This window comes from Pezoporus wallicus, unplaced genomic scaffold, assembly GCF_028554395.1.
Source record: "Pezoporus wallicus isolate ANWC-B61680 ecotype Strahan unplaced genomic scaffold, APGP_CSIRO_Pwel_v1 contig_7545, whole genome shotgun sequence".
Taxonomy (NCBI): domain Eukaryota; kingdom Metazoa; phylum Chordata; class Aves; order Psittaciformes; family Psittacidae; genus Pezoporus; species Pezoporus wallicus.
This window is the reverse complement of record NW_026642398.1, coordinates 3,632,790-3,704,878: the sequence shown is the minus strand read 5'-3', so window position 1 is coordinate 3,704,878 and position 72,089 is coordinate 3,632,790.

Sequence of the window (72,089 nt, the reverse complement as noted above, 5' to 3'; positions counted from 1 at the left end):
TTATCATTTCTTTTAGGAGGGCAATGAAGACCTGGTAGGAGAATTCATTTGATACCATATTGGCCTCAGTTGATTATGATTTAGGCTCCAAACTACGATTCAAGATGATTGTATTGTATCCTCTCAGTTCCAGACTTGTGAATAATCTGAAAATGCAAATAAAGCAAGCAAGGAATTGAGCAATTCTCTTGTTGTCTTCCTAAATAAATGTATAGCCTACATAGACCTTTAACTAGTTTAACAATAGTGAATACCACAAACTTGCATGAGTATTTCCAGTATAGTTGCTTTAGTCAAGCTCTAAGAACTCTTCAAACTGACTCTTTACCCAAGCCTCTCATCAGTAATAACCTGCTATAGTCTTACTACCATTCCCAGGCACATTAAGGACAAGAAAATCATTGAGAGTCATCAGCATGGCATTGCCAAGGGGAAGTCATGCTTGGCCAACTGACAAACTTCTTTGATGAAGTGACTGACATGGCAGATGGGAGGAGAGCAGTGGATATTATCTACCTGGACTTCAGGAGTGCCTTTGACACTGTTTCCCATAGGATTCCCATAAAGAAGCTGCTGATGTATGGGCTGGATGAGCAGACAGGGAAGTTGATTTAAAACTGACTGAATGGATGGGCCCAGAGGATGGTAAGCAGTGGTGCAAAGTCTAGTTGGAGGCCAGTGACTATCAGTGTATGCCAGGGATCAATACTGGGTCCAGTCCTGCTCAACATCTTCATTACCGATATATATGATGGAGCAGGGACTACTTTCAGCAAGTTTTCATGTAACACCAAACTGGGAGGAGCGGCTGATATGCCAGAGGGATCTGTTGACATCCAGAGAGACCTCAACCAGCTGCAGAAATGATTCAACAGGAATAATGTTCACATGTTAAAATTTGCTTGCTGAATTAATACCAGCTTTTTTTTTTTTTCCTGTGAAAACATTTACATTTTTGCTACCAGCTGTAGGACAAGAATCCAACATGTCCCACCACAACTGCCAGAGCAAAGTCTGGAAATTGATGAAGTTTGTGAGACACAGCATATTCATTCTTTTTTTTTCACTTGGTAGGTAGAAATGTGTGTGACTTTTGAAGTGATCAGATCTGGCAGCTCCTGGAAGTAAGTAACTATAAAGTAAGTAACCATAAAGTAAGTAACCACCTCACAAAGGTTTTTTTTTTCATAATCTCATAAATTCCATTTTAAAACTACATTAGCTTGTGGTCCCTATACACCTTGAGAAAGCTATTTAAGATATCACTTAGATTACTAGAACCTTTCTTCTATTTTCTAGCTTAAATGTGCACCATTTCTTCTCATGTCAACATTGACAGTTAACTTACGTAGTTCTTTCCCTCCTTAATGCTTAGCCCTCTTGAGTATGATCCAAACCCTACCTAATCTTCATTTAGCTAAACTAAAAGATTTTTCCAAGGCTCTCTTTCTGTAACAGCTTTGAGTATCCCTAGTAGACTTTCTCTGAACTTGTTCCTGTTGGAACATATCACTCTTGAATGCAGCTGACAGAACATTAGACATAATTCCTCCGGGCTGGTGGTTCCTACAATTTCTTAATAATCTGAACCTGGAGTACCCAACCTGACTCTTTAAAAGGCTGCATTTACAATTTTCTTGGCAAGTAATATCCATTTCCCAAGGACATTTTGCAATTCACAGATAAGAGAGTAGTGAGAAGTCTGCCTGCTTTGTAGCAGCCTACGTCTGTGCATGTTGCCTTGGGGAGTGAGTGTGCTCCTGACAGCAGTCTTCCTTCTGCTCTTCTTCCAAGGCGGTCCACACCACGTGTGCAGTCTGGGTCACTTGAGTGAAAGCACCAGTTCTTCATTGCTGGACCTCAGGGAAAGTAGGAGACCTGAGCCCACATCACTGTGAAGACAAAGTTACACAGTGCTACCACTGAGTTGGCTAGGGCAGGTCTCTGAAACAGTACAAGTTTGACCTTCCTCTTGCAAGGCAGCTTCTGAATGGGACTTGCATGCATAGTGACCTCCCTATATTTTTTTTTTTTCTCTTACAGACAGAAAGGGAGTTTGTTTAATTTTAGTTTGCTTGTTTGTCAAATCACCTGGTGATATCTAGGAGGAAAATCATGCTGGAGAAGAAAACCTCACATGTCATATTAATGATATATTTGAAATAGACATTGCTGAGACTGATCTAGCACATAATGATTTGGTTCAGGATGATAGTACTGATACTCAAAACATGTTTCTCAGTTGCTCAGTGCTGAAGACTTGATTCTTTTCTTTGTATGTTCAGTTATGGGCAAGAAAGGACAGAAGTTGTGTGGGCAGTTAAGGTATCCAGCACAGAGACTGATGAGGTAGCTAGGCAGCACAGTGTAATACTGACAGCTAGAGACATAAAGCACAAACATGGTACTTTCACGTTTCTCCTTCCCACTGTATTCTCTGATGTTTTGATATTATTGAAGTACAAAGGAAGTGTTGCTAAAAGGTATCAATGGTGTACTGAGAAAAAAGACAATAGAAAACAGCAGTAGTGGGCAGTTGTGCAAAGTCGCTAATCATGTTGAACCACCTTAAGATAAAATCTGCAGAACAAAGCTGCACAGATTCCAGCAATGAAACTAGCCTCCTACGAGTATTTTTTCTTTGGTGATGGTAGTAAGGTAGAGAAAGAGGCTCTTCTGCATATCCACCTGATGAAACTTGTCCTCTGTTGAACAGTGCAGTGCTTCCTCTCCCAAGTCCTAGCCATCAAATTTGAATGCCTAAGGTATTGAATTAAAGTCTTCCTTTTGGAGCCAGAAGAAAATAACTGAATTTTCCATGTTCCCTTAATTTGGCTCAGTGTCACTGTTTCAAAATAATAACATCTCCTAGTAAAGATTTAATTCTGTTAATCAGCCTTTGTAATTATTTCTTGTTCTGTGCTTCAGTTCCCAAGATGTACAATGAAAGGCTTATATTTACCACTGTTGGTTGGTTATTCATTTTTACCATAATTTTTTCTCTCATGGAGAGTATCGATTTATCAGGACCTACACTTCTGAAGGCAAAAACATGCTTTGACTGATACCTTCAGTCAGCTTGTGAAAAATGAATGATGGAAACTGCAATATGTTTTGGGGGCTTTCCCACCCCCCCATTTTTGAAACCTTTTCATTTTGAGTCTCTGATTAATTCATATTGTCATGCAAACCAGATTGATAGTAAATCCTTTCTGATTTTCAAACTGAAATGTTTTGGCTCACACATTCATATTTCTTCCTTCCCAGGGTTTCAATTTTTTAAACATTTTGTACATACCGAACATTTTGACTTTTTTGTCAAGTCGTGATTAAAGGAACGTTGCACTTCTTACATCCAAAAGTTTTTGGTGTGCTAAGAAAACTTGTTCTTAAAAATGCAGCTCCAACAGTTACCTTGTCTTTAAAGCTGCTGTGGTGGGTTGACCTTAGCAGGCACCAGGTGCCCACCAAGCTTCTCTATCACTCCCCCTCCATCAATAGGACTGGAGGAGAAACACGATGGGTCAAGGTAAGGGAGGCAAAATCACTTACTGATTACCATCATGGGCAAAACAGACTTAACTTAGGGAATTTAATTTAATTTATTGCCAATTAAACACAGTAGGATAGAGAGAAATAAAAATTAAACTAAACCCACCTTCCTCCACCCCTCCCTTCTTCACAGGCTTAACTTCACTCCCAACTCTTCTACCTTCTTCCCCCAAGTTGTACAAGGGGATGGGGAAAGGGGGTTGCAGTCAGTTCCTAGTGCTTTGTCTCTGCTGCTCCTTTTTCCTCTCATTGTTCCCCTGCTATAGTGTGGGGTCCCTGAAAGATATAGTCCTTCACAAACTGCTCCAATGCGGGTCCTTCCCACGAGCTATAGTTCTTCAAGAATTGTTCCACTATGGGTCTTTTCCATGGGGTGCTGGAATGGACTGCTCTGGGCTCCTCAGATGTTCAAAAATTCTCTTTCCCACTTTTATCAAACAAACAATAATCACTTCAAGCATCATATGGTGGCCTTTCTAGAAAAGTAATTTTTCTAGTCACTTAACTCCCCCTTTTCAGGGGTTAGGTTAGGTTAGGTTAAATGGGAGCTGTTTGGAGAGGAGCTTCATCCAGCTTCCCTATTATGCACATTCAGCTGCTATCTTGACATTACCTCCCTGCCACCATTTCTCACCTGCCTCACAGAGGTGTTATGTGATGTAATTACTTTTATTATTACTATAATTACAATGAAACCAAGTTGACAAAATGAGACTGCTTCCCCAGGCTTTTCCCATTGTTTTTTTGATGAGCTTTAAGGTTATTTTAGCAGTTAGAACTTTCTCCTGTGTTAGTTACCCATTCTCACTAACTTCTTTTTTTTTTTTTTCTTTTGTAACATTTGGTTGGGGTGATGATAAAGCACACTGACATATTCTGCTGTATCATTTTCTGCAGCTGATTTAACAAAGTGCTGTTACTAGTAGTACCCTTCTACTATTTTAGTTAGAGAATGAACAAATAAACATTTTCTGTATAATTTTCCCACCCACCTTACCCCTAGGGAAGTTGAGCACAATGTCCACACATACTTTACACACTCACAAAGCCTGGTGAATGCAAGTGAGTGATTTAGGTAACACTTTGATTCAAGTTCCCTGGTTGTGTCCCAGATTAACAGAGCATTTAGATGTTGCCACACTGAGCATTTTAGTGCTTAAAAATGGCATGTTTTCCTCCAGGAGACAGATTCAGTCCCAGTTGCACTGGTTCACTGTGCTGGAAATGAATATGAGTAGGTGTTTCACACAGGAGTGGCAAAAGGCAGTGTGCTGACCCAGTCTGTGCCTGTCAGAAGGGGCGTGTTTGAACTGCGTCTCTCACAAATACACCGAGGAAACAAACAGAAGTTTACTAAATTTCCCTTTGCACCTCTGAGAGTGCATGTGTAGTAGTGTAGAGATTGGTACACTCACTTAGAAAACAGTAGTGTTGGCTAAACCCTACCCTCAAGCACTGCAAGGGCTTGAATCCACCTTTCTCACATCCCAAAAGGCTCCCTAAATCGATCTGTACTTTTATTGGGAGCTAGCCCTCAGTTTATTTAATTTATCAAAGCGAAAGAGAAGAAAGAAGGGGATTTTGGAGTAATCCTGTTTACAACCGCAGTCAGGTAGTTGCTAGCAATATCCTGGTAGAAAACACAAAGCAAAATCAAATGCTTTAAGGAGGATGCTGGAAATGGACAGTTTGAAAATGCCAATAATTGAAACATCTTACATATCTGTAGAAAAATCTCACTTGAGCCCGGAGTATGTTTTCTGTTCATTCAATCTTTCAAGTAATTTTGTATGCATTCCTAATAAATAAGCATTCATTTATTCCATCCATTTAAAATATTTTTGAAATATTATCAAGTACAATATCGACAGTACTTTGTTAGTTATTTTTAATTTTAAAAGACATTTTGAATACACTATTTCCATTCATCAAAAATTAAAGTGTACTGTAAAATAAACATTTACTTGCCATTACAGATGATCCTGAATGTTTTGCGTGCAGCAAATTATTGCACTATCAGCTAAATGCTTCTTTTCTTCTAATAATCTGCATTCTGTTCTGATACATTAGTTTTGAGGCCAGAATTTAATGATCTTGCTGCTTTTTTTTTTTGTTTGGGTTTGTTTTTTTTTGTTTTGTTTTTCTGAGGGGTTTTTTAGTTATTCCAAAATCCAGCATTCTTTAATATATAATTTATTTCTTTATATCCGTGCTAGTGCCTTCAGGGTACCTAGGTGATAAATGCATAACTCAGCTTTCTTGTTTGGAACAAGAGTAACCTTACCCTAATTTGCTCTGAAGCAGCTAAGAAGTTTTGCGACTTCCCTAACACAATATTTCACATTCTATATAATGCAATATTTCATTTTCCAGTGAACTTATTCATATTTAATTGCATTATGGTCTGTGTGAATGTGTGACACTGTGAAACAATTCTAGAAAATTCTGGTCTGATTCTTCAAGAACTGAAAATCAAAACAAAAGGAAAAACCCCCATGTAGATATAGAAAATGTAACTTGGTGTTCAAGCCTAAGCTGGAGTGACTAGGAGACCCTGATATAAGAAAATCCTCTTATAAAGGGGATCTGAAACCCTTGGAAAAGGTGTTTTTATCATTACAACGGAAAGTCTGTCTTAGGAAGTTGAGTGGGGTGATTTCCTCTTTTATTTCTTTAAACCATATTTTCAGGAAATGTGTGTGTAAGGGAGACACAGGAGGTTTTTTTATTTCCTCTTTTATATGGAAGTCCTGATTAATGTCTGCATTACTTGTCCTATCTCTTATCCTGCTGGAAAACAAAAGGTTAAAACATCAGTGTCTTTATTGCATATTTTGAAAGATGCAATTCAAAAGGAGAAATGGGAGCGTGGTGTAATACCATATGCAGCTGGCATGTTAGCCTGTGCTGGAATGGAATATGGATAGACCAGATTGTGTGCAGGATTTGAAAGGCAGGCCAATGCTATTCTCTTGTTCCCATTCTGATTTGTCCTCTTTTGCCTCATTTGCTGATAATTCTACTTACAAAAATGTACATAGATTAATTCCATTTATTGTATTATGTGATCTGCAGTGTGCAAATCTAAGAATTGTTGCAAGTCTAGATATTGGCACACATAAATAATAATTTGAATGAAAAATGAAATTTTATGCAGTAAGCCTAATTAGTTATTTTCATCTGTGGCCTTCATCAGACCTGCACAGGTCTGGTTCTGCAAATGTTCCAGGTAAGTAGTGAAAATAATGTGAATGTGGCCTGGATTAAAATCAGTACAGAATCACACCCCATGTTTCAGGATGTATTTCTGAATGGTCTGTCCTTAGTAGTTATGCTAATGTTGTCCTCGCCTTCTTTGCAATAGAGTTATAGCATAGTGCTATTATGAACCAAAAGAGAAACTAGGGATCAAATTGTCTGTATTTATCATGACTGCATATCTACTTGAAAATTAAGAAAGGCTAGGGAATTGCCTCAAGTGCTGAGGCATGGTCATCCACACCCTTTAATACTGAGAACTTCCTTGGCATAGTTTTGGTCTGTGCCACCAGGCACTTTCCCAGCCAGTGCTCACCCAGGTTTGAAGGACACCATGGACCAAGGAAAGTTCCCAATAGGCAGCGTGGATGGAGTCAATCTGTTTTGGTAAGGCAGTTCACCATATGGCCATATTCCATATTTTCCCTATTTTCAAAACCATTTGAGACACAAACTCCTTTTTTGTTTACTAATATAGACATAAATGCTTAAAGTTTCAGCCTCTTTCAAACTGTCTTGATATGTATAGTAGTGGCAATGCAAAATACACGCAATATAAAATACTGCTGTGATCCAGAAAGGGTAAAGTACAGGTTAATTTTCTGGGATCAAAACAACAGATAACATGTTCATTTTCAATGTTAACTGGGAGAAAGGAACAGAGAGTAGTAAAGGGCTCTTGTGCATCCAGTTGGTCATGGTGACTTGAGGCATATCTAATGAGAAAACAGCTTTAGGAATTGAAGGATATCACAAATAACAAAGCCTGTACTAATGTAGTTCCTAGATGGCAAAACAAGAATCTACTGTACTAGATTTAAACTATTAGTTTAAAATAGAGAACTACTAAGTTTACAGCACTAATGATGACGTAGGAGAACAAAACTAGTGTCAATTGACAAATATGTGTGGCATGCTTATTTTGGAGGGGATGGAGATGATAAGGTGAAAGAGCTTTGGAGGGGAAAAAAGAGTGAAAAGGTAAGCCAAGTCATATGAACGGAGCTACTTGGGGGTATCTGTCAAGCATGAGATTAAAACAGCTAGGAGTAGGACAATAACCCTTTCAGTGCTCCAACAACACCTGCATCTGCTGAGAAAGGAGCATCTAGAGAGAAAGGATGTCTTCTTACCAGCACAAAGTTCACTTATTTCACTGCTGTTTATTCTTTGTGTGACCTGTGTCAGCCAGCTCAGTCTGTCTTCCACTCATACAAAATGACAGAACAGAACAGAATACTCAGATATTTCAGTTGGAAGGGACCTACAATGAACATCTAGTCCAAGTGCCTCTAAAACACTGACGGGGCATTGACCACCTCTCTAGGAAGCTTGTTCCAGTGTTTGACCACTCTCTCAGTAAAGAAATGCTTCTGAAATTTGAGAGTAAATGATGCAGGGCTTCTCAAAAACCATGGAAGAGGCAAACACCTTCCGAGGCAGAGATCTTTCGTGGCCTGAACTCACTGATGCTACAGACCTAGGAAAGCTTTCCCAGTGCTAGTGCTTCAGCTCAGATACTATAAATTAAGGACACCTGTCACCATCTCTGTAGTGTTTTTTCCATGGGAAAGTAAAAAAAGCTTCATTAAAGATTGCGTGGAATTTAAAAACTACATTGAGGAAAACCAAATAAATCTCATTATTCCTACTTATTTATTTACATTTTACTAAGAGGTGAGAACACTGTGCTAACTACTGAGCTGCTATTCTAACTATTGAGAGACTTATCTTCATAGGTGCAGCTGTGTCAGTGAAGAGCCTTTCACCTATTAGAGCTTCCTGTCATGGCCTCCCTGCCAATGTGTCCCTTTGATTTTTGTTTCATGTACTTGAAATGTAGCTACCAAAATTACTTCAGTCTCCACGACCCAACTTAACAAAGATACACTATTTTTAAACTCACCTGCCCCACTTTTATTGAACTGGGTTAAATCAGGATCAAGGAACAGCTCAGCCAGCAGGTCAGAAGGGCTGGTAACCTTTCTGAGAGGAGCAGGGATGATGTGGATGGTGGTCTCTGAAAATGGAATAATATGAGTAGATCAGGAGAGTAGAAAAGAGCCTGATATACTCTGTGAATGTATCATGAGCAAGGTAAGTCCTGACCTTTGCATAGATGCATATATGTGACATTTTCGCATGCAGGACTCTTCCTGTCCCTTTACATGCCTTTCAACTAAGATAAGAGGTATTGTGCTAACAGGGATCACAAGGACCTCACTCTCTGAGAGTCTTTAGAAATGCAAATCATCACTGAGATCCTGCAGCTTAATTGCTTCTGGGGCCTTGGGAAACCCGGTATATTACAGATTCACAGAATTACAGAATGATTACAGAATGAAAGTTGGAAGGGACTCTGGAGGTCATCTTGCTATCCTCCTGCTCAAGCAGGGCCACCTACAACCTGTGGCTCAGGCTTTGTTAATATCTCCAAGGAGGGAAACTCCACAACCTCTCTGAGCAAACTGTGCCATTGTTCAATCACCCTCACAGTAAAGGAGTGTTCCCTGATATTCAGGAGGAACCTCCTGTTTCAGTTTATATCTCTTGCCTCTGGTCCTGTCACAGGGTACCACTGAAAAGAGCCTGGTTCTGTCCTCTTTGCACCCTCCCTTCAAGTATTTATGTACATCCATGAAGTCCTTCTTAGCCTTCTTTTCTCCAGGCTGGACAGTCCCAACTGTCTCAACTTTTCCTCATACACCAGGTGCTCCAGACCCTTACTCATCTTTGTGACCCTTCACTGGACTTCCTCCTGCATGTCTATGTATCTCTTGCACGGGGAGCTCAGCACTGGACCCAGTACTCCAGCTGTGGCCTCACCAGTGCTGAGCAGAGGGGAAGGATCACCTTCCTCAACCAGCCATCAAATATTCTCATGTAAGCCAAACTAGCTAGATTCCTAGATGAAGAAACTATTTCTTACGTGTTGACATGCAAGTTGTATGTTTTCAGGTGTTTGTTAGACATGAGACAACACTATTCTGCAGTAGACCGAATTTCTATGTCACTGCAAGAATGTTAAGTAAATGCTTCTGTTCCTCAGCAACATCATTTAGGAAAAAAAAAAAAAAAATCTTACTATAATTTGGTTTGAACCTGGTCAGTAAAAAAATACTTTTCAAGCGCAGGCTTTCAGACACAATCATGTATGTCTATACATAGACTATTCAAACAAAGATACTGTATTTTCCACTTACTAGGACTGGAAATAACTCCCCTGTTCTTGGTTGGAAGGCTCTAATTAATTGAAAAAACTATAATTTACATAATGGCTTTGAATTCATCCTGCCTCAAGAAAAAGTCATGAACTTAATTATTCTCATCAGCAGTTGACCTGAGCAAGAAGAAAGGATACACAAAAGCAAAGAGCTTTCAGTAGTTGATAGACCAACTTGGTTCAGTCTCAATCATATATTTTCTCTTCAGCTGAAGTTTTGGCATGCCAGCAGGTAAGGTTTATCTACACCCATAATCAGTTTGGACTAAGCATTCTAGACAGTATCTTATGTGGATGCTGCTATTCTGAAATAAATTCATTATTCCAAAATAGATTTAAACAGACTAGTAAGAAATTATCTTCTAAATAAGAATATATATTTATATTCTAATATAGAATGATCATTCACCTTTAAATGTATATCTTTTTATTCAGCTTATATTTCATGGGTAAATTAATGCAACTTTTTTCACACTGAAAAGTCAAAACAAACTTGTCTTTATACCAGATGAACTTTTAAAGAAATTCTAAGCAATATAGTAGAACAAAAAAAAATACTAAAGATCCAAAGTTTTAGATTCAAAGATCCAAAGATCATTAGGTGAGAGCATTTGCTTAATCCAACTTCAAACCCAGCTACAGGAACTGACAACTGGGTAAGTTGTAAGAATGCTGATTTTGTATGAGGGGAGGGAAAGGAAAATGTAACCCCTTCAAGCCTTAAGACCAATAACAAACTTTACTTTAGGGACTGAAAAAATGAGTAGCAGAGGGAGAATTAAGCACATGCATGATACCCTCCAGTGCTTCTCCTTCAAGGCTGCTCTCCCTGGGTACTGGGTCGACCATACCACCTGTGTTTTATGAGATCTGAAAAGACCATAGACTTGGATGGTAACCACGTTATGCTGGCTGCTTCGTTACTTCTGGCTCACTATGTGCAAACTGTTCCTTAAATTGAGTATGTGCTGCTTGCCTTTGAATTCAGTAATGAGTAAAAAGTTTATATCAGAGTATAAGACAGGCTCAAGGTCTTAATGTTTAGCTTGTCATATTGCAGCACTCTCACAGTTCCATATAGTCACAGAGCATACTGCATGCATTCTCTAACAGTGATTTATAAAGGCATACAGTTTCCACAGAGGTACTAATGCTTTTATATTGATGGAATTAGATCATTTAAAGCAAAGGACCCCCAAAGGAATGGGTTGCAGGAGAGGGCAAATTATTCATGCAGAAGGTAATGAATGATGTTTTTTCCTAAATGAAAACCCAGATTTCTGTAATGTAACTAAAATAATCAAATTGCTTTTAATGAACATTGAGATTCTGAGTGATTGGAGGAGACTATAATAGGTTTTCTTTTTCACCCAAGCCTCCTGAAGGAACTTCAGTCTAGGTATTCTTCTTTATAGGAAACAGAAATCTTTATAGACCAAAACAAAGAGTAAATTATGTTACCAATGATATAAGGCAAGAAATGCCTAATGTGGGTCAAAACCACAGCACTGAACCATGTACTAAGATGGAGAAAAATAACTGTTACAGTGGAACCCAGGACATTAGCAATAAAGGATACACTGCAATTATAATCCGATTTCTTTCTGACATTGTGATAGAGAAAACATACACTGCAAAACTTCCCCTAAGGTCATGGGTATTTTGCTGTGCCTGGCAAATGCTCTGTGTAAGCATTAGGTGTGAGAAATTTAATCCCAGCACTCCATGCTAACATGCTAACTTACTGAAGATCAGTGTCCTAAAGAGCACCTCAGAAGAGAAATCTCAGACAAGAGGATTTCCCATACTGATCTGCACCACAGATGGTGGTATTCCAGCATCTTGTCATTGTATGGAGACTCATTCCATAACATTGTGGGTTGGCAAGGGATTGGTAGAAGAACATGTAGCGAATCAAGGGTGCAGTTCTGTCACCTGGGTGAACTGCTCCAAGTATTTTCCGCTACCACTAATTCTTTTGTGGTCTTAATTCATAAAGGGAAATAATGCAGTGGTCAAAACTTTAGACTTGAACACTAGCAATTAGCTCCTTGCTCGTGGTGATAAGGCATTTGCAGTTTGGCTGTAGATCTTGGCTCTTCTGTCAGAAATGAGTAGTAGTTTATTATAGCAGTGCTATAATAGCAAAGAGTTCATTAACCTACAGTGAGAACTAGCGTGACGTTGCCTTGGTGTTGGAATGCTCTGGGTAGAAACATCCATAGAGTACAAATGTTACTTTGGGAAGATTGCTCACTCTGTTAGGTTAGGGCACATCACACCTTCACTGTGCAGACATTTGTGTCTGAGCTCTCTTTTATGGTCACTGGCATTTCTAGTGTAGAAGTCCTTTCATTTTACAGGAGACAGAATAAAGAAGATTAATTATACCCTTTTCTCTCCATTTGCTATACAGAGAGGTCTCAAACCTACTCAGATGGAGAGAGCTTCATTACAGGGATCTAAATTGAGATAAATCCCAGTTAGTGTGTTCTTTTCCTGTCTGCAAAATAGGAATAACACTTTCCTGACAGATATTGAGGTGATAGATATATAATAATTTATTTTTTTTTAACACTCATGTATCACCAGTATAGGTAACTGTATCCTGCATGTGCAAGGAAGAGAGAGAAAGGTGGGATGAGCCAGCTGCTGATCAGTTAATGATGCAAAATCAAGGTAAGGTACGTAATAAAACTGGACCTCTAGTACAGCATTGGAGGTCAGAGTCTAAACAACTGCTTTCACGTCAAACCTGGTTTTTAAACCATCTGATGTACGTAGTGAGGATGGCAGCATAGATTTGTTCTGCAAGCAGCACAATGGCATTTCTGTCCTGAGGGTCTTTTCACTCACCTTTGTAATGTTACACTGAGCCTTTTAGTTATAACATCTGATCATTATTACTTCAATTTTAAAGACATATCTGTAAACACCATTGTTCCCTTTTCAAACAGAAGTGGAGATGATAGAAAATTTGACTTAGGTGTAAGTTAGATGCTTCATATTTGGAAAGTTGAAAACCACCACTACCACCACCCTTCCCCAAAGCCTGAGATGTAATAAAACAGAATGAGGTTTGGGGGATTTTCTGTTTTCTTTGGATACATGATTTTAGCAATACTGCACACAAAATCTTATGATGCCACTGAAGTGTAAATAAGAACGGCTGTAAGATCAGTCAGAGAGCTCTAAAATACTATGAACTACCAGTCTTACATGATCACTGATTTAAAAACTAAAAAAACAAACAAACCAATTACAACCAGGAGTTGCAGTCCTTACTCAACTAACCTTCACTTTCTTTTCCTACAGGTAAAATGTACTGCTCTTCGCTGTAATCCATGGGAATTCACAGAAGACTCTACTGAACTGGGTATCCTCTTTCAAATTAAGTGGATGCTGAGTATGAGGCTGTAAAATTGGCAGAAGAATAAAGTCGCTTGTCTAACAGCAACATTTGGGAAGAGACCTTTTTTATGGTACATCTTGGGCTCTGAACTCATTAGCATGATCCTTGGTAAACTTCTCTGACCCATTTTTTGCTTTGTGCAGGACTGGCACAACTGCATCTCTCATATTACATCAAATGAGTCCCACTGACATGAACTAGGTGCCAGCTTGTTAAAGAAACAACAACAAAGGCAAAAATCTCCCAGAAGATCTGTATAACAGGTCCTGATTACCAGTACCCCACTGTCTAAAAATGTGTAGTCATGTCTTCGACATGCAGTCAAAGCCACACAGTATCAGAAGCAAAAGATTTTCCATGACAAAAAAGTTTGCCAAATTGCATAAATAAACCTGGTTTTAAGAGTACTTTAGATATTTTATTAGTACTGTTCATAAAAAAACACTCTAATAACAAAATTAATCACTGTTTAATTACAAGGAACAACAAATCACATTTTCTTTCCCCTCCATGCAGTACACAGGACAGGGAGAATATCAATATTTGGACAAATAATGCAAAGTCAGCTGGGTGCTTGGAGACCAAGAAGGATCCTACAGGTTATGTGGACTGTGGGTTAACCCTGATCTCACCACAGGACAGCACATAGAAAAAATACGATTGCTCTGATGAAACATATCCATGTGAAGGATCAAAATCTTCAACTTAAGAAGTAAACTAAATTAATCTAAATTAAACTAAACTAAAATCTTGTAACTGTCTGAGGGAGCAGATCCAGAAATGCTCTGAAATCAGGTGTTGCCCCTTGTTTCCTGTTATAGTTTCAACCCAGCCAGCATCTCAGTGCCATGCAGCTGCACGGTCCCTGTGGAAGGGACCATTTCATGAAGAACTGCAGCCATGGGAAGGAGTCATTTTGCAGCAGCTCATGGAAGACTGTCTCCTGTGGAAGGGACCCACTCTGGAGCAGGGAAGAGTGTGAGGAGTCTTGTTCCGAGGAGGAAGGAACAGCAGAGACAGTGCGTGATGAACTGACTACAGCCACCATTCCCTGCCCCTTGCACAACTTCTGGGGAGGAGGAATAGAAATCAGGAGTGAAGTTGAGCCTGGGAAGAAGGGAGGTGTGGGGAGAAGGTGTTTTAAGATTTAGTTTTTATTTCTTATTATTACCCTGCTCTGATTTGTTTGATAATAAATTAAAGTGATTTCCCCAAATCAAATCTGTTTTTGCTGTCATGGTAACTGATGACTGATCTCTCCCTGTCCTTATCCCCACCCATGAGCCTTTGGTTACATTTTCTCTCCCCTGTTCAGCTGAGGAGGGGAGTGATAGAGTTTCTTTGGCAGGCACCTGCATACAGCCAGGGTCAACACATCACACAGCTTGATAATCGGTATTTGAACAATAATTCCCTACATATATTTCATGTCTAGAAGTTTCCTAAACATATATTTCTTCCTATTTCATTCTATTGAAGGTATAGGACAGATAAATATATAATGAACCATCCAACAAACCAAAGAAAGTAAAACCTCACAAGTGTAAAATGAAATCCTGACATGTAAAACAGGAAAGCAGAACATGCTTCATGAAGGAAAAATAGTTTTCTCAACAAATACATTAACTGAACGGAGTATTCACTTGTTGAATACACTGAATGTTATTTAGTGAAAAATGAAGCTTAATGGGCTTAAAATTCAACATTTGTCTCCTTATTTGTCTGTGGTATTGAAGAGTTTAAGAGAGATTTTTAATCATCCTATTATGTATGAATGTTTTGCAGGTTATTTATTTAGCCACTTTGACTAACATCTATAATTAATATTATATATTAAGGGGCATTTTCAACTTCAGTTTGGCTTGTCTTTTCAAAAGAAATTATAGAATCATAGAAAGATTTGAGTTGGAAAGGACCTTAAGATCATCCAGTCCTAACCTCCTGCCATGGGCAGGGATGCCTCGCACTAGACCATGTTGCCCAAGGCTCTGTCCAACCTGGCCTTGAGCACTGCCGGAAGCATCTAAGCTTTTATAACCCTCAGTCCAATGAGATTTTTTCTTGAAATAAGAATATCACCTGAAAGCTATGGAATTCCTTACAATTTTCACGTAGCTGTCCACATTCTAACTTTGGGTATTGCAAGCTAAAAACGGAATTATTTTGAAAGAAATGCAGGTAGAAAACAAAAGTGAATGAAAAATAAAGACAAAGATTAAACATCTAATCTGCCTAGATCTTAAAAACCCCAAATGTATATGTTTTGTTACATACACTGGCTCCTAGAAACCACAATCCACTGGCTCCTAGAAACCACAATCCACATAAGACCATCAGACTTCTTTTCTTCCTTCATCCAGACTTCAACTCACCAACACAAAGGCAAGATTTTCAATGTCTTGTCTGCACATGTGATTTATTTCCAGACTGCAATCTCTATGAGAATAAGCATCTTTCTCTTACGGAAGACACAGCTTTAGCTGCTGAAATGTGATATGGGTAAATCACAATGATTTCCTACACCAAGCAGATGTGAGATATGTAGCTTAATCTAGGTAACTCTTGTATTTCAAATCAATCCCTAGTGATAACAACTAAATGATTACTCTCAGCATGTTTCATATCTCTACCATTTCCCACACCCAGTATCTCTATTGCTTATGGGGGTGAGGTTATTAGAAAACCTCTTTTCTTCAAAACATCTGAATACAGAACTGGAAAAGAAGCAGATTTTTCAGAGGATAATTTAGCTCTCAGTTTGTCGAACTGGCCTCACTGAAGTAATTTGGAAGTGCTCTAAGATGTCCTTTGATCTTACATTTGATGTCAATGCAATGGAGCAAAAATTTCCATATACTTCCGGAGCAGACAATATCAGAGACAACCCAGACTTCTGTTATGCAAGATGCTAAAATGTAATCGAAATAATTGTCATTAAAATATATATATATATATTAAGAAGTCTTATTAAAATATATTTATTTGTAATCAGTTCCCTATGGAAACAACTGCTGGATGATCCTGAAGGGTGCAAAAATATTTGTGTGGTTTTTTTGTCGATCAGTATTTCCATTTTCTCCTTCATTCTCCAGTTTTTGAACCCATTATCAAACTACAAGTGAAAGTTTATGGGTTCATGTCTTAAGCTGTAGTGTTGTCCTACAATTTCCATCAAAGCAGGTGGCTGAGCAGAGGAGAAAATTTTGCACTGATGAAAAGGCTAAAAACATCTGAGAATACACACACGGGGGCAGGAAGGGAAGCACCAGTAATCAAGCTTCATTAATTCCACCCCTGACTGAACAAACAGTTTATTACCTCATTCTTTACTGTTCAGTTGTTAGGATCTCAGCATGACTCTTATTCAGGAATCCCATTTCCTAGGCTAACTAGGACTTGGATTTTTACTATTGAAAAGGATATATTTCTTCCTATTTATAGAAGGAGAAACCTTCTAAAGCACTTTCAAGTGCTCTGTATTAATCTGGTAGAGGTGGGGATACTCACACCAGCAGGCTTATTTTGACAGGCTGGTCACTGTTTAAAATCCTTTTTAATTAAACATTTATACTGAATGATGTGAAAGACACAGACACAGCAACATCGTGTCAGTGGAAAAACTTCATTCTTAAATTCAAACAGAGACGTGAAAAATCTGTTGCACAGACACATCCCTGATGTAAACAGAATGGGAACCTGCAGCTCACTGTGCCACTGCATCAAGCATAGCGAGCATCCTGTTGCTCCTTACACTGCTCCATGCACTGGGGGACTTTGATGACCTTTGTTGGGTCTACAATATAGAGCTTCAGTTTCCTCATGATCCTTGTGGCCAAGCTGCTGTGCCTGTATATTTGAGAGACACACATCAGAGTTGAGGATATACCGGGGGAATAGAAAGACATATAACCATCACGGGGGTAAGGAATCACAGGGAGGACCCTGGGAGACTCGTTAAGTCTCTGGCAGAGATGGGTCAAGATAAGATAAAATGCATACTAAAATAAAGTACAATACAATGCTAATACTAATCAGGGGAATAACAAGGGGAGAGAATATTACACTAAAAAGGGGGAAGGAAAAACAACAATAAACACAAATGGTGTACAGTAGAATTGATCACCACCCACTGACCAATATCCAGCCTAACCCGAGCAGCAATTGGTCCCTTCTAGGTGACTCCCCCACTTTCTACACTGGGCATGACGTGCTGTGGTATGGAATACCCCTTTGGTTAGTTCGGATCAGGTGTCCTGTTTCAGCTTCCTTCTAGCTTCTTGTGCCCCTCCTCACTGTCAGAGCAAGAGACTAAAATGTCCTTGATTGGGGTAAGCATTACTTAGCAACAATTAAAACATTGGTGTGCTATCAACATTTTTCTCTGACTAAAGCTGAACGAGTGGGCCTGCTGGAGTTACGAGAGATATGGGGAGTCTGGGAGTGGAGAAAGGCATTACAGCAGAGTAGAAAAGCCAAAGGTGCATGTTCATTACTGTGAGGATGTCAGGTACTGTCTGTGGAGCATTTTCACTCCAGGTCATCGACAGCAAAAACCCTCACGCAGAGAAGCACGTGACAAATTGATTTTCTTTGCAACTTTCAGCTAACCTTTGAATACGTGGTAAGTCAAGGCTACAATAAGAGATCTCTTACCTCCTTTTATTCTCTCCTTTTTCTTAATAAACTGCCTCTGAAACATCTGCTCAGCCCTGTCTCATTTTGGTTTGATCAATTCTTAAAGAGAAAACTACCCTGAGTAACTGCAAATATGACTTCTCAGTGTGAAGTCTAATTTCTACACGGAACATATCCCTTTGTTTCCTCCCCTTTGTTATAATTCATTGAAGAATAATATATTTTGAGATGATAAAATCAAAACCATCTGAATCAGAATTTTTACTAAGTCCATTTAATCAACTTTTTTGCAAGAGAAATACAACGGTGAGCAGTATTTCACCATTCATAAGAACTAGTCATGCAGTTCAATAAAAGATGCTTAAATTAGATAAGGTACAGTTTTGCCTGGTTTTATAATTGTCTTTCAGAGCTTTTAAAATGCATTTTGTATTTAGTTTTTTACAGTTTCTTTTTCTTCCAATATAGCAAGAAAATTGTCTTTGAGAGTCATTAAATGATATTCTGAATTGAGAAATGTATAGCCTAAACTATTCAGCCTGTGAAAAGTTTCCTTCCAAAGTCATAACAAAGCCTACTAAATCGTTGCTGTACACTGACAGTTATTCAGCAGTTCCTTTTCACTCTGCATAAGTATGCTGGGGAGTGTTGCTATGATCAAGTATATGAAATGGGAAACATGGAAAACGCCACTGCTTACCACCTTGGGAGCATAACCTAAGGAAGTCAGGCACATGGCCTGGCTTCATTTGGATAACTCAAAGAACTGTCTAAAAAGTAGGGTGCCTGGGTTTGTTTAGGGTTGTTTGCTTGATTTACATTTGGGTTTTGGTTGTTTTTTTTTTTGTGGTTTGATGGAGTTTGGGGGTTTTTGCTTGTCTTTTTTTTTTTTTAAAGGAAAACCAAACAGTTCAGAATATTAGCATTGTGTTAAACCAACCAAAAGAAATGTTTGATTTTGGTTTTCTTAGGAAAAAAAGTCCATTTTTCTATCAGATTTCTGTTTTCCTATGGAGGGAGGAAAGAAGAAAAAAAACCTGCTTACATAAACTTTTTCTTTAATGAAAAAAAGATCATTAGAGCAGGCAAAAATACACTTTTGATACTGAAATTCACTCAGCTCTAGCAATTAACACTGCAGTTAGGTAAATGTTACTACTCATTCAAGAGGGTTTTAAAATCTTTGGTGAACTTCCTAAATTATTATCTCTAATAGATATGAAAGAAAAGATATCTGTGGCTTACTGCAGTTCTATCATCTATCTATCTATCTATCTATCTATCTATCTATCTATCTATCTATCTATCTATCCATCCATCCATCCATCCATCCATCCATCCATCCATCCATCCATCTAGCTATCCATCTATCCATCCATCCATCCATCCATCCACCCATCCATCCATCCATCCATCCTAAAAGTTTTCTGTGAAGTTTTTAAATCACTTTTGTTTCTGTCAGTGTGTTTCTGTATTACAGCTAATTAACCCCAGAGATATTTGGCATGTTATAAAGACCCTCAGCTTGAGCCACAGCCTTTGCTCTCAGGTGAGTTTCCACCTTTCTTCCTTAAGAGGCAGGTAGGATGAATGCCCTCAACCTGTGCAAATGGCCACAGAACGGTACCTGATTGCAGGTTTATGTAGAAATCAAGTCTCTACTCGTTCATGTTCGTGTTCATGTTCATGTTAATTCATTTAACATGCATTAATGTTTTTTAAAATCTATCTTCAGAAACAAATACATAAGATTGCTGAAGTGGAGTTGCCAATTTGTCAGCTGAGATTATCCATTTCTCTATGATTTGAGCTTTGGCAAAAGATGAGAGCACCAATTCAGGTTAAAAAAAATAAAATTAGCCCTTATCTTCAGAACTAGATTCAGGAAGGTCCCATCCATTAATTTACCATGTCCAGTGGAAACATCTAGCCCTGCTTTTGAACACTCAACACCAGTCCTCTTGGAGTGGGTGCGGAGATTGGGAGCTGGACTCCTTAGGCAGCTGATACAGCTCTATATCCTACTGAAATACCATTCCCTTTTTCTGCCAAATTAGTGTTTTGTCCTGTTTCTTCTATCAGGGAGCCAGACAGGTGCCAAAGCCAGCATGAGAGAGCATAAGGTGGGAAAAACTGATGGATGAAGCAGGGTGAGGATTAAAAACAAGCTCATTCTCCTTTTCTATTATTTCAAATTTTTAGCTGTGCTTACACCATCTGCTCTGATCCCACCTTTGTGCACAGTTTTTACAGTAATTTGTTAACTCAACATTTTCACTTGCAGTGGAAAACCTTTAATTTAGGGATCCCAAGAAAAGTAGGAGTACTTATTCATAAGGAATGGGGGAAGGTGTGAAAAAGTTATAACAAACAGTAGTAAATAACAACTGCACAAGTAACAGCTCTGACAATATCCAGACACCAACAGAGATCCTGTTGTTCCCTGGGGCTGTGCCAAGTATTACAAGGAAACATACTGAGAAAAATGTCCTGTTTATAGGATAGTGTCTTAAACCAGACTATCTCTGCTGAATCATTTGTTTCCATCAAACTCCTTTCTCTCTCTCAAAATAAGAAGCTTCTGTTTCTGGCCAGGAGAAGGGGTCTTCCCACTCTTTCATTTAATGAAGAGAAATCTCCTGTTGCACTTCCCTGCTTTAGATAATTACTCCAATCCCTAAAGTGGTTGGAATGGCTCAGATAAAGGAGCTGATCAGTCTCTACACCAAAGCTGCAACAGCTCAGTGACCTGGAGAAATAATGATGGCTCTTTCAAAGCCAGCACAGACCAGTTGATGTCTATGTTTTAAATGACAGATGGTGAGAAAAGTGATTTCTCTGTGGCAGGCAGCTTCAACTTCTTGGTTTCTTGGTTTCAGTGCTTTGCTGGGCTCAGATAAAGCCTCCTGACTATAGAGATAAGGGGAGCCTTGATGTAAGGAATCCCTCTGAAGTTTCATCCCTGCACTCTGATATAAGCTGATCCACTTCCATTCCCTAAAAACCAAACTTCTTTCAAACCCTGTGAACCAAGTCCTGTGAAGTTCAAACAGCTCCTCTAAAGTGTAGTTCTTACACTTCGCTTTCACAAGGAGGGTCTGAAAACCTGGAGTTTTGGACATGAAAGGGTCTCCAAAAATACTCAGGATTATTTGATAGTTGGCTATTAGGTTTATCTTGTATTTGACAAGCATGGCTCACCAAATAAAGGAAATACTGAGAAACAAAACATAAAAGCCCATGCTGGTAATAGGTGAGTGATCTGCCGGTCCTCATCTTCAGCCACAGGGCTTTTCATCTGTTTTTCTCCCCCTTCTTACAGAGAGGAGCTCATTGAAAGTAGTAGAGAGGTAAGTATAATTTCTAACAGACCGCAAAGCAGCAGATGGTTGGATCATGAGAAAGAATCCAAAGGTGCATAGATGGTGGTCTCTTAAAACTTTTCCCAAAATGTTTCATACTGTCAGAGATCAGCACCAACAGGGTCTAATTCAGTATTGCTGCTCTTCCAGTCTGACGCTACTTTGGAGTGTAGAAATATTACTGATGTCAAAGTGCTAAAAGAATATTCACTATCTCCTCAAAGTATAAAATATCTATCTAACATCTTTCTGTGCCCAAAAACTTGTCTGAATGTGTCACCATCATGCATAAAGTTGTCCTCACAGTATATCTGTGAAGCATTAATGTTTTCAATCATGTTTCACAGATGGGGGGGTGGGTTGCCTGCCAAGATCTAAGGGGCAATCTGGCAATGCAGCAGTCCAGAAGAGCTTTGGCTCTGATTTCAATGTGTCTCAGTCTACACTACTAAATAGGCTCACCAGGGTTGTTTTGTAGGAGAGCAATGGAACAACCCTTCATCTGTCATTTGACTGTTGCACATGAAATTCCAATGTTTTATTTTTTGTATATATTAATCTGTGATATTCAGTCCACAGAACTCACAGTAGCAGATAACAGCTGAAACATTCCTAGAGATGCTATAGGACATGAATGCTGGAGAGGGACTCTTCATCAGGGATTATAGTGATAGGGTAAGAGATAATGGGTTTGAACTTCAACAGAGGAAGTTCAGGTTAGATATACAGAAGAAATTCTTTACTGTGAGGGTGGTGAGGCACTGGCACAGGTTGCCCAAAGAAGTGGTAAATGCTCCATCCCTGGTAGTGTTCAAGGGTGGGTTGGACAGAGCCTTGGATGACATGGTTTAGTTTGAGTTGTCCCTGTCCATGGCAGGGGGTTGGGACTGGATGATGTTAAGGTCCTTAAGAACAGAACAGAACAGAACAGAACAGAACAGAACAGAACAGAATAGGAGTCGTTGTCTCCAACCTAAATCTCCCATTCAGATTTGAAGCCCTTTCCCCTTCTTCTATCACTACAGTCCCTGATGAAGAGTCCCTCTCCAGCATCCTTGTGTGCATTAGAGGACTGTAGGGAAAGGCAAAGGTAAAAATAAAGCAGGACCACCCACATCTCCAAAAAGAGATTTGTCTAAATGAATCATAGAATCATAGAATAGTTTGGGTTGGAAAGGACCTTAAGATAACCCAGTTCCAACCCCCCTGCCATGGGCAGGGATGTCTCACACTAAACCATGCTACCCAAGGCTCTGTCCAAACTGACCTTGAACACTGCCAGGGATGGAGCACTTACCAGTTCTTTGGGCAACCCATTCCAGTGCCTCACCAGCCCTGCAGTATAGAACTTCTTCCCTACATCTAACTTGAACTTCCCCTGTTTTAGTTTGAACCCGTTGCCCCTTGTCCTATCACTACAGTCTCTAATGAAGAGTCCGTCCTCAGCATCCCTATAGGCCCACTTCAGGTACTGGAAGGCTGCTATGAGATCTCCACGCAGCCTTCTCTTCTCCAGGCTGAAGAGCCCCAGCTTTCCCAGCCTGTCTTCATACGGGAGGTGCTCCAGCCCCTGATTATCCTCATGGCCTTCTCTGGACTTGCTCCAACAGCTCCATGTCATTCTCATGTTGAGGACACCAGAACTGTACACATACCTATAGTGGTCATGTTAGCTTCTAAACAGGCATTTTTTAGATTGCTTCATTTATGTCTTGGCATGTAGCACAATTAAAATTAATAAATGAGCTTTAATTAGTGCTCACAGGCAACCAGGTGAGCAAGTGCTTATGCTTATAGTGCAGATGATCTTCCTGCTTTGTGTATATGCTTGATTTAAGAAAATGATCAGGTGTTCAAGATGTGGATGTATAGTTGCCACTTCAGATGCATTATTTTGCCCACGTCCTATCATGTTCATTTAATAAATCAAGTGGAAAAATTCTGTGTATTAAGATTTTGTGAAGAAAAGGGCTTTCAATATTTCATGTATAGGATAAACTATTAAGTGCATCTACAAAGTTTTTTGCACTCTATCCTCCAAGCAGTTATGATGCATAAACACATACTACACACCACTGAAATGCTGCTCTCTATTGCAGCATTCCAACCCCATTAAATAGCAGTTTTTGAGTGGAAGGGTGTAGTTTTCAAACATTACTAGAGTGACAGAAGTAACTACAGGGATTCCTTATACATAAATGAATCATCTTGTACTCATAAACTATCCCCCCTATGCCCTATTCACCTCCATAGCTGCAAGGAACATGGGGGATAGGTTAGAAGAGGGAGAAGAGGGAGTGAAAATGCTCTTATTACTTTCATAGTCCCAAATAACTTTGAAAATGCTTCCCTGGCTTTTCTTGCTACCAGCATACGCTGCAAATTCTCCCCCACAGGATCAGACTTGCTGTATATTGCCTCCTCCATTCAAAGAATCAAAAGTGCTTTAAAAGACATCAGTTTCAAGGCCCATTAAAATCAGCGTGCATCTTTTCCACTAATGTCAAGAGGCTTTTAATCAGACTTTAAATTACTCCCCAGCTTCAGCTGAGTTCTGAGTTGTTTCTTTCCCACAAATGCATTTTCCCTGCTTGAACCTCATTTCCTGTCTCTCCTTCTAATCTCCTTTTTAGGGCCCTTCTGTTGTTTCTCTCTCCTTACACTTTATTTTGCAATACTTCCCACCATAGTGCCACCCTCAAGGTGAATTGATGTTCTCCTTCTTGTAGATCATTAACAAAGGCACTAAATAGATTCCCAGGTTTAAACTGTGGTACACCACAGCCACACTGTAAGGAATGAGATGCATTTCCCTGTTCTCTATGGGATTGTGTAGATTCTCAAAACCCCTCACTCCTGGCTCATCAAGGAAAGCTTGTCAAGCCCATTAAAGTACCTTTTCTTTCTCTCTCAGTAGAACAATCTAACACCCACCTACCCTTATAAATAGACATATCTCTATCAGAGTGGAGAAACAGAATGAAGAAAGGTAAGGAAATGTTTTACAGAGGAGCTACATAAAATTCATATTTATACACATATAAAATGACATTTAATAACTCTGGCATGTTGAGGAAACCTAACATATTTTTGATTGAGTCTGGCCCTCACTTTATGTTACAATTCCATCAGTTAAAAGTGCCACTCTCACAGTAACTTGCAGCAAATAAAAGGTTTATTGCACCCCACCTACTGCAAGTAGAGAATGTTCTTTCGATGTCTGGTGTTTATATACTCTATATTCAGCTATAGTCAGAGAACAAATCATATTATTTACCACATTCCTTGAATAACCTTTCAATGGTACAGATAAATCAGGCACTTTCTTATCTTAATTATTCATTCGAGTGGGATAAGTGTATCTGTTATTTTGCTGAGCCTTACCAATGCAAGTGACCCTCCTAGCATCCTAAAACCATAGAGTTGTTTGCACCAGGGATATTTGGCAGAATACAGAAGGCATCATGGAGGCGATGCGCATGTATGTATCAACATACATGTGGATACATAGGTACAGAAGGGGTCTCTGCAGGAGTCAGTAGCATGAGTCTGGTAGTAGACTGAGGATGGTTAATATGGACAGCATTAACCAGCCTAGTGCAAGGAACTGCTTTTTCATCTCATTATCTGTGTCTCTGGGAGACTGAAACGACTCCCCACTAACTCTGTGCTCAGTCAATCCTGCAAGAGACTTCTGCACACCATCAGAAAGGTTAAATTTGGATTTAATCTCCACTATCCACCTTATCCATTTCTAATTCAGTTATATGGTTATTACATGGGTTGTGTAAGTAAATGGCAACAAAGTATTCCTGCCATGTAATTATATTTTAAAATCCAAGTAATAGTAGTTACTTTTATTAGCAATAACAATTATCATCCCTTCTAGCATAGTCTCAGATAAATAAATTCCTTGTAATGATCTTGTAATGACAGTCTTACATCTATGTCATATTGACATGAATAATAGATTTAATGTCAAAAGAAAAATAATTAACTGTTTCTGCATTGAACGAGCATGAATTTCTGTGCATCCACATACTTGGGATCTTGCCTCATTCGATGAAAAAGATATTAAAAAATTGTCATTATTAGCAAATTCCAAGCTTTATTCCTTTAACTAATAGAAGTTCAGAAGAGGATTCTTTAAAAAATGAGCTGAGCTAATAAGGATTCAACGCAGGTTTATAGAAACAGTGCAGGAGCAGAGGCCTTGAGTTAACTCCGAGGAGTAGAGAACTAGAGTTAATAGTCCTGTCTACAAAAGGATGCTGGGATCCCAAAAGCAGTGGAGATGTGTCAACAAGGACTTTCTGGCATCTAATGAGCCCTGCATCTCTGTGGACCTCATTAACCCTGACACAGCTCTGTCCACACAGCTTCTGGTGGCAAAGCCAGGATCTTCAGCCCCGCACAGCCATGTCCTCAGTGTCTGAACTAGTAGATGTGTTGTGCAACGCTTGCATTGAGTTTGTCACTCTATAGTGCAGAATCCAATCCTGGCACACAGGGTGCAAGGTGAGACCAAGCTCTGTTCTCTCAAACACATCCTGCAGAATTATATCATGCAGAATTATATATTTTGGGTGCCTGCCCACTTATGAACTGAGGCATTGAAATACATCCAAGTATCTGCATCTGTGTATCTCGAGTTATTCTTCTGTTTGCAGCAGAAGGACATGTACAATTTTCTACTTCAGACTCTGAAAATGAGAGTAATCAGAGATCTGAGGCACACACATGAGTAATTCTGGTGCTCTTAGTAAATATGTTTGGGAGTTTTCTCAGACACCTAAGGCCAAAGAGCACAGATGAATTTGTACCCATATACATAACTTTTCTATACCTTAGAAACTGCGTGGTGACATAAAAATATGTTTGCTGGGAATGGTTCATGCTATATGTTGATTTGTGAACTACTTGGGAATTGCTTGGAAGAGTGATATCATACATAACACACTTTTTTGTTCACTTGTTTGTTTTTTTAGTTGGACTTTCAATCAAATCTCCTCTTAGTTTTCTTTCTTTTGTATTTCTCAGGTAATAAGCGGGTTTTCACGATGAAAGAAGGAAATGCAGGCATTGTAAAATCTGCTGAGAAACAAATGATTGTTCCATCTGATAACAGACATTTTAATGGGAATTATAACTTAGTTGGACATTAAATGAAAGAACTGACGACTTTTATTTAGATGCAAATTCACCAAAGTACATTCAGTCTGAATCCATTCTCAAAATACAGCCAAAATACTCATGCAGTTTCCTGCGTTAATAAACAAGGGTTCTTAACTGCTTTCCCAACGCCAAACCCCACTTCAAAGATAGGAACTACTGGGAAAGACAATCAAATGATAAAGCACAAGTGTGTAATTCCAGATACCCCCAAGTATCTAGGATATCTGCAGAGGGCATGAACATATTAAACAGGGATTACAAAAGGCCCTCACCTTTCTAACAACAGATGAGTTACTTCAGTAAGGAGCCACACTAAAGTTACCTGAGTAGCTCCTTGAAGGGGAGATATCATCATAAGACACATGGACAGTCTTCCTGAAGAGCAAAAGCAGAGATCACAATACCACAGCAAGTTTAGTGTTTAACAACCAAACCTTAGTCTTATTCTCCTTTCACCTCAAGAACAGTTATTTACCTTGCGCGCCCCCAATATCCTTTTCCAACACATCATGTAGTGCTCACTGTGCTAACATTGCCCTTGACACTGCTTTTATAGCAGAACCATTGTTCCCTTTGTGTGTGTTTGTGCCATTTAGACCAAATGGCTGTGTCAGATCATGGCTCTTTGTCCTCTTTTGTATTTCAGGAGCTGTGAATATCATTCATGTTGGCTAGCAATATTCCTCCGTGATTTAGTGAATGGCATGAAAATGGTTCATCCTGAAGCCTACCCTCCTGTTTAGTTAAGTTACTTATCCAAATCCTAAGGAAACACTAAAAAGTGCTTACGGCACTTTCCCGTTGCTGCTTCATCATTTACCAAGTGTACCTTTGTTATATATATATCTGATGTGAATCTTTTTGGTGTAAGTTTGTGTTTATCACTTGACTTTTACTTGCTTTTGATCCCATTCTTTGGCACATATCATACACATGTGAAGTCCTACAGCTCTGAAATGCCAGTAGTTTTTGCCTTCCATGTAGAATCCCACTGAATAATATTGAAATCACAGTTAAAAGAGATGCCTGCTTTCCTTTTGGACTTGCCTGTGTGCACATCAGTGTAGAAAAAGCTCATGAAGTTTGGCTGTGTCCTGGAACAAACAGTCTAATACTGTATAACTCAATGCAAAATATAGTATCATGTCACTCTTTAACCCCAGCCAGCAGCTCAGCCCCACACAGCCACTTGCTCACTACCCTCCAGTGGGATGAAGGAGAGAATTGCAAGGGTGAAAGTGAAAACACTTGTGTTTTGAGATAAGAACAATTTAATCGGTAAAGCACAAGCCACCCACACAAGCAAAGCAGAACAAGGAATTCACTATTTCCCAATGACAGTCAGGTGTTCAGCCATCTCCAGGACAGCAGGGCTCCATTATGCATGGGAAGACAAATGACATGGCTCCAAATGTCCCCTTCTTCCTTCTTCTTCCCCCCATCTTTATATGTTGATCACAATGTCATACAGTCTGGAATATCTCTTTGGTCAGTTGGAGTCAGCTGTCCTAGCTGTCCTTTCTCAATTCCTTGTGCATCCCCAGCCTGCTCACTGGTGGAGTGGTGTGAGGAGCAGAAAAGGCCTTGACTTTGTCTAAGCACTACTCAGCTGTAATGAAAACATCCCTGTGTTATCAACACCATTTTGGTCACATACCCAAAACATAGCCCCATACTAGCTGCTATGAAAAAAAAGTAACTTTACCCTAGCCAAAACCAGCACATACACCCTGTCTTTAACAACTCACAGAATGCTGAAAATTGGAGTATCTAAAGATACTTAAAGCCTGTAACTGACACCATCTTTGTTTTAATAAATTCTTCTTATTTAAATTCTGAGCTGCATCTTTAAACTTTCTGGGCACTGTTTCATTTAGGAGAATATTTTATTGTCATCAAGATTCCCTGTGTACACATAATTTCATTGTAATTGTTCTCATATTGAAACATTTGAACAATCTATATTATATAATCACTTTTTTATTAGAAATGCATACTCTGAGTGCATTGACTTTAATTCTGTCATGGGATAGGGTCTAAGATTATTGTAATTGCATTTCAAGTGTTCAAAAATGTGTAAATGAGGCCCTCAGTGATATGATTTAGTGGTGGTCTCGGCAGTCTTAGGATAACAATTGGACTTGGTGAACTTAAAGGTCTTTTCTAATCTTGTTGCTTCTATGATTCTATGCATATAGAACAATACTGAAACATTTTCCCATATGTCACTTTTCTATTGCATTTAAGCTACAGTGTTAGACTTACAGAAAGGAGTGTAACAGGTCCATTAATCAGTTTTACTGATATTTCAATAATAAAACTTGGCATAGAGTTAACATTAATAAGATTAACATTTTTGATTGCTTTTTGCCTCCTCTGAAGTAAATGCTGAAATCCCATCCAAAAAAATCTCCACCTGCAACCTGTGCAATGCATTTCCACATCCCTCCTTGCTGTATTGGCTTAGGCAGTCAGCCCCAGTGTCTGTGGAAATTCAGCCTACGTGCAGAGAAAGAAAGTAGCAAAACCATCAAGATCTGGCTTCGGGTTATCAGCAGTGAAGTCTCTGCAGTACCTTTGTCCTTCTGAACTCCAACTGTCCCAAAGCTAAGCAAAGTTCACAGGTCCTGCACTGGAGCCAAGTCTAGCAGTCCTAACCTTAGTACTCCTAACCTTAGTAGTAGTCCTAACCTTAGCAAAGTTCTGACTGAGGCAGGGGAGTTCCATCTGATTAAAAATTTCAGGCTCTGGCCTGCTCTCTTTTAACTTTATATGTGTTCACTAACCTCCATTGGGAAGTAGAGGGTTCTAAGATCTCAATCCCTTCACTGAGCTTCAGTTTAAATAAATGTGAACAGTTCCTCTGGCTTGAAATACAGCACATAATTTGAGAGATGCTTTTGAAGTATTTTTCTGAATTTCAGATAGCCCAGTACTGAAATTATGTGGAAAGCCTCAAATGAGAGCTGTTTTCTTCACTCTGTTTGGGTTTAGATCTGAATGCTCATTTTTGAAAACCTGACGAGGTTAATCACATCCAGAACCTAGGATCACATCCTCCTAGAAAGTACAAATCAACCGATGATGAGGTTTTTCCTAGGACGAAGTGTTCAGACAGATGTTACCAGATGTTGCCTTAACAAGTTTGTTAAATGCAAAATGTGGAAAACAGGAGACACTCATGTAAAAATGCAAAGTGCAAACCTTTCAGATTTTGAACAAATGGGGGTTGTGAGAGGAACTATTTTTGTTTTGGTTTTGCTTTGGGGTTTTCTAAAGCAACAAAAGCCAGAAAGTATAAATTAAAGATATTTCCAAGGGACACAATACTCAACCTCAGTATTCATAACTTCCCTACATCTTTTGAAATTATCTATTTAGAGCTTTTGAAATTATCTACTTAGAACCTTGGGCTACTCCTGTTTACTTTTAATCATTTCCATATCCAAAAATGGGTATTGAACAGTGTCATACAGTGCTTCGAAGGATGCCGCCACATCTCCCTGTTTTATACATCACCATCATAGTTCACTGGCAACTAGACCTTGACTGAATTCTTCCATCTCTTTCTTGATTTCTGAGGTATCTGTCATCTTTATTTGTGAGTGCTGTCACCTGAGATTTTCTGTTGAACACATGATATTTTATGTTTTTATTGCCTGTATTTTATTCTTTGATATCTTGAAATATTTTCTTGTTATACGACATTAATTCTTCTGATCAAGCTAACAATTTTGCTGACTTTAGCATATTATTTTTTACTTGAATGCTGGTAGTTCTTCTATCTTTTATTCTCTACTACATTCCCTGAATCCATTGATATATTTTTTAAGTCCTTTCTGTGACTTATCTTCACTCTTGTCATTCTTCCTTTTATGACTTGGTCAAACACCTATTCAAAATGCTGCCCAACTTTCATTCAGAACTGGAGTGCAGGTGGTTTAGAGCTCTTCAGGCACTGAAAAAAAATCATTCTCAGGGTAGCAAGAATCTCCATTTTCTCTCATTCTTGGTGCTATAAAATGGAAAAGAGAATTACATATTTTTACTATGGTAAAAGGCTTAATCATAATGATCAGCGTCATTTGTCATCTCATACTGTGGCAAAGAGCAGAGGACATGGCTACTACATCTTCAGCCTATTTAAGAACCATTTTGAAAATGACAGAATTATACAAATGGTATCACTGAATTGTTTACCTTCAAATGTACAATTCACTTACATTTCCACATAGTACTCAAAACATCAAGCAAAATTGCATGATTTATATGAAAAACCATTCTCATAAATCAGCACAAGGTCATGCATATCAGGTCAAAACTACCCATGATTGCCAGGTGAGTGAAATCAAGGAAGTTCAGTATGGACTGAATTTGGTTCCCTAATTAAAGGATGACATCCAGAGCTTCATCTTCTTTTGAAGCCAATGGAGATGTAAAAAATATATCTAACATCTAAGCCCCCTGCATACCTGGCCTGAACCCCAAACAATTTACAGTTGTTATAATGGTGCTTACAAATAATAAAACCACCAGGCTGCCTTCTATGTTGTTTTTAGCATTCTATCCCACAGGCTGGTTTTAGTCACTATTTGGCAAGACCTACTGGATCTGGATTGTAAAGTTAATGAGCACCAGCTTATGTATTGCTTATTTACAACTGTGAAATGTTATTCTCAAGAAATAAATATTCTTTAAATAACAAAGGTAACCTAAAAAAAAACCACAAGAAAAATAAGAAACCAACTTCAAACCAGCTACACCTCTGGTCCAGCTTTTCACATTAATCCCCATCCATACTGAAAGATACATATTCATATTATATATCTGAGACACCTTGAAATTGTATATGCAGTTTAATGAGCTGTGTACACAGTACACCCGCAGATATTTTCTGATAAGGTGTTGTTTTCAAAAGCATGAGACTTTCCTGACTTTAATCATTAGCCACAATCTGATTTATGATTCAGCTGAAAAGATCTGTTTCCAAGAGCAAAACAAAAGAAACGCAACAGAAAACAAGGTATTATTTTGTTCAGAGCAAATCTCTTGCAAAGTACTTCACCTGTTGCAGGATGCATTCTGGAGATAGTGAAGGAATATTTGCATGCCTCTGAAAATTAACCCAAAGTTGTGCATGCTATCCTGGAATCTCCCTTTGCCTGTATTTAAGTTTGATGCTTGTCACTTAACTGCATTAAAGTTTCAGTGTGTTAAGAGGCTGCTGCAGGTCCAAACTGCAGGAGGTAAGCAAAGCTGTATCTGCTGTTGTTACCGTTTTCTAGCAGAAGTTACAGGGATGCTGAGGAAAAGGAAACTGTATTCATGTAATATGATAAAGATTTGTGAAGAGGAGTCAAGGCCAATAGGAAAGGCTGAGAGCAGAGATTAGATTTTGTTGAAGGAGTGAAATTTCCTTCCAAACCAAAATATCTGCAATCTGCATCTGCTTTAAAAGTCCAAGCTCCCACTACAGTCAATGAGTGCTCAGTTTAATTGTTAATGTATCACAGTTTGGTGCTTTCGGTGATGCTTGAAGACATCCGCGTTAGATTCTCAGACATGACGCAGTGCCTATGGTAGATCCATGTTCTCCCAGAGCAGCAGTTAAACACCAGAGACGAACATGCTAGAGCATGTCAGATGGCCTACAGTGAAAATGTTTTAATTTGAGCAGCTAAACCATGCCTTGGAGGTCTTTCCTTATTAACCACTGTAGTGTTGAGAACTGCCCACCTAATCAGGAAAAAGTTCTGATTTAGTAGCTTAAATACAGACACGCAGCACCATTTGCATGCTGTAGTTTACCCACAATTGTAAAATGGGATATCCATATGGGGTTTGTGAGTATGACAGAGGAGCAAACTTCAGCAGAAGCTAAAGGTAAGGAAGAGCACTATAATGTGCCTGAAATGGGATTAGATGCCTGGATTTAAATAAGTGAATGGATTTCCTGGGCATACGCCTTCAAATCATCTATATTCACTGCAAGGCTTTGCTGACTAGATCCCCACTGGCTATAACGACACCCTCCTTGCTCAGAGGTGGACATCAAAACATGAACTCTGAAGGTCAGGTGGCTTAGTTTTTCCAGACTAGTACCACAGGAATTCTATGTGCCTGCTGACCTTGGTGTCATTTCAGAAGCCCCAAGGTTCCCATGAGTCTGATAGGGGCATGTATATGAACACAGAATCATAGAATCATCGAATAGTTAGGGTTGGAAAGGACCTTAAGATCACCATCACAATCGGCAGGGACACCTTCCACTAGACCATGTTGTGCAAGGCCCCATATCCAGCCTGGCCTTGAACATTGCCAGGGATGGAGCATTCACAAGTTCTTTGGGCAACCTGTTCCAGTGCCTTACACCCTTACAGGGAAAAATTTCTTCCTTATATCCAACCTAAATCTCCCGTTTAGATTTGAAGCCATTTTCCCTTCTTCTATTACTACAGTCCTTGATGAAGAGTCCCTCTCCAGCATCCTTGTGAGCATTAGAGGACTGTAGGGAAAGGCAAAGGTAACAATAAAGCAGGAGCACCCACATCTCCAAAAAGAGATTTGTCTAAATGGTGGACATGTTCTTCCAGAATACGGGGTGTGCTTGTAACCTACTCTTCTTGACAGCAGACGTGTACAGCTCTGTGTGTGTACTTACATGAATATGTGTGAGTGATTATAGCTTCTGGAATAAGATATAGGCTCATAGAATCATAGAATGATTTGGGTTTGAAAGGACCTTAGGATCATCTAGTTCCAACCCCCCTGCCATGGGCAGGGACACCTCACACTAAACCATCTCACCCAAGGCTCTGTCCAACCTGCCCTTGAACACCGCCAGGGATGGAGCATTCACAGCTTCCTTGGGCAACCCATTCCAGTGCCTCAACACCCTAACAGGAGAGAACTTCTTTCTTATATCTAACTTGAACTTCCCCTGTTTAAGTTTGAACCCATTACCACTTGTCCTGTCACTACGGTCCCTAATGAAGAGTCCATCCCCAGCATCCCTGTAGGCCCTCTTCAGATACTGGAAGGCTGCTAGGAGGTCTCCACGCAGCCTTCTCTTCTCCAGGCTGAACAGCCCCAGCTTTCTCAGCCTGTCTTCATACAGGAGGTGCTCCAGTCCCCTGATCATCCTCCTGGCCCTTCTCTGGACTTGTTCCAACAGTTCCATGTCCTTTTTTATGTTGAGGACACCAGAACTGCACACAATACTCCAGGTGAGGTCTCCCGAGAGCAGAGTAGAGGGGCAGGATCTCCTCCTTCGACCTGCTGGTCACGCTTCTTTTGATGCAGCCCAGGATACGGTTGGCTTTCTGGGCAGCAAGCACACACTGAAGCCGGCTCATATTCATTTTCTCATCAAGCAACACCCCCAAGTCCTTCTCCACAGGGCTGCTCTGAATCTTTTCTCTGCCCAACCTGTAGCTGTGCCTGGGATTGCTCCTACCCAGGTGTAGGACCTTGCACTTGGCATGGTTAAACTTTATAAAGTTGGCATCAGCCCACCTCACAAGCGTGTCGAGGCCCCTCTGGATGGCATTCCTTCCCTCCAGGGTATCAACTGAACCACACAGTTAAGTTATAAGTTTTTAATGTTGTGATTTATCCAATATATTTTTTGTGGGTTATTTCAATGTGGGTTCAATTGTGGGTTAATTCAATGTCATTATGAAATCAAAACTTCTTTAAACACAATTTTTGTTTAAATTGCATGAACTGAGCAGTTTTCCCTTCCTACACCAACTCATAGAGGGACATGTTACTGGTCTGAAGAGCAAACTCTTGCTCTAGTGCAGATATTAAGTCCATAGGATAGAATAGATGCTCTGATTTTTATTGTTTTCTCGTATTAGTTACCCCTCTGCAGTAAAAGAACATAAAGGTGAAAAAATCAGGTTCTCAAACTATGGGAAACAATTGAAAAGAGGTTTTGTTTCAGTCACTTTTTAATCATTTCAAGTATGATGATAGAGTTTTTAATTAATCTCAAGATTTCTGGATGAGAGAACAGTAGAGATTTTATTTGTTCTCTGAAAGCATGACTTCTCCTAAGAATAGCTAAACCAATATGTCTAAAGATCTCATAACTTGGCCTTGTGAATGGGCAGTGTAAACATCTCAGTGACATGGGGGCATGTCAAAGTGTAGATCCAGAAAGCATCAATAACTGGTTTTGAAAGGAAATCAGCTCTTCATCTAAAAACTTGCAAGCAGAGCTCTGTGTTGCATAGTACACTGAAGAGCCATTCATACACTCAGTTTAGCCTTTTATGATAAAGCATACATTCATGTCTTTTAATTTCGAATTCCTGCATTGTTGTCTTTATTGTATCTGGTGGTGACACCCTCATCAGGGAGCAGAAGATTAGAAGCTGAACATATGCCACATTTTAAGTTAATAGCTGAGCTCTCTTTAAACAAAGCTGGTACATATGACTTTATGTCTCCCTTTGCCTTTGCTTCATGCAGTGAAAAAATATTCAGGATACCCACAGAGCTTTGCTGCGTGTAAGAACTCTATGTTCTGTCAAAATAAATTCAGAGGAATTGTGCAAACTTCTGAGGGATGAATCAGATCTCTTCTGAGAGCTGTTTTGTTTCTAACACCTTGATAATTCCCTTAGTGGTTACCAAAGAGCCTCAATGAATGAGAGCTATTTTGAGATGTGTCACTATTAGCTGTGGAAAGTATAGATTTAATCCAGGAGTAAGTGGCACCAACCTATATAGGATTTGGAGGTTCTGTAAAGGACATTAATGAATCTATGAATAACTCCACAGGAATCACATTCTAGATAGCCACCAGGGAAGCAACAGAATTGGCCCTCCTTCCATTCAAACTGAAATTCTGACAGGGTATGTGAAACCTAAAGCAGAAAGGATTTGTACAAATAGAAGAAGGATCCACAGGTTAGCAGCTTACATTTCCAGCCTTCTCTCATGTAGCTGCTACTCTTCTGCTAGGAAGGGAGGAAGAGAAGGAAGAAGGGGTAAGGAAGCTCACTACAGCAGATGGCAAAATGCCATTAGACTTTGTGAGGTTATTTGACTTCCCAGTGGACTCTGATGATAGTTTTGGAATAGACTGTATCAGTATTACCCTGATCTTCTGTTGCGTGGAACAGTGACCTTGAAAAGCCTTTGAACAAGACACGATATGTTGGCTGTTTCTTGACCTGAGAGATTTAAGGTTTCTACAAGAAAAGCCATAATCCTGTCAATTTTCAGATGCAGGATTCCGAGAGACACAAGATGCGACTTTGATAGTATCCCTACTTTTCTCAATGAATGCCAGTGTTCAGTGTGATCTGTTTTTATGCGAAATGTGAATTTTAATGCAAAATACAGGTACAAAGAAACCCTTTTCTTTTTTTTTTTTTTTTTTTTTTTCCCAAATGGAAATACAGAATCAGAAGAAGGGTGTAAATTTTCTTCATTTGTCAATAGAACTCTCTTGGTTTATATTACCTAGTCAGAAACATTGGTTTTGTTTTTCTCTTTTTCTTTTGGTTTGTCTGGGCTTTTTTGTTCACATTCTACACAATATTTTGTTGATGAAAATTCTGAAGCATGTTGGCATGTTGCACTGCAGAAGACTTGGCATCAACACACTACTGAATGCTGAGACAACCTCATCTAAGGATACCCATTTCTAAAAAAGAAGACTGTTTGAATCTATAGTCAATCAAGCAAATGAACAAGTGCATTTAACAAGCAGTAGGAGGATGTTTAATCTACAGTGAAGAAATATAATTTTCAGTCATTTAAAACCACACATCTGTTCTGTTCAGCTTTGAAGGACTGAATCCCTTCTTACTTAATATGAACTAAGTCAGAAATGTAAAGGCTGAAGTCTGTTGGCATATAGCAGTGCAACATCAGGTATTATTTGTGAGGGTGGTGAGGTACTGGAACAGGTTGCCCAGAGAAGTGGTAAATGTTCCATTCCTGACAGTGTTCAAAGCCAGGTTTGATGGAGCCTTGGGTGACATGGTTTAGTGTGAGGCGTCCTTGCCCATGGTGGGCGGTTGGAACTGGATGATCTTAAGGTCCTTTTCAACCCAAACCATTCTATGATTCTATGATTAAGAGAAGAATATTCAGGGTCCCTTATACTATGGCCAAAAATCTTCCAGAAGTATGTCCTGGTTGTTTCTAATAGGGCTGCTTTATGAACAATTAATAGCTATAACGACACTTGCAATACAGCAGATGCTTAATGAAAAAAATCCTTTATCTAAGGAATTTCTCTAACACAGAGGGCTGAGAGTAGGATAGCTGGTGGCCCTGATTTTAATGTTAGTGGGGCCAGTTCACATTATGACTTCTTTTTTTCATGGAAAGGAGGGGGAATTACCACCTGAATTTTGAGGCAGCATTCTTGAGACAGCAGCATTTGCTAAAGCAGATGTTGAAGAAGTAATACCATTTTCCTTACAGAACAAAAGAGATACTTGAAGTAAGAGACTGAACTGCCGATGTCCTGTCACCTGCTTTGCACTGGTTCAGAAAAAGAAAGAAAAGCCTTTCTTCTCATTTGATATCGATAAAATGCATTCCAACTTCAAAGAGACAAATGGGAGGTAACTGTGGGGCTTGACCCTGGCTGAAAACCACTTGCCCACCAAAGCTGCTCTGTCACTCCCACTCCTCAGCTGAACAGGGGAGAGAAAATAGGCTCCTGGACAGGAGCCTATAAGGACAGGGAGAGATCACTTACAAATTGCCATCATGGGCAAACCAGACTCAACTGGTTAAATTTATTGCTAATCAAATCAGTGTAAGTTAATGAGAAATAAAACCAAATCTTAAAAGCATCTTTCTCCCCTCCCCTCTTCCTGGGGTTAACTTTACTCCTGATTTTCTCTGCCTTTTTGCCCCACGGTGGTGCAGTGGGGTAGGCAATGGTGGCTGTGGTCAGTTCATCACACACTGTCTCTCACAGGGGAGATATCCTCACTCTCTTCCCTGCTACAGCATGGGGTCCCTCCCACAGGAGACAGTCTTCCATGAACTTCTTCATGAACTGCTCCAGTGTGGGTCTCTTCCATGGGGTGCAGCCCTTCAGGAACAGGCTGCTCCAGCACAGGCTGCCCACGGGGCCACAACCTCCTTTTGAGCATCCACCTGCTCCAGTCTGAGGTCCTCCCTGGACTGCAAGTGGAATCTGCTCCACCATGGATCTCCATGGGCTGCAGGAACACAGCCTGCCTCACCATGATCTACTGCAGGGAAACATCTGTTCTGGCACCTGAAGCATCTCTTATCCTCCTTCTACGCTGACCTTGGTGCCTGTAGAGCTGTTGCTCTCACAGATTCTCATTCTTTCCTTCCTGTTGTACTTTCAGAGGAGTTCTCCCCTCCTTCTTATCCCAGAGATCCTGCCACCATCACTGGTGGGCTTGGCTTTGTCCATCATTCGGTCTGTCTCAGGGCCAGCTGGTGTTGGCTCTGTTGGACACGGGGGAAACTTGTGGCACCTTCTCACAGAAGCCACCCATGGATCCCATCCCCTACCAAAACCTTGCCACACAAACTCCATACAGTGATACTCACCCTCTTTGATCCATTATGAAGAAAGTTAATACTAGGTTTCATAAGTAGCAGAAATCTGTTTATTGCATGATAGATTAGAGTGGGAAAACCAGCAAAATCCTAACTGCTGCATGGATTTGGAAAATTTGAGGAAATTAATTTACAACAATAGTTTCTAGCAACTGGCAAGGCACAGAACTCCCTTAGTAGGACAGCTGGCAGCCGGGAGGGTGTAAGTAATTCAGTGTCAGTGTGTAACCATTTTTCTCTGCATTGAAATAGAAGTGTTAAACCCAAGCTGCATTTGCAGTAAGGAATGCAAAATATGCGTATGTCATTGTCTCTGCATCACAAATGGAAATGTGGATGTGCGTCCATTATATTGGTTTCTTATCCCCTCACTAAAGTCATTGTCAAGAATGAAACTATTTAAGTAATCTTTGTCTTCTCTAAAGTATTCCCAGAGTCTTCTGCCTTATAAAACCTACATGTTCTGCTCAATACGATTCCAGTCTTTTGGCATTTCTTCTTTATTTCACATGCCAGATAATTGCTGCTCTTTTTATTAGATGCACGCACAGTAATTTCTAAATTATGCTACAGAATAGTACAAATTGAGGATTGAAGGTGGATTCTCCTTCCAGGCAGGATGTGGGAGCTGTAATCAAGTGTAATAAGATCAATGAAACGTTATTTTGGGCCATTGTGCTTCTAGCCTGAGGCTGTGGCTTCTCACAAGAGGTTCATGGTCTAAGAGTTCAGATTTAAAATAACTCAACTCTCTTGAACTGCAGCTGGAATTCTTCTAGGGATGACTCAAATTTTAAATTTCATAGAATCCCAGACTGATTTGAGTTGGAAGGTACCTTAAAGCTCATCCAGTTCCAGCCCCCTCTCACAGGCAGGGATGCCTTCCACTAGAGCAGGTTGCTCCAAGCCCCATCGAACCTGGCCTTGAACACTGACAGCGACGGGCCAGCCACAGCTTCTCTGGGCACCCTGTGCCAACGCCTCACCACCTTCATAGTGAGGGTGTGCATAAGTGTTGTATTTCATAATGAAGAATAAGCCTGTGTGTATGTCTAGATTTGTACAACAGACAAATGCAAAGGTCCTTCCAGTCTTATGCAACCTAAGTCCTTTAGAAGATTATGAATCCAGCTTTAAATCCCCTTTTTATCAGGGTTTTTACTCAATTTGTCATCTCCAGGTTTATGTAAATGTAATAGTGAGTGGGGTATTTTTAGAGCTGATAAAGTCTGCCATCAACTGAACTGAATTAACTGTATGATCACTGGCACAAATGCTGTTTCAGAGCAAAACTGACATTTTCTTATTTTTCTTCAGGAAGGTACAATTTTCATTTTATATTTTCTCCACTTCTTAACTGTCTATAGAATCATAGAATCACAGTATGGTTTGGGTTGGAAAGGAACTTAAGATCATTTAGTTCCAACCCCCTGCCATGGGCAGGGATGCCTCACATCAGACCATGTCGCCCAAGGCTCTGTCCCACCTGGCCTTGAACGCTGCCAGGGATGGACCATTTAGTAGCTGTATCAATCATCAACTAAAGTTATTTAATTAGTATTTATACATTTGATTCTGTAATAGGCAAAAAGAAATTAGTCATTAATTAAGGTTCTCTTCATTCAACAAAGAGTATGTATTATATGTAAATATATGTTTTTAATATAGATGGAACATGTTCTAAGAATAACTATGTTGGTGGTTTAAACTGAAAACAAAAGGGAAATGAGATAAAAATGAAATATTGACAAGAAAATGGTCTGAGAGTCATGTTTCTGTACATTTTGTACATTAGCAAGAGGAATGATTTATTATATCATTGCCAGATAGAAAAATGATTCAGGGTAGACCATTATGTCCCTTTACGGTAATCACTGGCCTAATGAGAAGACATAATTTCCAACTTGCCTCAGCAACTTTTGCCACTTTCTGCTTTTTAATCTGCTTCATGCCACTGCAGCCGCAGGGAGCACCACTAGGTCTGAACATAGTGAATTCCCTTCCTGGTCTCTTTTTTGACTGAAACTGGAGTGGTAAAGTTCATAAGACCAAAATACTTGTACCAACTCAGACGTATGCAGTCAATACAACAAGACAAGGTTTACATTTACTTTTTTTTACAGGCAGAATAAAGTGCATACCTTCACCCTAATGGAGACAAAATATAATCATATAGAATCATAGAATAGCTTGGGTTGGAAAGGACCTTAAGATCATTTAGTTCCAACACCTCTGTCATGGGCAGGGTCACCTCACAGCCAGGTTGCTCAAGATACCATCCACCCTGGCCTTGAACACTGTCAGGGATGGAGCATTTACCACTTCTTTGGGCAACCTGTTTGTGTGAGAGAGAACTCATGTCTTATCATTACCAAGGTATCTGAGACCTCTCCATCTTTAGCATATTAATATTAAAGTTATTAAAGTAACATAAAGCTAGTCAGCTTTGTAACCAGAAAGCTGAAGAAGAAAGAGGATGATTAACATGTTATGAAAGAGAAGTTGATGTAGACTGGAAATTGAGCCTAAGAAAGAAAAAAAAAAAGATTCCCTTGTTCCTTGTGAGGGCAGTACTTTCAGCTCCTTGAATTCAGCTTCTGGAATGAGAATCAGGTGGCAATTACCCATTCTATTTATTTATCAATCTATGTGGGTTTAGATATTTCTGTTTGCAATATATTCCACAAGTATTAAGGCAAGCAAAACTTGGTATGAGGTCATGAGGCAGTAGGCAGCGATAAACAGTACTGAAGAAATATATTAAAGGCATAATCAGAGCTGGTCAAAAAATGTAATGAGCTTCTAGTGAAATTTTTCACCAAAATGTTTGAAGTAACTGTGTATTTCTGCAGGATTCATATGGTACCTTTGGATCTGCCCTAAAATATCCACCTACCCTCCAACCAATGCTCCAGAGGGGGATAAGTTTCCCATGGATCCTACTTCATATCTTGCATATCTTGTCCCACATGGACAGTTCAGATATTGTATGGAAACCCATTTGGCACTAAGTACCTGTAAATGGACAACTGAACAGATCTTCTTCAAGTTTCAAGAAGCATTTTCTTTCTCTAGCTTGTGTTATTGCTGACATTCAAGATCAGCTATCAAGTTTACAAATAAAATTATAAATGACACATAAACTCTGATGTTTCCATCCAAAGGCTTCATCTAAACCAATGGCTTAAGTCAACTGGCAGCTACTGACTCATACACTCCACTCCAGAATTGCTCCACTCAGGTTCAGGACCTATTTATTTTCTCCATTCCTCTCTGCGTCTATGCCTTGCCACACAGGCAGTATTCATAGTTTCTCCTGAAAGGGATCATACTTTCTCTCTTCTCCTGAAAGGGATCATACTTTCTCTCAGTCACTCAGCCAACCCGTTAAATTCATCTGAACCTGAAGATCTCAGTTCCTCAATTTCAAGAGCTTATCTGGTTCACCCTGGGAACCACCTACCCACAACAGCAGTAGCCATTCTGCCTTCTCATCAGAATTATTTTGACTGACAATTAATATTATTAAGGAAAAAAAAAAGGTATACATATTTGTATGTATATAAGCGTATAAATGTTATGGGTATAAGTTTATACTCACAAATTTACATAAATAGATAATTTATTTAGTGATTCTATTCTATCTTATTCCATTCTACTCTATCCTATGCCATTCCATTCCAGTGTAGTCTATTCTAATCTATAGTGGAGAACTGAATGGAATGGCTAAACTAACTGCACTTCAGCCTTGGCCTTTCCATTCCTTAATTTTAGAGAATATTTTGCTATTAAAACCCATGGGAAGTTTTGCATTTGGAATGGTGTGCTATAGCCCCATTCTGTTGAAAGCCGTTTAACTCTTTATGCTTAGCTTTATGTGTGTCTGCAGTACAGATCTAATCTAGCATTAATCAATGGATTCCTTCCCTTTATGTTTCCTTAGCTGAAGGACTCTAGTAGACAACTTTTTAGATTTCAAGGTCCAGTGACTGTTTAAAAGGACTGTTAAAAAAAAAGAAGTTTTAAAACCAATTCAGAATGAACAAATCTGTTTCGTGTCAAGTTTAAATACCCCCTAAAGCAATGAACTAAACTGACTGCAGGGCATCACTGAGTTGTTTTCAGCTTTTATTTGCAGCAAAAAGGCATTCCTCCAATATCACAATACAAGCCTGCTGCTCACTGTCTAGTTTTGCACCACTGAATGCTGAAGCATGGTCAAAAGGGAATATAGTAATATTTTGATTCTGGCTATATGCATTGCTCTGTTACATAACTTGCATTGATTTTGCTTTTAAATTGTAATCCCCAAACTCTTCTTTAAAAATTAAGACTTAAATGTAAGCATAAAGAATACCTCTCTATGTAACACTATAGAGTAACTAGAGGTATTGTAACAAGCAGATATTTAACCCTCTTTTCAGTACAGATACTTATAGCTGATTCTAAATCATGGCACATAATAGTACAAATTCAGGACTGAAGGTACATGCTCCATCCAGGCAGGATAAGAGTTTTTTTTCAAGTGTAATAAGATCAATGAAACATGTTATTTTGGACCTACTCCACTGTTCTTGTAGCCTTAGGCTGTGGTTTCTCACAAGAGGTTCATGGTCTAGGAGTTCAGCTTTAAAATAACTCTGCTCCCTTGAACTGCAGCTAGAATTCTTCTAGGGTTGGCTCAAACTTTAACTTTCCCCTCTGCTTCTTACCTAGAGATTTCAAAATGGGCTGCTCTGGGCCAGCTGGTGATGTAGGAGACCAACAGAAAGACCAGATCATTGTATGGGACAACTCAAGGAGATACCACAAGTAATCTAAAAAAAGCAATGCAATGCAAGGGCTGTAGCTCCTGCTGGACCTGAACTGAATATTGTATTTAGCCCCAGTCTCAGTGGCAGCTCCTTGGGTTTACTACAAAACAAACTCTGCCATTTCAGCTGAAGCAAACATATATTCATCTCCTTGACATTATTGCGGTAAGGCTTGATTGCCACAGACTTAGCTGGGAATACAGTTTAATTTAAATTGATAGTGCCCATTATGTTTTTCACTGCAAAAAATAAGGTCCTGGTTCTTTCCTTCTCTCAGTTTTTTGTTAAGGAATTTGGATTAAAAGCAAAATAAAATTGTAGATCTAAATATTATTCTTAGCTATTCAGAGATCAAATTCTTAAGACTGATTTTGGATTTCATCTACACAAAGTTTAACTGTATGGAACCAGCTGTTAATGAAAAATTGTTTCATCTACTCTTGTTGGTGTTCAAAATGTTCTGTAATTGCTGGACTAAAACCACAAACATCAAGTGAAGAGTAAATGAAAAGGCACCTCCAACTTCATGTACTGAAATAAAAATACTTTCTTGTTTTCTGATGTCTTGCCAAAAATAAAGGAGACTAAAATATACTCAGTGCGTGCTTTGCTGAATAGATAAAAAAAAATGGTAGTTTCTCTTCAGCTTATGCTAAAAGCATGCAAAAAAGCTTTTGATTATGCAATTGGTAACTGATAATTAGCTGTTAATTGAGCTTTTCATGAGATCTGAGTGTAAAATATATCACCCTTAAATACATTTTCCTTCTCATAAAAGGTATTTTTGCTGGGATTTTTGAGGTTGGAGAGGAGAAAGCTCCGGAAGATCTTTTCAACATGTATAAACACCTAAAGAGGGGAGTAAAGAAAATGGAGCCACACTTTTCTTAGTGACAACCAAGAAGGTGATGGACACAAAATGACATACAGGAAATTGTGTTTAAACATAAAATACTTCTTACATGGTCAAACTGAACAGATTGTCCAGGGAGGGTGTGGAGTCTCCATCTCTGGACATAGTCAAACCCACTCAAGAGCCAGGGGTTAGGCTGAATGACCTACAAGTGGTGTCTTGCAAGACAGAAATACTGAGAAAAAAAATCTCTTTCGTAAGAAAAAAGAGGCAAGGGCAGAATGGAAGTTTCTCTTGTCTCTGCAGATTTCAATGCTAGTAGCAAAATCATGGTTAAGACAAAAGTACTTTAACAACTTCAACATTGTTGTTTGGGAAAGAAAATCATGTCTGAAAAGGCATAGAAGGTAATTATCTTCTGACCACCCGTGCTTCTTTTTTTTTTCTTTCTTTTTAACAACTCATCAAGATATTGCATATACCCCCACTCCCATGGAGAAACAAAGTCTGTCCTTGTTCATTTAAATAAATGTCATTTTAAATGAAGCAAACAGTGAGAGAGGTCAGAGAGACCAGGGAAGCTTGTCTGGTAAGTAAACTTGTTTTTAGAATGACTGTTTGGGAATTTATGGGCAGCCTAGCTTACAAGGGCTAGAAAATATGCCTGGACATGCTGAGGAACACAAGTAAGCACATTTAATAGTGGCAGCTCTTAAGTGACTTTGTCTCATCTGTGCAGAGTGCTTTCCTCCCATTTTCCTTTTCTTTCTGCTCTTCTTCAGGGGCACAACAGCAACAGTGATATTCAAAGATGTACAGCACTGCTCCCCCTTTTCCCTGTAAAGATGTCACTGAAGTAGGTAATACATCTTCTTCTCCAGTGAAGGTTGGGAATGTCTCCTGCAAGACCATATATCAACCTGGAACCTACTCTAAACCCATTGCCATGAGGTTTTCTTGATTTAGAAATCCTCAGCTGTTTCAGTGATGGAAAGGAAAAACAACTAATGAAGAGATAACTGTGGATGTCTGCTCTATAAATGATCTAAGACACTGACAGCTGTACAGACAGTGCATTTCCAAGCTTGATATGGGTCCTAAAAAGCAATATAAAAATAGAAGTAACTACATTACTAACTCTGAGGAGTGAAGACAGATAGGTGTGATATGCCCATAAGAGCAGCAGTTGTTCCTTTTGAAAGAGGCATGGACATATCTACAGAGACCACAGGGCAACAACAGTGCAAGATGCGACCTGACCATCTCTGATGCTTATTATCTGAAATGGCTACTGTGGATCAATACTTTTTTCTGGTTGCTGATTATAAGTCTTACTTCGTTTTGGCAGTTCTCAGTTCTCAACACCACCTGAAGCTAAGAACCAGTCCTTTTCTCAGTTAAACCACTATTTCTTGATACACATCTGCCACTGAGGCAGTTAATGGTACCCACACTGTTGAGTGCTCTTCACGGAATAGGTGGAAGGCCAAGATTAAGATTAAAACAGAACTACTCACAAGGAAAAGATGACTCTGACTGTTCAGCGTGATTCATGAGCATCTAGATGAACTCACTGAGGATTCATAATGAACTACCTCTCTGCCTCAAGCACAACACAGATCATTTCAAGCTGCTAGCATAAGTCCTTGAGAGTTCCTTTGAACATGCTGGGGTCAGAGTTTTGAGGCAGATTTTTCCTAGTTCTGATGTCACAGCTCCATTGCAACTGAGCTGATGCTCCTGCTAACACAGTGCCACTCATGTTAGAAGACAGACACAGCAACAACACCGATGGGAGCAAGGAAAGACTAGTTTCTTAGGTCTAGCTGCACAGGGGGTGGGACTACATGGGGTAAACTCTGCGAGGCCTGAAGAGATGAACTTAGAAGGGTAAGAAAGTGCAGCAATTTGTTCAGTGAATCCTCCAGGATTATTTCCAGTCATACCATGGGACACTTGCATAATTTGTGATTGAAGGTAAGCTGACAGTGATTTGTATTATATATTTTTGAAAGGGAGAAAATGTCTTCACAGCAGGACCGATGCAATAGGATTGTAGATGCAGACATGCTGTCTGTGATATGAAGTACTCAATAAAATATGAATACGGATTACTTAAGGTACTGCTCACGCATATGAATGAAAGGAGAGAAGAGGCAGAGAATGACACGAAGAAGCATATTTGTGCCCATAGTGAGGCCAGTGGAAACCACTGTTGTTTCTAATAACAAAAAATATCATCAGACCCTTTCAAACAACCACAGTTTGTCCTTTCTTTCTGGATTCTAACAGACTTTGTTTTTCTCTTCTATATTCCAGATCTTGACATAAATACAGACACAGGTAAGAGTTTTAACTTCATACAGAAATAAGGAGGGGGAAAGAGTAATTTGGGTACACAATACAAAGCATTCCCTTCAGAGCATGATAGGTGACAGTGACAAAGCTGCTGTTCCTATCCATTGCTGTTTCTAATACCATTTTGCACTATTGCTAGTGCACAAAATAGTAGTGCAATTGTACTAGACAGGGTGATGCATGCAATAATACATACCTGTGATTTATAACTTGTTAGCTGTTGTAGGTGGCCCAAGGCATACCAATGGCCTCAGAGGAAGTTCCAGTGCCATCAATGCAGCCAGGGTTTGAAGCACGACTTGGAATTTTACGTGGATGATCTTATGCAAAGTAAAGCAATGAGCAGAAAGGAGACAGCATGTTTTATTATATTTGTCAAAGTGTTTAATATGCAGGACAAAAAAGTCCCTCTCTAGATTAAGGTGTTCCTAACAATGGGATTCCTTCCATGTCCCTAAGGGCAATACTCTGTGAGCTGGTAAATCGTGTTCATTTTTCATGATGTTCAGCCAAATCCCACCTTTACATAATTTCCCCTTAATCTCTCAACCAAGGCTTGATATCGCATGAAAACCTTGAGGCCTAAAATGTTTGTAATTGTAATAATTGCTTCTATTCTCCACTCTCAGCTAGACACCATTCTCCCTGTGCACTAATGGCCTTTTAACAGGGAAATGGGAACCTGGGAAAGGGAATTTGAGGTGTGTGCACTTGACAGAGTGGGTGGATTTTAGCTGAGGGTGCTAGCCCTTTTCATTAACAGGGCAACACTATACATTCAGTAACCACAGGCTATTAACTCAGGAAAGAATTGTTCATAAATAGGAAAATTAGGCCTGGAAAAAGGAATCTGTTATTTTAAAATCTCAGGCTTTTGATTCCTTCCTTTCCTACTTTGGTTGTTTTGATTTAATTATGTTTCTGTTAGTCAAGCAACACGGTAGCTGTGAAACAAAAATCATGTTCCAGGAATACAAAAGGTACATGCAATCTTTAAAATAAAGCTCAAGCTCCCTTTCAGGCCTCTGACTGGTTTTGTCCTACACTGCTAATTTGGGTATTCACATTGCCTCCCACTTCTTTTTTGTCACTTACTGCTCTCTTTAGACTTTCCAGCTTCCTTTTCATTTTCCTTATACACTTAAATGATGCCCTTTCTTCCTCAGATCCTTATTTTGCTTAAGCCTTAAGTGATCTTTTCTGACTGCACTAATCCAGTCTTCCATTTTGTCTTTCTTGTGCTGTGTATGTGTGCTATGAAACATGGGCAAGACTTCTCTTCTGGAACTTAGTTTGTGTATACAATGCTGCACAATACTAATTTTAATCATATACAATATTAAAGTCAGCCTCAGTGTGGGGCCATAGACAAAGTAAATAACTCTCTGAAAATATCTCTTTTCTGTGCTGAGCTACTAACTATACTTTGAAAAGAGATTTAGGAGATTGTTTGTTGGCAAAGATCAAAACCATGCAAAGAGCATTCTGGCTATTTAACTATGTAGATGACCAAGATTCAGTGCTTAGCTGAATTCCTTTGCCCAGATAATTTAGTAGCATAGATGTAGTCTCAGCTTCTCATCAAAAGATATTAGGGGGTATTTAAATTTAGTGAACCAAGCAGTTCTAAATCATTCAGGCTTTTGGAGTATTGTTTTGCTTTCAAGGGTCTTGTATATTATATTAGTAGAGTATTCACATTGTCTTCAGGCCAGGGTGGTAACACCACTTTTAAGGTGCTAATGTATTTCTTACAACAATTTACAGAACATTCATCCAGCAAGTTGAAAACAAGTTGCAACCACTCACCTCTTACAGGAAGACTGTAATCATGAGTGAATCAGAAAGACTGCAGTGGGAAATGTGGTATCCTACCTTAGTGCTTAAGAGAGCTGCCATGGGATGTCAGTCTTTTTGTCTTTCCACCTCTGAAGACAGTTTTTATATTTTATCTAAAGCCATCACTGAATTGCATCACCAAACCGTTCCGAAGAAAAAGTCATCTCCATTGTTTCCTCATTCTCTTACTCTAGGGATCATCTTAGGAAGAAGAATACAGTGAAAGCAAGAAGCCTGTTGTTCTGTTACAGTCATAAACACCTCAAATTTGACAGTTTGCATTGTTAAATCAGAGATCATAACTGGTTAAACCTATTAAGGGACTCAGGTAGAAGTTGAACTTTTATGACTTGTACTGATTGTGCATTGAAAATGAGATATATTCTGAGCTCTTCCATTCTTTCAGTTCAGAGAATTTTGGATATGCTCAAAGGAGAAAATGTTAAGATGCACACATCTCTATGTCAAAAATAAAATTGAGGATCTTTTGCAGACTTGGACAGTGTTTAAAGTTTTCTTTGAGCATGGCTATATCATATAATAGCAGGCAGTATAGAGTTCCCTGACATAACAGATACTCATTTGATTAAGCCACAGAATATAATGCAATGTCCTGTTGATATCATCTGGGGTGAAAATAGACAGAAAAGTGCAGACACTCAAACACTTCCCTTAATTTTAAACAGCTGTTCCCATACGAAAGGAAAAGGCATCCTTAGTCAAGAACTCACATGACTCTCTTTTCTTCAGCACAGAGAGAAACAAAACGTCAGAAGACAATCTGATGATCATTCAACCTGGTAAAGCAACTTATTCAACTCATAAAATTAACAGATATAAACATATTAACAACATAAAATCAACAGACTGCTGTTGAAAAAGTAGATTTTGAAAGTCTGAAGACCTTCAAATATCAAAATATCCTGCAGAAACACATGAGATTTTACTACATTTCTCCCTTTCGCATTTACCAGGATGGGGTGAAAAATTATTCCTATCTCAAGATGCTTTCTATGCTGAGAAAGTAAATACTCAAAAGTAATCATTATTTTTTACTAATTTTTAATAAGCAACAAAACATGCTTCTCTAAATATAGTAGGATTAATATTCTGTTTTTATTTCTCCTCACTTAACATAATATACCATATAACATAACCATTCCTTACTCTTTACACAATATTTAGAATCCTTAAAGTACCATAGGTACTATGAAAATATTTAGGTAAATACAGGTTTCTCCCCTTCTTTCACATCCTCCAAACTCTTCTACATCAGTTGGAGAGAAATGGAGCAAGACATATTTCTTTGCAATTCTTGCTAATTATCTCAATGCCCTGTTAGACGCTAAATTGCAGCATCACAAAAGTAATGATGCGATCAGGTGTGACAATAGCAGAAGAGAAGCTGCACAGAGCAGTTTAGAGTGCACCTATGCAGGACTGAACTTGCCCCTTTCAAATTTTAGAACCTTCCAACCGTCCTGTGAACTGCTGCTCATTTGCAATATGTCATCATTAACAGCGTGTCTGCTTTCTTTTTTAAGCAATATGCCATCATTAATTCCGAGCTGCTGTATTCCTCAAGACACTCAGCTCAAACCCATGTTTAATGAGGTTGAAAGACATAAAGTTAGATACTTGTGTATGAAGAAAATGGAAACTAAGAAAAAAAGGAAAAAAGAAAAGAAAACAAGGGGTGGAACAGCACACTTTTTGTTAATGTGTGTAAGGAATAAATTGAGTCAAAAAATTCCAGTCGCCCACCACTTGCTTTTACCATTAGTGCACTCAAGACTGAACTTGCATGTTTCCCCCTTCATGAGTTTTGCTTTGTTTTATGAAGCAGCTGATAACATAAGTCATCTGGTAAAATCTAATATTCCTCCCCAGAACAGAGTCTGGAAGGGACAGGTTGACCTGGTAGGTTAAACAGTTAAAAGGTTTACATGAACCTTCTGCCACTGGCAGTAAAGGGAAATCAGTGGTATTTTAAACTATTTTAAATACTCTGTATTTCTGGCAGTGAGAAATCCTTATTTAGACTGAAGCATCTGCTGGATTCCTAAATGTACAAATAATTCTTTAAGCTCTTTTAAGCAGGATTATTTCTCCACATTTTTGTATCCTCTGCTGTGCTTTGAACATTAATGGTTAACTAATAGCAATAAAAATATTTATTCATGACATGAAAAATTACCAGCAGGGAGTTCAACTTTTTTTTTCAGGAAGAGTAAGAATAAAACAATGAAATAAAATGAGAAAATAATTGTCATGCTGGTGAAACGAACTGAGTTTGAATTAACACAACACCCTTCTCTGGGATCACTTTATTTGACTCACTCTTCAGCAACGTCTCAGTGAAAAGAACCTTAATCTTCTTGTTCTTTACTTTGGGCTAAGCTGATGAGGAAAGGAGACATCCTTCCTGCTTCAAAGCATTCCCCATGAAACTTTTGCGCTGTAGTAAACATGACTTCACTGAGGCAAAGGGAAATAGCAGCTTGGACAAGGGCGGTTTCCTCACCCACTTTTCCTCTATTCTACATGTTTATTTACTGCCGCACAATTTGGTAATGATGTGGCAGGATGCAGTCATGCAAAATCACTATTAAAATTAGGCTTGATTCTTAACTGATTCATCATCGGCAAGTATAGTAATAAATATATTTTGCTTAATTTGAGGAGTCGAAATGAGGTGTCTATTCATCCTTGGGACAATATACTGCTAGTACTTCATTTGCATTTCAAAATGTAAGATGTTTTTAAGTTGGGAGGAATTCTTTTGTGCTTATTTTGCTGTTATGTCCTGATATTCTCCTCACTCATTGCATTAGTGTAAACATATCAGTGTCACTCATTCTAGCCTTGACATAGAATTTATTCAATTAGGTTTTCATGTATAATACTTTGAAGGAAAAAAGTAAGTTATGTAAAAGTATTGGGTTTATGTGGCAAGGTTTTGATAGCAGGATTGCTAAATGGCTGGCTTCTGTGAGAAGATGCTAGAAGCTTCCCCTGTGTCCAATGTAGCCAATGCCAGCAGGTTCCACAGCAGACCTGGCTCTCCCATCTCTAGGCTTTGGGAAGAACAAAAGAGGAGGATGGAGTATCAGAAGTTTTAGACCTATTTAATGACAGAACATAATTCAGTTCAAAATTTTTGGAGTGAAGATTTGACTTCACTGCAGAATTGCTTTTAATAATCTAAATCTGCATCTCCATTCCAGCCATTCCATGTCTGCTCATCTTTAATAAATGATAGAATAAATATAGCCCTGACTGCTGAATAAGGCTATAATGAAAAATGTATTTTAGAAGCTAGATATATTTGCAGCATTTGGATGAAATTTTGGGTTGCCTAAGCTTAGGAAGTTTTACATTATACATCTGCTATAAGAACTTAATGATACTTGCCTCTGAGGTTGAGAATTTGACTTGCAAAAGGAATGCATGGAGATGCAAAAAAGGCATGCAAAGCAGATGCCAAGGTTTTCTTACATGTCACCTACAACACCTGCAGAAAGTGACCTTACGTAGTTTCGATTTTGCCTATATAAGAAATGCAAATCAGTCTCAGCAAAAATTATACAAGAACTGAAGAGCAAAGATTATCTAGCTCAGAGGAAGAGAAGCTCACGGAGTCCTCATTATACATTAAATTGTCTATTAAAAAAAAGAGAAAGAACACTCCATACTCTTCTTCTGAGTCCAAAGATATGTCATTGTTTTTTGAAGGGTGATGATGCCCTATGGAAATATAAAAGGGTTTCATTTTGCTACCATCATCATTTTCAGTTTTTCTCTTAAATGAATTGTGAAGTATGCAATTCACTGATATGCCAGCAAATTCTCACTATCAGTGTGAAAGATGAAAACGTAGTGAATTACAGTAAATATTTTTTCATGGTGATGGAAGTGACACTGGGAAATATGCTAAGCATTTGTTACTGTGTTACCATAGACATACTTTAGCTACAGAGATAAAAAGTAATTTTCCATATTTTTTGGCATTAAGATTTTGAGCTGCAGAACCAAAGATCAACACATACTTCTTCAGACACCCAAAATGTATGAAGTATGTTTAAGTAATGTGGCAATTAAGTAGAAAATTTCTCTAGCTCAGCTTGTAAAATAGCAGAAAAAGAGATGACTTTTCTCTATCAGAGGTATATAATTTTAACTCCTGTAAATATTTTGTAAGTAAGTCAGTAGGGTTTCCATTTCTCACTGGAATTTTTTGGAGCTCTGGGGTGAATGAAAACATTTTGTGATGTATCAGCTGTCACTTCGGATCCTCTGGAGTAGGAACAGAGAGTCTGTGCTGTGGATGATGACTTAAGCAAAACCAGTGCTGTTTACCCTGCAGGAAACAGTCTTCCATTCAAAAGTGTTGCGTGTTGTGCATATTACACCATGTGACCCTCCCCATGTTGAGAGCTCTTTCATGGTCCACTCCCTCCACCATAGCATCAAGGGTGGACTAATATTCTTCTAACTTGAGTTATTTACAGTGTTGATATCTACATCTGAACTAGATTTTTTTATTCCCTCCTTGACAGGTAACGGAGATGGCTTAGCACTTATTCAGTCTGATCCATCTCATTCAGAGACAGATATCTTCAACAGATTGGATGAAGCATCCTCTACAATTATCATTCTTCACTGACCATGGAATCTAGTGCGTCTTGACAACTTGCTCAGATGTAAAAGGCTACACAGAATCCACCTACAAGATAGGTAAGATGAATTCAACCTCTATTGCACATCAGCGTCTGTAAGAAACAGTTCATTTATAGAGGTGGTGTGAGAATAAGCCCAATACCGAGAACGTGAACAGTCAACACAAGCTTTCCATAGAATAATTATATGATTTCTGGTACTTTCTGAATCCAAAAGTCTGAAAAGATGGGCCATACATCATTATGGAGATCAATATTAGTCTGAAAGGCTCAAATAATTCATTCTTTTCAGCAGCTTGTAAACTGATGTAGAAAAGTAATGAACTAGGTCCCCCAAAAAATGTAAAATGTTATCCTAAAATCACTATGCACACATATTTATTATTATTGAAACATACATGTCTAGTGCTTTTTTTTAGCGCTCTTCATTTCAAAATAAAGGTCTAAGGGGTATCTCGGGACCTTGTTTCTCTCATCTAAAAGCACTTCATTCATCTTTAGGTATACTTATATGGATTAAAGGTAAGTATATTTTAAATCAGTATCAAAACCTGTGCTTCTCTCTTTTGCTTTGTCATTCCCCTTTTTAGTTAGTTACAGTGACAATAGGCATTACATTTTCATACTCAGTAATTGTCAGAGTATAATTTGTCTGTAACTGAGAGTTTTTAGGGATCATTATGTTAAGAATTACTCTGGCAGAAATCGAAACAAATTCTCATGTTTTTCTTTTGACTGAAAATTTGAAGTCCCTCATAGTGATGACTCCCTTCAAGATCGTAACCTCTGAAGAATGACACATATTTTAATCTGCCACTTTTTACAACATTTTTCTTCCCTCTCTACTAATCTATTCCTCTACCTCCTCCAACTATCTGTTGACAAGGTTTTAGCTTTATTTCCCCATTCTTCATTTCTGTTTCTTTTTAAAGGTCGGCAATACTAATATTTTAAGATCCATGTGATTTTATGCTAGATAAATATTTGACATGCTTTATTTATTTCCCACCCACCATGGCAATATCTTCCAGGGTTTTGACTATGCTCATCCTCTCTGATCTCTGCTTGATGCATGACTACTTGGAGTGGGGGATGTCTGTTTTGTCACTTTTAAGGTTTTCTTTCAATGCCTGCGAACAGACATGCCTGAGAGATTTATTGTTAGTGTCCAGAAGAGCTGCCTTCTAGTGCTATCCACTAGGAAACAGTTTCTGCCTGCTTTCCCTTCCTCTCAGCAGTGTTGTGAGCTTCTCAGAGAGCATAAACACCAGGTATCATGCAAAAATAACCACTTTCCTTCTTTAGTTTATATTTTCATTTACTGAGCAAGTTGCAGAAACAAGAAAATAGTAGTTTTGTTTAGATTTCCCCTTGAAGCCAAGATGTCAAAATGAAGACTGTGAAAGAAACTGGCTTTAATTGCTGGGTTTCATTTCTTTAACTGAAACAAAAACCTTTTACACGGCAGTTTCTCCGTGAGGGAACAAACTTTGGCAATTTTTATCACTTCAGGATCCTAGCAGTTGTCTTTCTGAAATGACAATGTCCTTTTGTCACTTATTTAGGTTATTCACTGTATAATACAAATTGGACAACCCTGTTTTTCAGAATTCACACAAATTGTTTATAGTAGCAAGATCACATCAAGATCTTACACATTCATGTCTCACAATCTGCCTTCTGGACCAATGTGTCCCACTGAAAACTCTTTTCTCACCCAGATTCTTCAACTCCACTTTCTACTCTTCCTTAGCTTTTCCCATAGCTGGCTTTGCTCATTCTGTTTGACATCAAGCCATTTAAATCTGTATCAGAGCTAGGAGGTCTAATTTTCCACGGTGATCAGTGGAGTCTATTCAGGAAATTAAATGGCAGTATGGACCCAGTATATTTCTTTCTACAAAACTTCACTAAACTCTTTGCAAGTTAGTTTGTCTAAGCTTTTGTACTACTTGAGATGTTACCATGTACTGATGCAGACACTGCGAGTTGGAATAAAGCTGCTTGACACTGATATACAAGCAAGAATGTAATTTTAAAACAAGATACAGGAGATAATATAAGTTTATGTCTCTTAGGGAACCCTTCACATGGTTAACATCAGATGGACTTCTGTCAGGTTACGTGTCATGCTGTGCAGAACCCAGTGCTGAGGTTCAACATAGGCTGGGACAGCTGCTCACTTGTACATGAGTTTTTCTGCAATCATGATGATAAACTATATCTTGTCTCACAGGCAGAAGGCAGGTGGACAGCACTTAGTGCGCCAAGGCAGTGAGACAGTTGGATATGGGGTCACCAGCCTGCACACAGGTCTACTTGACACCTACCTTCAAGTTACTCAAGAGTCAAGCATGCATACCAGTGCTATGAGGTTATAACAGCAGCTACTTAACCCTAATACAGGTATCTGCATAGACATGACCTATGTTCAGGTTCTGCTTGAAATCATTAGCTCTTCACAAAAGATCTTCTACAAGGGATTGCTAGACTCCCCCTTTTGTCTCTAAGTCTTTCACTTGGCTGTAAATAAACAAGTTATGGATTCAAATGCAGTTCTCTGCAGTGCAACAGCTGGAGTCACTTTCCTGCTGGAATCCTCACCAGAGACTACCCAGCCTGAAGAGGATGGAAATAAGGGAATGATGAAAGCTAAAATGCTTTACAATAGGGATTTTAGCATTTCTTGGAAGATCACACTCAGCACTCCCTCTAACTGCAGGGGAAAGGGAGAGTTCTCGTAGGGACAACCCATGTATTATTTTCCTGGACATCTCTCAAATAAGGGATGGACAAATAAGCCTGTGAAAAAGTGGGGGATGTTGACTTTGCATCTAATAGAGGTGAAGTCTGAGCTAAAACACAGAAGTACAAACTAACCTTGAAGAAGCTGGCATTTGGGATATGTGGTCCTTAATGGTTTGCATTTTGAAGGCAAAATATCTATCAGTGAAGCAACTGTCAACATGATTTATTTTGCTTGATCTACAGTTTTTAGATCTGTATACGTCTCTTGTGTTTACCTTCAGTGTTCATGCTTTTAAACATTTTATTTCTTATTTCCACAACGCCTTTTCAGAGTTCCATTAAAGAGAATGGCTTTTCCTCAAAGCAAATTACAAAGTGTTGGGAATAAATATACAGAAATAAAAATAAGGGCATTAAGTGAGATAAGAAACCAAGGTTTATTTAACATGCAAGGCGAAAAAACAGCTTTTGTTATGAGGCATTTTTTCAGCATATAGTTACAAAGTAGGAATGTCAGTGTTAAAAAGAGTGATCACCAATCTGAAACTTGTTGTTTTTCTCCCCCAGAAATCTAGTTACAGTCTTTTTCTTTATTCTCCTTTATTCTCCTGGGTTCTTCAAATTAGGGTAAGTCATCCATAAAGTCTCATGTATAATTCATGCAAAGACTTGGTGCTCTGTGTATTTGCCCTGCTTCAGTAAAATCACATTATTATAATGACTTTTTATAGAGAGTGCTTATTTATTTAAAATTTTAATTAGAGTCATAATTATGTCTGGTATTCACAATAGTCAATATCAGTAGTAGAGCTGGACAAAAACAATTAGATCAGGGTTGTGGGGATGTTTTTTAATGGATGAATTTTTTCCTCCACTATGCCCTAAATTAAAGTGAAAGAACATCTGAAGAAAAAGCATATCCTCCTTTAAAGATATAACAAAATGAAATGGAATTAAAATTAAAGGAAAAGTTGCCAGAAATTAAGTGGAATTTCTGGAAATACAGTATATTTTTATGATCTTCTTTTTCATTGCAGGTAAATAGGTATATAACAGCTGTACTGAAAACATTGCAATTATAGTGGTATGAATGCACTGCAAGTCTGAGATAAAACAGATTCACTGAATCCATAAAATCTGTAGAGAAGGATCTTCAGTACTGTCAGAAAGCAGAACTAGTGAGACTACTATTTTTTCTTCTAATATTAATTATGAACTAGTTCATATCTTAAGAAGTTGAAATATCTGCAATTTCCTCTCCCATAATGACAGCAGAATATTGTAACAGGAATTTATTATTTTAGTTTATTACATGGGAGGTGACATTCAGGCTAATCGAATACGTTCCAGGAAATTTCTATTTTTTGTCATCTAAGTATCAAAACAGGAAGCATCCTCTTATCAGGTTTCAGAACCCAGAAAAGCTTTCTTATAGTAGCCAGCTGAGTTTCCAAGCATTCAGATCTTCTTCCTTTTGAGAATATTCAAATCAAACCTTTCACCAAGAGTATCTTCACGCATTTAAGGGATTCTATCCTGTGTTCAGATTAAAGATAGCTTACTTAACATTAATCATCTGTTGACTAAAATATATCAGCAACGCTTGAAAATAGACACAGCAAGCTCCATGTGATCAGCAGCTTGACCACTGGACTATTAACTTAAGTCTGTGGGTAAGACTCTGCTCTGAGTACAGAAGGTATAGGAGAATGCCTGAGAAACTTGTAGGAAAAGGAGGCTCATTTAATCTCTTCCACAACAAAATAGCCTATAGGTTGGTGGTGAATGGCACTTCTTCTTGCTTCAGATCTCAGGTTTCCACAACATCCAGAGAGGCAATGAGAGGCAGCTTTCCTATTGTCCTAGACAACTTCTTTTCGGAAAATAGATACTGAATGAGGGAATGTTGTTCGTGTCTGTCAGCATCTTTAAAAAAGTTCCAACCACCCTGCCATAGGAGTTCCAGGTTATTCCAAGCCCTGTCCAGCCTGGTCTTGAACACTGCCAGGGATGGACTACTCACCATTTCTCTGGGCTACCTGTTTCAGTGTCTCACCACCCTCACAGTAAAGAGCTTCTTCCTTATATCTAACCTCAATCTCCCCTGTTTAAGTTTAAACCCATTACCTTGTGCTATCACTACAGTCTCTGATGAAGAGTCCCTCTCCGGCATCCTTGTAGGCCCCCTTCAGGTACCGGAAGACTGCTATGAGGTCACAGAATCACAGAATCCCAGTTAGGGTTGGAACAGACCTCTGATCATCTAATTCAACCCCCCTGCCAAGGCAGAGCCACCTAGAACAGGAACAGGAATGTGTTGGGGCAGGTTTGGAATGTCTCCAGAGAGAAAGACTCCACAACCCCCCTGGGCAGCCTGTTCCAGTGCTCTGCCACCCTCAACGTAAAAAAGTTCTTCATGTTGAGGTGAAACTGGTTGTATTTCAGTTTATGGCCACTGCTCCTTGTCCTGTCACTGGACACCACTGAAAGGAGCCTGGCCCCATCCTCCTGGCACCCACCTTTGAGATATTCATATGCATTGATGGGATCCCCTCTCAGTCTGCTCTTCTCCAGACTAAACAGGCCCAGCTCCCCCAGTCTCTCCTCATTAGGAAGATGCTCTGCAGGACCCTTTCCAGTAGGTCTCCACACAACTCCTCTACTCCAGGCTGAACAGCCCCAATTTTCTTAGCCTGTATATTCATTGCTTTCTGCTTCCTATCTTTTCATGGACATTTCCTTCATGAAAGTGCTTCATCACTTCTTGAATTTATAATGTTTGCCTCTGCAGAGTCTTACAATGAGATCTGCAATTTAATTATTTTCTTTTTGAAAAGGTTTCCTGTCATGTTCACAGTTTGGCTTGGTAATCTCATAGTCACACTATACTGCATACACTTTTTTTGTAACATTCACAGTTCTCATTTGTCTCTTTCAAGCTGAAGTCTATACTGCTCCTTAAATGGTAGCTGTTCTATATAGCTGAGTGTATTTCTTTCATATTTTTTTCCTTTTACCTTTGCTTTTGACATCATTATCCATTTTGAGATCCAGAAGTATCAGCATTAAACAATAGGAATGCAGCAGAAGATAGCAATTCTTTCTCAAAAGGTCCTGCACTGTACTTGTCATTTTATATCAACAATGGCAAGACTGGAAAGCTTAAAGTCCTTGGGAAATCTAAGCTGGCATTCTATTGCTTGCATTTCTTAATTTAACAATTCATTCCCACCTGAATCATGTAAGTGCTGGAACCTTTTGCTTTCCTAGGTCTTCCTCATGAGTTGAAAAGCCTGTATCATGCCCATGTCTCCTGCTACATAAATGCAAATACACTCTTTAAGGATCATGTAAATATGAAAAGCCTATACTGAGTATAGGGAAACTTTTAGATGAATAATAAAGGGTGTCCAAACTTACTAGAAATAGAATTTAACTCCTGTTAAAAGTCAATGAAGCCAAATCAGTATTCCAGAAAACTGACTGAATTAAAAGGCTAACTGAAAATCCACGTTTTAAAGCTTCACTGAGAACATTTCAGCAGAAAGACAAAGACAGTGTAAGTACTAAGCTAAGGAGAATTACAGTGCTGTGGCATTTGTCAGTGCAGATCACTCCCCAGGAACTGAAAGCATTAACAAGGCAGCCTATGTCACTTTTTAGCTAATGAAGGGTTGATGATGAGAGGATTGTAAAATTGAGGAAGGATCTTGCTTTCTGCCCTCTTCCTCAGTATTCTTCAGTTCCTTAAAGTCATCTGTTAGGCTGGAGCAGTTCAGAAAGTAGCAGCGTCCCAGTTCAGATGGAAACATCAGGAGAACTTCAAGATATGTTGTTTAGATTGGTTTGTAAAGCCCTGACAAGGGACTCCGTTAACATTTTCTTGCAATGATTACATTGGTACGTTGAAATGTTATTGCAGTTTCAAACAGTAACAGTTTTCCCTGGTACACAGCAAGTAGTTTACACTGTGGGAGAAGAGATACAAGTTAACATTGGTCTACAAAGAGAAATAATAGTATTTAATTCTACATTTAATATACTTGGTATTCATAAATTAACTTGCTGTAAGATCATTCATTGATTTTTGTTTTCTTTTCTGAAATTTACGTTGTTGCTTTACAAGACCATGTTAGGGTTATGCTATTTAACCATTTATAAAATTGTGTTATTCATGGAGCGCAAGATTAAACTCTCCTTAAATAAAATTAATTACCATCTACCAATTTTCTTCAATTATCTGTGACACACTAAATTACAAACCTTGACAGAATGTGGAAATAAGGTACATGTCGTACTCCAGCATATTTCACCTCTCAGGGGAGAAGTCTGCACTAAAATTACTCCTGAGAGGCACGCAAAGGAGGCTTTAAAGTGCCTCTGTCAAAGCTTGTTGTTGGATTGCTGTTATTTTTATTTCCTGTTTTCCTTTCGGTTGTTGTTGTTTCGGGTTATTTTTTCAATTTCTCGTAAGTTAAAAGTAACTTAAATTAAAAACAACCCTTTCATTTAAGGTATTTTTACTTATATTTAGTTACTCATAGCAGAGTAACTCTAAGTTTAAGCAGAGTAATTTAAGTTAAAAGTAACTTAAATTAAAAACCCTTTCATTTAAGGTATTTTTACTCATATTTAGTTACTCATAGCAGAAAACGGTTGTGATTACAATGCTACTATCCATAACTTAAGCAGCATTAAGAGATGCAGTTCCTGAGATACTTTTTATTGCTGTTTCCTGAGAGCTGGACTGCTGCTGAATAGTGTAGGGACTGCAGGGGGGATTCAGCAAGTTAAAAAGTGTTTCAATACTTTGAAATGACTTATAAGAATGTGGCCAGCATACTGTAATTATAGACACGAGTTTAAGATTCACTCGAAAATGAATCCTCTTGTGTTGAGTTAGCAAATGTTAAAGTCAAACCTGTTTCTCTTAAACATATGGTTCATACCTTGAAAAGGTACAGAATACTTCTGATAAGTTGGAGTTATCCAAAAATCATATCTCACAAGTAGACAAACATCAGAGAGAAACCTCATAACTGATTTTTTATCAAAATGCAATTCAAATGTAAGTTGCAAAGTTTGCTTAAGAAAACTCCGTGAAAATTAAGGATCTTTCCCACTCTTTCTAAAGACTTCCACTCTGACAGTCCTGTTGCAGATATAATTTCCTAACTCTTCCCAGCAATTGCACAGAAGATAGATCCCTGTAAGCTACCTATGAGTCAAAATGTCAGCAGGAGTACAGAAAGGGCACAACTTGCCTCATATATATATCTGGCTCCCCACCAATCCCATATTCCTACTGTCGGTGAAACAGGGTACTCAGAACAATGAAGTTGTTCAGAAAATTTTTCTTGTGCCTTTTTTTTCCTATTATTCCCTTGCATTCAATACTTCTTGCAAATCCTCATTGTTTATCCCATTCACACACAGAGAATCACCTTGAGAATGTTCTGAACACTCGGGGTTAAGTCTACAGATTGTCAGCAAATTTCCAAGCTTGCCAGTCCTTCAATTTCTAAGGACTGTGGAGCCTAGCTCCTGCTTCATTCTGATAATGATCCTTTAGAGCCATCAAAGTCTGTTGTTGAATTGCTTGACTCATAACAGAACAAATTCCAGTCATGCGAAATGTGAAATGATCATTTCACGTGATGATACCATGTGAAATGATTTTCCAGAACTAAAGCAGTAAGATTCATATGTCCTATATTTAGACATCTACCTGACTGCACACACTGTATCTGAGGTATTTAGATGAATCCTTTATTGTAGTCAGTAGAGAAACAGGAATTTGCAGATTGATATTCCCATCTCCTAAGGCAGTTTTTTCTAACACAGGCTATGTGAACAGTTATCTGGAAATGGCTACTCTTGAGAAGACAGGCTTTGTCATAACATATTTAATGTGTTAATGTTAACATGCACTGCTGAAAGATGATTAAATTTATAGACTTAACAGCAGAATTCAAATATTTACAAATGCTACTCATGGATTGTATTTCTATATGTTGAGATATTTCAAAACATAAAAAGTAGCACACATTTTAAGAAATTAAAGTGCTTTAGAGTTTAGGTATTGTATTATATTTGTCTGTTGCTGGTGATTAGCTTTTGTGGTTATCAAGACACTGGATTTATTATTGGCAAGTCCAGAGATTTGAAACTTAATACATTTTAGCATGTATTATTGCACTGTGCCAAAATGTGCACCCAATACACATTATTTAGAATGTATTTATTTGTTATTATTCTCTTTCATGAATTTCAGTTATGCAGTCAAAAAGCAGAGAAAAAAATCATGTAACTGACAACTAAAACCACAACATGAACAGTAAATACTCTGATGTGCAAATTAGGATAAAAATGATCTTGCTAAATTATTTTTGTATTCTAATAACTTATTGAAAGAAAATAAGGCAGGTTCACTTAAAATTTGCTAAAGAGACAGGGAATGAGATTATAGATAACATTAATAATGAGTAGTTCAATTAATTTTAGTTCTGAACAAATGGAGATTGTAAAAGGTTAAATTGAGCTGTAGAACATTATTATACCCATGCATTATTGATTAAATAGCAACTGTGAACAAGATGAAGATCTTTGTGTGCAAGGCTCTGTACAAAAACATCTGTGTTGTCTGCCATATGCAAAATGGAGACAATCTAATAAATAAATAATAAATAATAAATACCTATTTCAATGTTATTTTTCTACTGGTCTTGTGCTTTTGGAAAATATCATTCAGTACTGGTTATTTTCATACTACAGTGTCAGAACTCTTAGGCAAAGAAAACAAAAGGGCTTGAAAGTTTAAAGTAAATAGAATAGCGTTTTGCTTGTATCAATAATTAACTTCTTACCAGTAAAAATCCCACCCTGCCAAAGAGAGAACATTCAAAATATGTATTTTAATCCTATTGAACAAGACAAATGTCCATTATCTTATTTGACTTGTCGTGGTTTAAAACCAGTCAGGCACCTTGTTCACTCACTCCCCCCCTTCTTGCCCTCCCCCTACTCCCAGAGGGAGAGAGGAGAATCGAAAAGAATGCAAGTCCTATGGGTTGAAGTAAGAGCAGTCCAGTAACTAAGGTATAAGACAAATCACTACTGCTACCAACAATAATAATAATGATGAAGGAAATAACAAGGGAAGAGAATACAACACCTCACCACCAGCCGACTGATAACTTGCCCCCCCCAGCCTGACCAAGCACCAACCGATACCTCCTCCAACCCTGCAGTCCCAGCCCTTCCGGGTCACTCTCAGTTACACCCTGGCCATGACGTGCTGTGGTATGGAATACCTCTTTGGTCAGTTTGGGTCAGGTGTCCTGTCTCTGCTTCCTCCCGGCTTCCCTGCCTCCCTGGCAGAGCATGAGACTCAGAAAAGTCCTTGGCCAGACCAAATATTTGAGCGTTATCAGCTCTGTTTCCAGGCCGAAAGTCAAAAACACAGCGCTGCATCAGCTACTAAGAAGGGGAAAAAATTACAGCTGCTGCTGAACCCAGGACAGACTACATTTGAATCCAGAGGAATTTTTGTGTTCAAGACCAAAGATAATGTCAGTGAAGTAGAATCAAGTTCTGAAGCCTCTGAATAGCTGGTGCATTTTATTAAAAATCAATTAATTAATGTACTGACACCCATACATGGACAGAAAATATGTGTGGAACCAGTTGTTCTTTGCACCATGAAGGTTACTTTAGTAAAGAATGAGAGTAATACAGATTTACATTCACATGCCACCAAGGTCCAAAAGACAATAAAAGAAGAGTTGATTTACTGTCTGTGTACAGGTAAGATGAAATGCCCTGGTATTCTGGATCCCTAAGATGAGGCCTTTTGAGGGTCAAACATCTCTCTTCTCCCTTCCCATCTCTCCTCTCTTCCCTTTCCCTTCCCTTTCCTCCTTCCTCTTCCCTCCTCTCCTCTCCCCTCCCTTCCTCTCTAAATTACTTCAGCCAACATTGAGAATATCTGAAAAATGATATTGCTTTTAGATTTATTTAATAATAAAAAGAGCTATTTTTAAAGAATTGAAAAATTTGATCTTGTTCTATTTTCTCCTATCATTCAGTGGTTCCCCAGCCGGAGGTATATGTAGGCTATCTACTCCTTAAAACAGGCACAGTCTGGAGCACTCTTCTCTGCAAAATGCAAAACAGTGTTTCAAATGAAATCAGTATCATTTCCCTATTTTGTGGAGCCTGTATCTGCTTTCCAACCACACTGTGAGGAATTAAGACTTACCTCTGTGGCTCTTAACATTTTAGATGTACACTTTTTAGCCTAGGAAATTCTCATTTTCTTCTTTCTCTTCTTCCTCTCTCACATTGTGCTTTATAAGCTTTTGCAGCAGAACTGCAGTTTCAGCAGATGTCCCAGGACAAAGCTGGCACAATGAAATGATGAAGCAGGCCCTTCAGACCGATGAATGTTACTAAACAATTTGTTCACATACATCTCTGTCTGACTGCTTAACTTGGTCTGAGGGTGGGAAATTGACCCAATTTTCTCTTCATTTGTATGCTTGTCGTGCACTGATTCATGCATCACGGAATTTAAATTATCTTCCCTCATACTGGGAGCTAAAATGTAGTCTTATCTGAAAATCTATCTCTTCTTAACATGCTCATTCATCACATATAGCAATGTATTGCTAAAAAGTAAGCCTAACAACTACAACAGATATAATGGATTCATGTCCTGCTATTTTAGAGGATTTAACTGAAGCACTATTCTGGCACCAAAAGCCATGGTGTAAAATCTGATGCTGCACTTTGTCTGCATGTTCCAAAACCTACTGAAACACAGTGAAATCTGTAGGGGTCTTCCTTAGGCAGATACCAACCTTCTGTGAGATGCTGAGAGTCTCATAGACATCTGGGGAGAGTGTTGATAGGAGGAGAGCTCAGATCCATTACTGATGAACTTCCAGAGCGGAACAACATGCAGAAAGAAAGACAAGATGGCAGATGCATTTAATCTGGTAAGGATACAACCTTGGATTCAAGGACCTCTTGAGGCACGACTTCAAGAAGGAGTGACTTTTTATAAGAGCAAGTATTGATAGGACAAGGGGTAGTGGCTTTAAACTGAAAAAGGATATACTGGTTTCTACACAAGCTTCAAGTTTCCCTCATTTCTATCTGCTTCTGTTTGTCACAAGTCACAGCCTTTAATGTTGCACAACCCACAAGGATATCTACTTAACAAGGTATTTTCTAGTCTGAACTAAGCTTTCTCAAAGGAACAATTATAAGGGAAGGCAGGGTGAAAGGGTCCTGCTTTCTTATAGGGAGGAGGTATGGCTACCTGTTTGTTTTCTTTATTTTTGGCTATTTATTTTATTTGTTCATTTTCTGATCGAAAGTGGATTTAGCTCTGGTGAAACCAAAGTTTCATGGTTACAGTGGCCCAAAGCAACAGTGCAACAGTTAAGATATGATAAAAGTAGAGCCATCACACACTGCACTCCATTCAAGAGTCAGTATTTATCATCATATGAGTGAGGAACAGTAGTGGTCCTTGCCCTGCTTTCACAGTGAATTATGACTGCTGGAGATAGAAGCATAGCGGTTGAGGGAGGTGGTTCTGCCTCATTACTGCATTCTTGTGAGACCCCACCTCGAGTACTGTGTCCAGCTCTGAGTCCTACACACAGGAAAGACATGGACCTCCTGGAGACGGTCAGAGGAGGGCAGCAAAAATGATCAGAGGGCTGGAGCACCTCTCACATGAGGAAAGCTGAAAGAGTTCGGGTTGTTCAGCCTGGAGACAAAAAGACTCTAGGAAGACTTTATTGCAGCCTTTCAGTACTTGAAGTGGGCTTATTATGAAGATGGGGACAGGCTTACTTAGAGCCTGTTGTGATAGGAAAAGGGGTAACTAAAGTAAAATAGGGTAGAATCATAAAATCATAGAATCATTAGGGTTGGAAAGGACTTTAAGATCATCTAGTTCCAACCCCCTGCTGTGGGCAGGGACACCTTACACTAAATCATATCACCCAAGGCCTCGTCCAGCCTGGTCTTGAACACTGCCAGGGATGGAGCATTCACAACCTCCCTGGGCAACCTATTCCAGTGCCTCACCACCCTCACAGGAAAGAACTTCCTTCTTATATCCAGTCTAAACTTCCCATGTTTAAGTTTTAACCCGTTACCCCTTGTCCTGTCACTACAGTCCCTAATGAAGAGTCCCTCCCCAGCATCCCTATAGGCCCCCTTCAGATACTGGAAGGCTGCTAGGAGGTCTCCACGCGGCCTTCTCTTCTCCAGGCTGAACAGCCCCAACTTTCTCTGCCTGTCTTCATACGGGAGGTGCTCCAGTCCCTTGATCATCCTCGTGGCCCTTCTCTGGACTTGTTCCAACAGTTCTGTGTCCTTTAGATTAGATTAGGTAGATTAGATTGGACATAAGGAAGGCATTTTTGACAATGATGGTTGTGAAACATTGGAACAGGTTGCCCAGAGAGGCTGTAGATGTCCCATCCCTGGACACTTTTCAAGGCCGGGCTGGATGTGGTTCTGGGCAACCTGATCTAATTGAAGATATCCCTGCACATTGCAGCAGAGTTGGACTAGATGACCATTAAATGTCCCTTTCAACCTAAATTATTCTATGATTCTATTAGACAACCAAGGCTTTCTTCATCAGTTTTGTGTGTCTTTATTTTATTATCTTTGCCTTGAGGAAAGACTGTAAGACAATACATTATCCTTGAGCACAGAAAGAAGTACTTTATCGTGTAAGGAGTTCATCTAGTTCAGTAGGACAGACCATTTGGAGAATAAATGGCTACTTCCCTGCTTGATCTTCAGGTTACAAAACAGCAGAAACAGTCAAGGACTAAAAATATCTATTCCAACTGTTGTGAGAAGGCTTACTTCAGATTTGATTCAAGATTAATCTGGGAGTTCAGGCTAGCTCTTACCTGAAATAAAACTGTTCATCTGCCCTTGAACACCATTGTAAGAAAAGGGATGAAGAACAATTTTACATCTTCAGTTGAGTACCTACGAGACACAGGCTAAGAAAGCAACACAAAATATGCAGCAAGACCAAATGACTCCAGATCTGTGGGTCTAAACATATGAATAAACCCTCTTTTGTTTGGAACCAGAAAGGTTTTTCTAGTGCTGATTCAGTGCATCAGTTCCCAAATTCCATCATGCTCCTTTACATGAATTTACTCCACACTGTCCATAGACTCTTTGTTCTAATCTATCAGTGATATAAGACTGGAGGTGAGGATTAAAAAAGAAAAAGCTATACAGAAGGAAAAACAGAATGATTTTTGTTTCTGTGGTTTGTTTTACTTTTTAAGTAAATTGGAAGTATGTGATGCACAGACAATGGAAAGGGAAAATACTTGTTAAAGTTATGTCCTTTGCAATTTTAACTTCATATTTCATCTCAGGTAACTGAAGTAAAACATGCTGTTTCAAACACATGAAAAGAAAGAACAGCGAGTTGCCAAAATACTGTTCTTCTGGACAAAGGAATATTATTCTTAGAACTCTGTGAAGAAACTATTAATTGATGACAACTGTAAGACAAGAATTTGCCCTCATTTTCTCCAGCAAAGCAGAGGAATAAGGAAGAAGTGACTTCCCTAATCAGTTCATTCTTATTCAAAATATCTGATACGGTTTGGTTCAGAGCACAGAGCTTCTGCAAGAAAACACACAGGGAGAAGATGTCATTTTTAAAGAACAGATTTCTGCTCATATACCCTGCAGCAGATTATCTTCTTGCAGCTGAAAGGACACCAGGGTTCTTCAGTTACCTTTCCCAGCTGGCTGTGTATACCCTTAATATCAGCTTTGTCCTCTAACAAAAGTTTTTGTTTGGTGTTTGAGAATGGAAGATCATGGAAGAAGTTTTATCTTTATTCTCTACATAAATACCTAGCACAACTTTGACTCCTGTATTCAATCTGTACTGACTGGCATATGAAATTTGAGCCATGTATTTTTGTTATCTTTCTTTTTTCAACATGACATTATTGCTGAAGGCAATCAGATTTAAGTGAAATGCTTAATGAGAGAAAAAACGTGTATCAGAAGGGGAGAAAAATCCATGTTGTAGGATAAGGATGTCTCAAGAGTCACAGGTAAAGAAGAAGGAAAATCTATCTGCACACATCTCTGTATAAAGCATTTACTTAAGACAGTCATTAGGATTCCTTCCAAAGGATCTTTAACTCACCTTTCAGAAAGAAGCATGGCTAAGCCCAGAAAGAAATCATATAAAAGATACATGCTGTAATGCAGGGACAAATCATCTTCTTATCTGAAAATGGTTTAGGCTCTTCTGACCTGCTGGGTTTATTTAAAAGTATAGAGATACATTATGGAAAGGAATAAATAGAAAGAAGAATGAGAAGAGCTGTTTGGCTATGTGTTTCCATCCTGCTTTATATTCATTTCAGCAGTAACTGAAAAAGCACGAAGAATGTTATGGAAGGTGATGTCTTCTTGACTTTTCTGGAACTACTCATTTAAAGTGATGTCTTACACATGCCAGTTGGACTTTACAGAGAGACCTTTCCACGTTTACTTACAAAAACAGTGCTACAATATCCACTCACTGGTTGCACTAGGAATATTTTTCCTATTAAGAATTATTCATTTGTGACTGGGTGGTGGGGTGGAGTATTTTAGGACATACTAAATAGCACTACATGTCTGCATTTAAGCAAGGGAATTGCAAGATAGGTACCTCTAGCTGCCAACATTAACAGTTGTCTCAAAATTCAGTGTATTTGCCTTCAAGTCAGGGATTTCTTTTGAACTGTGTTCACAGACAATTAGCTGCAAACCTAACACAATTCTTTAGTTAATGCCCTATTGTATTAATAACATAAATTGATGGGCCAAGTTTGAATGTTTCCTTAATGCCTTCTTTAGGAGTTTTTCATTTGTGTACCTTCAGGAGTTGTTGTCTGCCCAGTGACAGCAACTCTGAAACTTACTCATGAAACATGCTTTAGTATCAGTGTCCACAGAAGCTGGTGGTGAAAGAAAAAGGATGGGATGTGATTTAGTGAAGCATAAGTAGACTAAGATGAGAAATCTAGAGTTCAGCTTTCACAGAAAAATTCAGGTTTTTCCAAGTGGAAATTTGATGAAGAGCAGCCAACGCTGGAAAATGCTGGGAATTTTCTCAGCCTCATGATAGAAATTATCAAAGCAATGAAGTCTTATGATTAACTAACTGCCCAAGTGCCAATGTATTCAGCCATGAGAGACCTCATTTCAAGTTGTGGCTTAATATAACTCAGATCAAAGCTTCCTGAATTCTAGCTGAATGCCCCAAATTCCATATTATAAAATAATTCTCTCTTTACCTAAGTGAAATTTAATTATTCTATAAAGGGAAAAAGCCAGAGAAATTCAATTGAAAATATAAAATATCAAAGTGCTTAGATGCCTTCACCATAAATCTCCCTATGTATAAGGGCTGTTTTTAGAACAGAGACTTCACCCTGGGTTTTCCAGCCTGCTTTAGCACTATGCCTATCTGAGTTCTTGTCAAAAGAACAGGTATTTTCAAAGAGTAAGGGGATTTGGTTTCATCCTTATGTAGAATGGACCTGAATTTCTTTGCTGATGGGAGATGAGTTTGCAGCTCTGCTATGGGACTTTTTTGTCTTTCTTTAACATAATCCTGAAAACATAAAGTAAAACTGTGCTCATTATAGAAAACCAATTATTTGTAACCTGAGGCAGCTTTCTAAATTACTGCTTTCTTGGGGCTCCCAAAGTTTCCTCCAATTCAGCTGCTAAATTGCAATAGTTTCCCCACTCCTGAATTATGCACAGTCCCTGATACCTATGCAGTGTGGAAAATACATACTGAAAAATTACTGGAAAGTGTCTGTCAAGCAAAACAAGTGTCAACTTAAAATTCTTTTTTTTCTGCTTCTTCCTGTCTTCCAGCTTCTCCTAAACCATTTCCTTTAATCAGATTTACAACCAGGACATGCAAGCAGTAACCCATATACTTACCAATGGGCACTTCTAACTACACATTTACTTAGGCATTCAAGCTACACGTCAGGTCTCAGCTGTTTATCGATTTTAGTCCATTAAAATAGATGGCTTTGTTTAGCATTGAAAAAGTGAACAATTTTCCTGACACCAACCACTTGTTTAATAGTCTTGGAATAATCTATATTTCATTAAAATGATGACTTATTACACCCAAACACTCTCCTGTCTTCTTAACTATTGATTTAAGGCAGTTTAACACTTGTATAGCATGTAATAAATTTGTCTGGACTGGCAGCAGTTTGTAATAAAGTCATTCTTAACTATATAAACACTGAATTATCATATATTAGAGATGTTCCTCAGATTAGTTTCTGGGAAAGGATCTTTCCCATCAAAACAGCACCAGTACTTTTTAGTTTTTCAAAGCCTCATCAAATCTTTAGGTAAGTAGAAGGTACAACAATCAATATTCATAGCATGATTTATAGGAGAAAGAAGCTTTCCACTAAATGCTGACCATAAACCCAGTACTGTAAAGTATTTAGTACAGTAATCCATCTCTTGGATATTTTAAACTGGGCATTAATGGTGCTGAAAAGTCGAGTGGCAGTGAATCACCTGTATGAGGGAGAAGCAGTTAGGATCTTTATTACTGGAAATGATTTGAACATACCTAAGCCTTTTAGCCATTTATTCTACAGTCAGTGACTTCCTATATTCTCCTGTTTTTTTTTCCTTATCACATTTTAGCTGCTGCTATCACTAAAGCTTTGCTTTGACATGGTAGAATAGATTCATCATTTCTGTGCTTACAAAGAAGGCAAACATCAGACAGAAGCAGGTTTCAAACATAATCTGCTTTATGAGCTGCCAGCAGATACTCCCCTGCTATTGTCGTTCCACTTCAATTCACCTGAAGAAACCAAAACAGACTCTTAGTTAAGAGAAAGCAAAATAATTTTCATAGAAGCTGTCTGTGAAACACAAAAGAAGAAGAATGCACAGGGAAGTCCACTGAAGATACTAGTTGCTTCCACACTTACAACAGATTGGCAATACTCCAAACATGGTGTTCTCTTCCCTTGAAGTATTATGTCTGAAGTCACTGTCTGGATTTAGTCATATTAAAAGGGTCATTTCAAATCTGATATTATTTCATAGGGCAGCTAGTATTACAAAGGGAAAAAATATTCCCTGCAATAGAGGCAACATTTTGTAGATAAGACACATTTGCTACTTCTCAAGTACACACAAACAGTAATTTCCTCCCGTTGCCCATCTAGAAAGAGAAACTAGAGGAAGAAAACAGCTCATTTTAAGTAGAAAACCACAATGGCTAAAGCAGAGAAATGTTCAGGAAGAGCCAGATGAGGTTTGGAGCCTTTTTCTAAATTGGACTTCAAAATGACTCTGATAACCCTGAAAGACAGCAGAATGATACTATTATTTTAGTTTTTCAGAAAGAACATCACCATACGGAGAGTTAAAGTCAAGCAATGGTCACTTGCTATTTGAGAAATCTACAGACAGAAATGACCACTGTCCTTTAATCACCCAAGAAACATTTTCAACTTTTCTGGTCAAACAACCATCAGTGCAAGGGAGAAGCATAGTATCAGCAATTCCTCTGCCACACCACCTTAACTTACATGTGTGCAGTAGGCCTAATGCTACCCCCTTACTGCATTAAGATTTAACCAGACAAACAGTACTGTTCCTACAATGTAGTTTGGACACTTCTAGGAAGAATTAGCCCTGTTGCGCGTGAGATGATACAGAAAGGATACAGCCAAACTGGCACAATCCCTGTGATTCATGAAATCTAATCCCACCTACCTTTTTTGTATCAGTCAGCTGGTGAGAACAGAGTAGGCCACAACAGGTCTGAATTGCCTCAATGGGTTCTATGCAATTAGAATCGTAGAATCATAGAATAGTTAGGGTTGGAAAGGACCTTAGGATAGAATCATAGAATAGTTAGGGTTGGAAAAGACCTTAAAATCATCAAGCTCCAACCCCCCTGCCATGGGCAGGGACACCTTACACTAAAACATATCACTCAAGGCCTTGTCCAACCTGGTCTTGAACACTGCCAGGGTTGGAGCATTCACAATCTCCCTGGGCAACCCATTCCAGTGCCTCACCACCCTAACAGGAAAGAATTTCCTTCTTATATCCAACCTAAACTTCCCCTGTTTAAGTTTTAACCCATTACCCCTTGTCCTATCACTACAGTCCCTAATGAAGAGTCCCTCCCCAGCATCCCTATAGGCCCCCTTCAGATACTGGAAGGCTGCTAGGAGGTCTCCACGCAGCCTTCTCTTCTCCAGGCTGAACAGCCCCAACTTCCTCAGCCTGTCTTCATATGAGAGGTGCTCCATTCCCCTGATCACCCTCGTGGCCTCCTCTGGACTTGTTCCAACAGTTCCATGTCCTTTTTATGTTGAGGACACCAGAACTGTACACAATACTCCAAGTGAGGTCTCCTGAGAGCAGAGTGGAGGGGCAGGATCACCTCCTTTGACCTGCTGGTCATGCTTCCTTTGATGCAGTCCAGGATACAGTTGGCTTTTTGGGCTGCAAGCGCACACTGAAGC